This window comes from Myotis daubentonii, chromosome 3, assembly GCF_963259705.1.
Source record: "Myotis daubentonii chromosome 3, mMyoDau2.1, whole genome shotgun sequence".
Lineage (NCBI taxonomy): Eukaryota > Metazoa > Chordata > Mammalia > Chiroptera > Vespertilionidae > Myotis > Myotis daubentonii.
This window is the reverse complement of record NC_081842.1, coordinates 54,251,190-54,323,278: the sequence shown is the minus strand read 5'-3', so window position 1 is coordinate 54,323,278 and position 72,089 is coordinate 54,251,190. Positions and strand designations below refer to the sequence as shown.

Sequence of the window (72,089 nt, the reverse complement as noted above, 5' to 3'; positions counted from 1 at the left end):
TCCTGAGACTTTAAAAGAGATTAGATTAGAAACTAAATCTCTTCTTCATGTTACTTAGCTGCTGTTCCTTTTGTGTTTTTCTTACTTAAAAACTTCTTTATAGTGTTTACTCCTTTGTCATCTTTTTTTTTTTAATCCTCACCCGAGGATATGTTTATTGGTTTGAGAAAGAGGAAGGGAGAGAGAGAGAGAGAGAGAGAGAGAGAGAGAGAGAGAGAGAGAATGAAAGAGAGAGAGAGAAACATCAATGTGAGAGAGACCCTTGGATTGGTTGCCTCCCACATGTGCCCCGACCAGGACTGGGGATTGAGCCCTTGACCAGAAATCGAACTTATGACCCTCTGTTTATGGGCTGACGCGCTCACTGCTTAGTCACACCAGCCAGGGCTAATCTTTCTGTTTTTAAATATGTTTTTACTGAATTTAAAGAGAGAGAGAAAGGAAGAGGGAGAGAGAGAGAGAGAGAGAGAGAGAGAGAGAGAGAGAGAGAGAGAGAAACATTGATGAGAGAGATACAAAAATCAGCTTCCTGCACACCCTGCACTGGAGATCAAGCCTGAAACCTGGGCATGTGCCCTTACTGGGAATCAAATGGCAATCTCAGTGCATGGGGCAACGGTCAACTAACTGAACCATACTGGCCACGGTGAAACCTACATAGTCTTATTAATTAATGTCACCCCAATAAATTTAATTAAAAAATAAACTATAGCCCTAATATGGCTCAGTTGGTTGGAGTATTGTCCTGTGTACCAAAAAGGTTGCAAGTTCAATCCCCAGTTCTCTCTCTTTCTCCCTCTCTCTCTCTCTCTCTCTCTTTCCCTCTCCCTTCCTCTCTCTAAAATCAATGGAATCATATCCTTGGGTGAGAATTTTTAAAAAAAAGTGTACAAATCATAAAAAAGTGTAGCCACACAATAAAAAGTAAAAATAAAAAAGAAATAAACTATTTCATTAATTTATTAGTTTTGAATGTGCAATATAGGCACATTGCACAAAATTCAAAAGTTATAAAATATAATAAATAGGTTACGGGGCTTTTAAAAATACTTATCTGTTTTTATTTCAGTTTTGTTTCATAGTGTTGTGTCTGTATAATGCATATTACTCATAGAGCTAGGAGAATTGAGGTGGGGAGGAGAGAAGCATTAACACTGAAATGACAGGGGAAGGGAAGAGGGCGAGTTTGGGGATGATAAACAGTTCCGTTTGACCAGAGTGCAGCCTGTGACGGGGAGACTAGAGGAGGCTAGGCTGAAAGGGAAGTTGGGATCAATCTGAGGACCTAGAAGAGGTGAGAAAAAGATAGATGGAGATATCGAACATTATTCTTTGAGCTATGTAGTCTTAAAAGATTTTTACTCAAACCCCCCTCCCCCCAAAAACACCACCACCACCACCAACAACAACAACAAAAAAAACCCCAACGTGCTTTAGGAAGGTTAATACATTTCAGGTAGGCCAAAGGGAGAAGATGGGTAGTCCAGGTCTCATTAAAACCTTCTATTTCAGGTGGGTACTCTCTGCCTTGCTCTCTTTTAATAGGCCTATATGCTGATGATAAGCCAGATGTTTCAAATATTTCCTGCCAATATTAATTTCTGTGTCAAACTATATTGAAAATACTTTGTTGTATTGCCTACTTTTTAGAGTCCATCCTCTTCTGCCCCTGATGTGGAAAAGGGCTGGCCTCCAAAGGTATCCATCCCTCTGCCGGGCCCCCCAGCGTTCCTGCACCAGAGGGCAGCAGCGGCTCACTTCAGGTGTTCAGGGGAGGGTGGGGTGCTGCGGGTGCCCGTGGGAGGAGCTTGTGGGAGGAAACCCGTAGAGTGGAAAGTTAACTAGTTCCTCAGTTCCACTTCAGAGCCAAACCCACACCCCATGGTGAGCTGAGCCACAAACACCACGTTTCCTGTAAAGCTGACAGTCTTGTCTTTGGGAGGGAAGAGGATGGCTTTTGAGGACCTGGTTTTGTGTTTTTGTGTGTGTGTGTGTGTGTGATAGAATTATGGGAATTTATTGATTCTCTACATTTTCTAATTTTTACAAAATTACCTGTAAATTTTGTCACTAAAACTATTTTATTTATTTTATTTTTTCATGCACAATTTTTAATTTTTTTAAATTTTGTTCTATTGCTTAAAGTATTACAAAGAGTATTACATATGTCTCCTTCCCCCCGCTTGACATTTTTCTAATTCTTTATCCTCTGCTTTTACCTGCGAAAGTTCTAGTTCCTCCCACTTTCTTCTTCCCACTCTTTCATTTCTTCCATTTTCCCACCACACTGATGGGATCATGGGTCAATCTAAATAGTCACTGCATTGACACCCAGTCATGGGGGGCAGGGGTGGGGGTGGTGGTGGGGATAGGGGATGAAGCATGAGGGAGGAGCAAAGCTGGCTGGACCCCGCCACTCAACCCGCCACCCCAGGGGCATCACATTTATCTTAGAGACTCTAATCACCTCTAGTCAAAGCCTCTGGAGGTCTCCCTCTCTCTCTCTCTTTAAAAAAAATACATTTTGTTGATTTTTTTACAGAGAGGAAGGGAGAGAGATAGTTAGAAACATCAATCAGCTGTCTCCTACACACTTCCCACTGGGGATGTGCCCACAACCAAGGTACATGCCTTGACCGGAATCGAACCTGGGACCCCCCAGTCCACAGGCTGACGCTCTATCCACTGGGCCAAACCAGTTAGGGCCTCTGGAGGTCTCTTACACAGCCTCATGTTCTCACTCTCTCACCGGATCCTCTGCCCAGACAGGATGAGCACACGGGCACCCGCCTGCAATCTGGCCACTAACATGACCCACACGTGCATGCCATGTGGTGCAGTGATCCTGGGGACAGAGCATGTGGGGTTGGGGACCAAAGCACAGTGATGAGAATCTTTTGCAAGGGTCCCAAAAGAACATGACTCTAGCACCTTCTCACCGCTTTCCTTCCAAATCCACTGTAACAATGCCCTTACACACTCTCTCATACTCTCTCCAGAGGCAGTGTGGTATCGGAGAAAGCATATGGGAGTGTCACCCCAAGCCGGGCGGGAGTAGGCCACAGGCCATACGCTTGACTTTTACTGCTGTGTGGTTTTAAGCAAGTCACTTGCTTTTGAGCCTCAGTTTTTTTTTCATCTTCAAATGGATATTAATAATGCCCTCCATAACTACCTCACAGAATTAAGATATTCAAATAAAATAAGGATATGAAAAAGTTTTATAAACAATAGAATGCCTTCAAAACATCATTTACCGTGACTATTGTTTTTTCAAGAGTACTTTGGCTCCTGTTTCATGGGCACAGAATTAGGAATTGAGACAAACTGGATTCTTGAGGGTTTCGGGGCTATTGAGAGGTAACACAGGGCATAACTAAGTGGGACTATTTTGGGGGACTTGGCTCCTAGCCTATGTGTGAGGAAGGGGTTTCTTTCTTTCCCTGGGGGAGAGAGAGAGAGAGAGAGAGAGAGAGAGAGAGAGAGAGAGAGAGAGAGATCTACCTCCAGAATTCTGGGCCTGGAGAAGAACACTGAAGAGCCATTGGCCTTAGGCCATTTCCTTGCCTCTCACCTAAGGCTGCATGTAAACTACCCCAGTGGATAAGAAAGAATACGGCATATTTCCCGTTTAAGTGCTTCCGAGGAAATTTCATATCCTTTCCCAATAATTCAAAATGAAGTGTCTTTTACAGTGACTTCTTTATATTTAATTTTTCACCTTTTGGCTGCCTTCAAAGGTTTGAAATGCTTTGAGGGCATTAAAGCATCTATTCATCTTCGTATCTCATCTAAACCCAGCACAACGTAGCCCTGGGGTCCCGCTTGTTCACCTGAACTGTACTGTTCTGCCCTCACCAGAATTGGAAAAATATGCTGATCACTCTACTTTGCCAGTTATTTTCTTTTTTAAAAAAAATTCTCACCCGAGGATATGTTCATTGATGAGAGAGAGAGAGAGAGAGAGAGAGAGAGAGAGAGAGAGACATTGAGACATCAATGGGGGTGAGAAACATTTACTGGTCACCTCTGATCCTTGCCCCAACTGGGTTCCAAAAGAATGTGGCCCTAGTACCTTCTTGGTTTATGGGACAACGCTCTAACCGAGTCACACTGGCCAGGGCCTTTGCCAGCTTTAAATACAGTCTTTGCAAAGCTCAAAGCAAACCTTGCAGTAACAAGCTTCTCTCCTCTCCCCGCTCTCTTGGGGATTGATCAGGACGGGGTAGGACCTGTAAAGACTGAGCTCCCTGTTTCTGGTCAAGGCCAGGTCCCGAATGATGGCTTGGCTGAGGCTCTCTCACTTTCTTTATCAGATGAAATCTGCCGCGGAAGGAAACTGGCTTCTCCAGAGTGAGAGAAACAGGAAGCAGCACCGAGAAGCAGGGGCCAGGAAGGGAAACCAGAGAATTAGCTCAAGGCCCAGCCCAGTCAGCGCCTGGCACCTGGGATGCTTTCCTACAGCTCAGTGTTATTCTCACCACCCCCAGCCCCACCTACCCTTTTCCTGGGTCCTGGCATGTGAGGCTGAAAGGGACGGTAGAAGCCACCAAGGCCAGCACGCCCACGTCTTCCAGCCTCCACCTGACACTTCCTGAGGTGGGAATTTTCCTGCTTCCTCAAGAAATTCGCTCCATTTGCCTTTTATCCAGCCATATCCACTGGCCCACCGTGGACTCTCTCCTCCATAGCCCTTCAGATGCCGTAGTCTCCAAGCTGACCCCCCACCCCCCCCCCCACACACACACACCCGAGGAGGTCCAAATAAAGGCATGAGTTTATCAGAAACTTGCAAACCCAAAGGAAGTCAGGCCTGGAACCTCAGTGGGAAGGAAGTGCTGAGAACAAAGGGCTGTGAGTGGGCGCTTTCCTTGCCAAGGAGAAGCATGTGGTGATGTTTACTACGACCTTGACATACTGCCTTTCCCCCTCCTGTGTGCCCAGTGCCTTTTAAGGAGAGCCCTTTCCCCCAGTCCATTTCTTTATTAATTTTTGCTAAAATATTTAAAAGTATATTTCAAGGCATAATGACATTCTACTCCCAAGTACTTCAGTATCTATGTTTAAAACGTAAGAATACTTTCCTACAGAGTTCAAATCAAAATATAATATGGAACAAAGTTAGTTATAATTTTCCGATATTATCTAATACTTAACACATATTCAGCGTCTCCCCAGTTGTCCCCAAAACGTCTCTCTGCTATTTTGTCCAAACCAGGATCTGATCCAGGGCTTTGCATTGCATCTAGCGTTTGAGGCTCTTTTCAGTATACGTGCTGGCAAGTGGAAGGGAGTGTCCCATCTTCTGGGTTTATCTGACTGCTTCCTCATAATGTTCTTCCAGCTGGTTCTTTTATGCCCTTTATTTTCTATAAATGGCAAGTTAGATTTTAGGGTTTGATTCAATTCGAGTTAAACCTTTTTTAGCAAGGATATATTCTCGATGATGTTGGACTTCATGTTGCCTCACATGGGGAGACACGTCTGGTTGTCCTAGCATTAGTGATGCTAAGATTAACTCCTGGATCCAGTGCTGGTAGTTCGACCCCTTCGTTGTGATTTTTCCTCTTTGTGATCAGAAAGAGATTTGTGTGGTTGTTGTATTATAGATCCAGACAAATGTATAAATGTCAAGTGATGTGTATTTTAAAGTCACAATGGATCAGGAAAAAAACCAAAAAGGCAAGGGCTGAGATGGATGGAGGTCTCCTCTCTGCTACTGTGTTCTGTTCTTAAGTAAATCATTTAACACCCAGGGTCTTAGTTTTCCAGTCTATAAGATAAAGGATTTGAATGAAAAGATCTCTAAGGTTCCTTCCCACTTTAAACTTCTTTTACGAAATTTTTCAATTGTGGCCTTAGCCAGTGGCTCAGTTGCTTGGAGAGTTGTTCCTGTACACCAAGAAGGTTTTGGGTTCCATTCATTCTGCCTAGTATTATAGCCAGCCTTTTCTAACTGTGCACAAAGAAATTAATTTAAAAGTAACAAAGGGTACTCATCTTGGCCATCTTGGTGTTAATGGGAGGCTGACTGTCCTGGGCCTTGTCAGCCTGGAAGATGTGATTACCTATGTTTATTTTGAGATCTGTAGAGTCTGAACAAACTTTCAGGGAAAGCCAGCCTTTATATTACATGTACTTCTCCCTATAGGGCTGCTTTATGCCCTAGAGGAAATTCTCCCTCAGGCAACCCCACAAAAGTTCCTAGCCACCTGAGAGTACCTGAACAAGGGCCAGGGAGAGGTACCAGAAGCTGAGATGCCTTCTAAGGCAGGGGCCCTCTCTCAGGCCCCCTCTCAGGGTGAATCTGTGGCAGGATAGCAAGAAGCTAGAGATACTCCTTGACAGGTGGAATAAGGGAAACTGAGACAAAATAATCAAATAAGGCCAAACAATTGGAGCAATTTACAGCAAGCTAATGGATCACAAGGCTTTATCTTCAACACTTAGCAAATTCCAGACCATCTATCCCTCTTCTGATAAAAGCCCTCTCATTTTCTTTAGGGTACCACTCCTCTTTCATATTTAATTCATGTAGTTTGGATGGAATTTTAGGGATAAGCATGTAATCCCATTGAAAAACATCAGCACATTCCATCCCCCAGTGACTGGTGAGGGGGCGAGGCATTTGACCCCAGGTCGCATCAAGTAGGTGCCTCCAGGTCGCATCAAGTAGGTGCGTATTCGCAACCTACATAGATAGACATACACAGACAGACTTTTGCTGGCTTATTTTGAGAGGCCCTCTTTCCCCTGGGATTGCTAACCTAGTAGGAGCTGGAGCTGCCAGTAGCCATCCTAGATGCAACCTGGGAAGAATCTGCCAGATGGTGAGCCAGTCAGAGGTGAGCAGGGCTGAGAGTGGGAGAGACAGATTTTTGAAAGCCTCTGTTTGAACACCTGGATCCAGGCTGGCCTAAAATCAGATTTTTTGGTATGTGAACCAATAAATTCCCCTTTTGCTTAAGTCAGTTTGAGTTGGGTTTCTATCACTAATAACTAAAAGAATCCTGATTATTCCAGATTGTACTTTAAAATATTTATGTAAATGATCTGGAGGAGGGTATGAAAGTAATGAACAGCCAAAACCGGTTTGGCTCAGTGGATAGAGCGTCGGCCTGCGGACTGAAGGGTCCCAGGTTCGATTACGGTCAAGGGCATGTACCTGGGTTGCGGGCATATCCCCAGTGGGAGATGTGCAGGAGGCAGCTGATTGATGTTTCTCTCTCATCGATGTTTCTAACTCTCTATCTCTCTCCCTTCCTCTCTGTAAAAAATCAATAAAATATATTTAAAAAAAGAAAAGAAAAGAAAATAATGAACAAACAGTGAGACTGAAAAATCAAACAGAATAATTGTGAAGGGAACATGTGTGAGACTGTGTTAGAGGTAAGACAAGTGACTTAACTTTGGGTGGCTGGTGTAAGCAAATGGCTGTTAATGGTACCACAGACAGTCAGTTGGAGCACTGGGGAATCTCCCCCATTGGCCAAGATGGTGCAGGGGGAGGTTTTTACACTGAGCTCACCAATGGCTAGAAAGATGAATGGATAGGGCACAGCCCAAAGCTAGCAAGATAATTGGATAGAAAAAAGCCCTCCTCTCGCTCTCTCTATGAGAACCACAGGCTTGAGTAGGAAGGGGAGATGGGCTTTGAGATGGAAGTCCACCATTCTTCCAGGTTGCTGGCTCTTTCCTTTCGCATCAGCACCTGTCTCATGCGTTTGGCTTTTGTGGTAGCAGGCAGCCAAACCTGCATTTTTCGGTTACAGTGACACAAATAAGAAACAATAATTTAAATTCTGTTTATAGTATGACAAGTTGCAAGACAAAAAATGAGAGGCATCAAATGCTCTTTAAGAACTATTGTGCCAAGAAGGGTGGGGAGAGGTAAGAGAGGGTATAGGGGGAATAAGTGGTGGTGGAAGTACACTTGACTTGGGGTGGTGAACACACAATACAATATACAGATGACGTATCATAGAATTGTACACCTAAAACCTATGTAATTTCATTAACCAATGTCACCCCAATAAATTTAATAAAAAATAAAACTATTGTGCCAAATGCTACTGTTGCCACAACATATTGGAAAAAATATAATAGAAAAACACACACACACCAGTTAATAGTTAACATGATTCCTTCCAGCCTGTGTAGAATGCTGGATTTACTCTGTTTGACTTTATGGATCCACTCTCCACCCTTGTCCACTCTGCTCTCTGCACAAGGCAGCTGACCTGTCTGTATTGACTACATCAACAGTTTCTCTGTCCTTTAACTTCTAGGTGGGATCCCTGGAGATTAGAGGCAGAGAAGAGAGCGCAGTTGGGGTACTTATTATTCTGGCTCCCTTCTTTCAAGGTATCTTTAGGGTGGCTGCTTCCCTATATCAAAGGCCCTCTCTGTGTCATCTTCTGCGTTCTGATCATCATTGCCTCTCCTCAGACCTAAGGGCATTATCAGTTCTTTATGGCCAATCCTGGGTTTCTGCAATACCATGCCCACGTCTTTGTACTAGTCCCTTTATTAAGCCCTTCCCAAATTGCCTAATTTGCATGTACCAAGTCTTTGCTTCTGGGATCCTGTTTGATACACATAATATGCACATGGGAAAATACATTTAGTTGTGATTTCTGAGCCTCAAAAAAGAAAAAAAAAAGTAGGAAAAGTCTACAGGAGGGGAACAGAAGTGATCAAGGGGGTAGGCGTGAGAGAGAAGTTATTTGGGGACAAATCACAATCTGATGCCTGAGCATAAAATCCTAAGTAAATAATTTATAGATTAGATGATAATATAGTAGTATTGGGAGCACGTCTTGAACTTGAAGATATACCTTAAACAAATAAAATGAAGTATTACTTCATGCAGAGGATTGTACAATTGTGAAATTCATTACCCAAAGAGGTGGTATAATTTGAAAGTAAAATTCAATTACAAAAGTGGTTTGAATACAGAAATCAAGAAATTTTAAGCTATGAAGGGAAACTTGAATTTTAAGGTTAATATTGAGATATGATAGAGGGAAATGGGGTGGCTGAAATAGAACTGACCAGGAAATTATTGTTTTTAATAATAAAATAAAATGTGAACATAAATAAACCTTAGAGTCAGCTTTTTATTTTCCACTTTAGTTGACCCTTCTGAAAACAAATACCTTTGATAGTACTTTTACCTTTAAAAAAACCCCACAAAATTCCAAACTACTATCTACTACTCCTTCAGGACTTTAGTTAACCTGGGGTTCATGGACCCAAAGCGTCTGTGGATTAAATTATATTTCAATATAGTTTATTTTCTTTATGATCCTATGCATTTTATATTCTTCATTTAAAAACATGACTCTGAGGAGACCAAAGGCTTTTCCAGGCTACTACAGGGGTGTGTGGTATAAGGAAAGTTAAGGCTCTTGTGGACCATGTCAGCCACCTGGATTACCCAGGGTGTAGCAGAGAGGGGCATTGTCTTGCTTCACATCTCTGGCAAGAATCCTACCTACCAGGGCACTTCCCTTGGAGAGGCAGAGAAGCCCTCTAATCTAGGTGCAGAGGGCACAGAGGATGGAGCTGGGGCAAAAACTGGTAAGGAACCAGTGTAAGGGGATTAGACAGGATGAAGGTAGGATGGTAGGCTCTTCCTTTCCTGCAGAACAGCAGCGGCCACGTTCCTTCCTTGGTTGCTGCTAATGAAGACTCTCTCCTTGGCTCCCTTCCCTGACCTCACCTAGCATCACTGGACACACTTTTGGACCATCACACTGATGTTTGGGTCGCTTCATCCTTGTCCTGTCCTTTGGAAGCTACACCGCCTTGAGCCAGCCTACTTGGCCAGTCATTGCTTTGTCCTCAGCGGGTAGCCCTTCATGACCCAGACCGATGACTTTGCATCCCTCATCCAAAGGTGCGCCTAGCCATGTGACCCAGGGGCCACAGCCTCGGCCAAGCTGAGAACCACACCATAGAGTTGTGCTGGGCCATTAAAAGAGCACTGAGCCGAGGGGAGGAGTAGAGGCTGAAGTCTAGCCTCTGTGTTACCTGTGGGCTGTGTCTGGCCGGAGGGGCATCTCTTCTAACTCGCATGGAGGCACAGCAGAAGCCCTGGACCAGAGCGACTGGTGGTATTGCCGCCCTACCTAGTAACAAATCCTTCTGCAGATATTCCATCATGCATTTTAATCTTCATAGAGTCACAGTCTCAGGGTTAGGGGGTTCTAAAGCTCTGAATAATTACTTGGCTTATCCCAAATATTATGTCCAAATCCCTTCTGAATAAAACATGGTATTTTGAGCACCTCCAACTTCACCTTCCCTTTATACCTTCAGGTTCTTACATTATGCCTGCAGAAATCTCCCTTCCCTTCTTTCCGTTCCCTTCCGTTCCCTTCCCTTCCCTTTCCTTCTCTTCTCTTGTCTCTCTTTTCTTCTCTCCTCTTCTCTCTCTGTCTCTCTCTCTGTCTCTCTCTCTCTCTCTCTCTCTCTCTCTCCCCCCCTCTCCTTTCTGACCCATTGCTTGCAATATCCTCGTGGATTAGCCAAGAAATAGATATAAAGTATGTTTAACCTTTTATCTAATTCATAATGAATATTACTGACAAACACAATCAAAATAAAATAAAACTGGTAACTGCTTATTCTGAAACATTTTTAAAAATTGTTTTTAGCTAAAAATTGAAAAGAAAAATAGACTCAGAAAAGTTGGATTCATAGAAATAACAACCATAAAAAAAAAATCCATAGTGGGTGTATCAGCTAAGGCATTTTCTGTTGCAAGGAAGAGAAAACTCAAGTAAATTGGCTTAAAAAAAAAAAAAGAGGATTGGGCGGGGACTGAATGGCTCATGTAACAGTTAAGTCCATAAATAGCTCTTTCAGATGTAGTTTGATCAGGGCTTCAGTTCAGTTTCCATGGAGTCCTCTCCTTCTCTGTGTGGTAGCTGAGCTTCCCTCATGGCAACTAAATGGTTGCAAAGCTTCCAGGCTTCCCATCTTCATACCACACTAGTCAAATGAAGAGAAGGGAGCTGCTTTCCCAGAAGCCCTCACCAAGTCTTTTCTAACCTCATTGGCCTACTCCCTGCAATAACAGTTCACTGCAGATGGGATTTTTGTGATGAGCCGAGGCCTGAGCCGTGGTCCCTGCTTTAGCCAGGGGTGAAGCTGGCTTTCCTGAAAGTCCTGGATTGCCTGGTGGAAATATAGTTATTGGCTAAACGTTGGCATAGTCACCAGGAATAAGGAAATGGATGTTGTTGGCGGGAGGGGACAACCACGGTGTCTCCTAGTGAAAAATATTTCGTTTGAAAAAAAATGAAAATGGGTAAAAATGGAAATGTTTCAAGTGTTTGTCATAGAAAGACCATGAAGGAGTTAAATTGACTTAGTGGGGTTTGTTCCAGAAAACACATTCCTGATGGAAATGGCTCAGGGTTGGTGTAACTCATTTGAAATGTTTGTATTGAAATCGTCTTTGGGGACAAAATGGCAGGGATGGAAATGTTCTCTATCCTCCCACCCTGACTCCTAGTGACCACTGCCCTTTTGAGGCGCCCACCGGCCATCTCAGTAATAATCCATTTTGGTTCTGGGACTCACAATAAATACAATGGCCTGTGGCATGTGGAGTTGAATTTCCTCACTGGTTTAAAAATTGTAATAAGTCCCTGCCTCCCGAGTTCTGTCCTTTAGACAATGCCTTAGGGATAATTCATTTGCAAGTCTCCTCACACTCTGGGAAATAATTTGTTCTGGTCAGATTCCTGGAATTCATACAAAGACCCTGAAGTTGTCTCTCGTAATATTTCTCCCACCTCGGGTTAACGTTTGTTTCCTCTGGGCTTTTCTGTGCTGAGAACATTCCCTCTGACAGAAAAAAACAGAAGCAAAATACAAATTGAGGAGTTCTGCTTTCTCTTTGTCACCCACCAACATGACAACATTGACCACAAAGATTGTATCCCTTTTTTGCTTCGAGTATGACTTTATGAAGGTCTTTGTGGGTCTCCATTCAATGGGGGCTTTCACTTTCTCAAAACTCCATTAGGCATCTATTCCACCTTCTTAGGCTCATCAGTGGTTATGCGCCTCTCGGTCCATCTTAGCTTACTTTCTCTTATGACCAAATAAACAGACATTAATGTATCTGTATGATTTTTTAAGCCCTTCCCCTTTTTCACTGACTTAAGATTTCATAGGTAAAGAGAATGTTCTTGAGAAGTTATCCAATTCTTGAGCATTTTTCTAAAGTCTAAAGCCATGGTATTAATATCCTTTCAACCGGTATAATCTAGGGAATCCATTTAATTGTGCCCTACTGTTTCTCTCACTATCACAAACTTCAAGAAGACACAGTTGCTTTCTCCCAAGGTTCCTACCACTTCCACTCTGCCAACCAATTCCTCCTTTTGGCCAAATTTAGGTTCAGAGTGGCAGTTCCCCTTATTACTTCCTCTACTCTCTGGAAGATGAAATTGTCAGCAAGCAATACTAATAGCTAAGGTCTATAGAATTCTTGTGTGAAAGGCACCTTTCCTATGAGGAAGCTGAGGCCCAGAGAAGCTAAGTCTCTTGCTCAAGTTCATCCATCTGGAAGGTCGTGGAGCACGGACATTAAAGCCAGAGTCTGACTCCAGAGCCAAGTTCTGTCTCTAGTGAAAACAGCTTGTCGTTACCAGAGGGGAAGAAGGGTGGGTGGTGGACAAAAAGGGTAAAGGCGGTCAAATATACGATGATAGAAGGAGATGAGGCTTCAGTGGTGAGAACACAATAGAGTATACAGATGTGGTAGTATAAAGTTGTAGACCTGAAATCTATATAATGTTATTAACCAATGTTATCCCCAATAAATTTAATTTTTAAAAAAGAGAGATGCTATTGCACAGTCTGGTTGGAGCTGGACAGACTTCCAATGGGCCTGAGGATGTTAATAGCTTCCGTCAGCATCTCCAGCCCCTGGGCCGCTTTGGGGTGCACAGCAGCTTGTGGTGTGTTTCCTGCATCTGGTTGTGGGCCCTGTGGTAATCCTGCTGCAACATCCTTTCTGGATCGCTCCTCTCCTTCCACCCTCAGCTTTTGATCCTCATGGCCTACAGCCCAACACCCTCTCCGCTCCGAAGAGGGTTTCTGTGGTTACCTCCCAGAATGTCTTCCCTGACAAGTCACATAAAGAAGCTTTTCTTTAACACTTTTGCTTCCTCCTGCCTGTGAACCATCTTGCACTCATTACAGACATGGCTGGCAGAATGGTGGCACACCTCTGTGGGACACTTGAGGTTAGTGATTGGTTGCCAAGTAGAATGGTTACTTCTGTGGATCCTCCTCTAAACAGTTCTGCTCTCTCTCTCTTTTTCCCCTAAAGTTAGATAAGTTTTAGGAATGCCACTTTTTTTTTTTTTAAGTTACCTTGTTTTTATTTAAAAAAAATATTTTTATTGATTTCAGAGAGGAAGGGAGAGGGAGAGAGAGATAGAAACATCAATGATGAGAGAATCATTGATTGGCTGCCTCCTGCACACCCCCTACTGGGGATATATCCCACAACCCAGCCATGTGCCCCGACTGGGAGTTGAACCCAGGACCCTTCAGTCCACAGGTCAACGCTCTATCCACTGAGCAAAACCAACTAAGGCCTGCTTTCCTTTCCATAGTCATTGAGAGTACATCTGACCTTACCTCAAGTAATAAAAAGCCCAATCACTACAATAAAAACAACTAACACTTATTGGGCTCTTAATATGTGTCAGGCCCTATTCTAAGGACTTACACTATTAACTTAATTTATATTTTCTCAGAACAATTCTATGAAGTAGGTACTATTATAGTCAACATTTTACAAATGAGGAAACTGAGGCATAGAGAGGAACTATTGAGCAGCTCATTTGTGCTGATAATCATCCAGTTTGCACCTGAAATAGAACAAAGCCTATATGTATCTGTTTCTTTTACAAACTTTCTATAATATATATTTTTGTTTATTTATTTATTTATTTGAGAGAGAGAGAGAGTGATCTATGCATTTATTGGTTGATTCTTTTTTGGGGGAATGGATGTGTTGATTTTTGTATGTGCCCTCACTGGGATTGAATCCACAACCTTGGTGTATTGGGACGACACTCTACTCAACTGAGCTACCCGACCAGGGGTATAATATTATCAAACAATGCATGTGATGGAAGGAATCCTAAGATTGAAGGAAGTATTTCATTGAAATTATTTTAAATTCAATATTGCCAAATTTAAGTATAAACCATTATAAACTTAGGAAGTATTATTTTCTTGTCAGTAATTCCAATTATAATATTTATTTTAATTACATAGAATTGGGATTTCAGAATAGCTTTAACAGTAATTATAACCTGCCCTGCCAGTGTGACTCCGTGGATGAGCATCAACTATGACCCTGGTCATGGCACGTACCCAGGTTGTAGGCTCGATCCCCAGTGTGGAGCATGCAAGAGGCAGCGAATCAGTGATACTCTCTCATCATTAATGTTTCTATCTCTCTCCCTCTCCCTTCCTCTCTGAAATCAATAAAAAAAATATATTTTTAAAACAGTAATTATAACCCAAACTGAAAGTATTTCTGTCACATAATCATAAGTGAATTCTCTCAATTATTATTTTTAAGTATGGTCTGAGATTATTTCACCTATAAAAACTTAGTTTATTAATGTTCCCACTCATATTTTTGGCAAATATTTTAGCTCTTCCTATATTATTACCAAGTTCTTTGGCTATCATTTAACTCCTGTTCTTTTTTAAAAAAAAAATATTTTATTGATTTTTTACAGAAGAGGAAGGGAGAGGGACAGAGAGTCAGAAACATTGATGAGAGAAACATTGATCAGCTGCCTCCTGCACACCTCCTACTGAGGATGTGCCTGCAACCCAGGTACATGCCCTTGACCAGAATCGAACCTGGGACCTTTCAGTCCACAAGCCGATGCTCTATTCACTGAGCCAAACCAGCCAGGGCTTAACTCCTGTTCTTTTAAGTGTTTCCAGGCCTAACCTATCCTAAGTAATCCCACAAAGAAACATTTCAGAATACCAGACATTACTTTCTCTGAAGGAATTCTCACGCTATCAATTGTGACTCTGTTCCCTCTAGGGTGGCGGACTGTAATTTTTTACTTGTGCCAGTTGAACTGCAGTCCTGGTTTCCCTGGGAGTCCAGCAGCTTTGCTCAGAGCTGCAGGGTCTTACAAGACTTGTTGCTGTCATTACTTCCTGCTAATTCCAGGAAAAAAAAAACTTATTTTACCTTTCCAAATCCCAATATCTCCTTTCTTCCACTGCCTCTCTTTCTCCCATCATCTTTTCAACTTCAGGAGTTTTTTTGTACTTTTCTTTTTCCCATTTGGAAAATGAATCGTTTTTTTTTGTTGTTTTGTTTTGTTTTTTTACTGCAATCAACAGCAACTGCTTCTGGCTCACTTGAGCAGGAAAAAAAGGAATTCTTGGAAGGATAGTAGGTAGATGTCAATGTGAACCCTGGAGTCCAGATGAACAAATGGGCAAAGTCCTGGGGAGGAGGTGGGCAGCTGTAACTGCAGCCATGATCGGCCTAGTTGGAAGGCTGGGTCACCGTGGCTGCTGAGCACTGTCCCTGGCACTGTTGCCACCACTGCCTGACATTAAACAATAAGAGGATTTGGATGCGGAGCACCCTTTAAAAACAACCCAGCAAATATTGGCTATTACAGATCCAAGCCCTAGGTACATAATCCTCTTTTCCCCAAACAGATGAAGGGACCAATTTTTGTTTTCAAAGTCAATAATACACTTTTCTCTTTATTTTTAAATTATTTTATTTTATTTTATTTTAATTCTTTTCAGAGAGAAAGGGAGAGGGAGAGAGAGATAGAAACATCAACAATGAGAGAGAATCATTGATCAGCTGTCTCCTGCACGCCCCACACTGGGGATCGAGCACACAACCTGGATATGTACCCTGACTGGGAATCAAACCGTAATCTCCTGGTTCACAGGTCAGCCACTGAACCATGCCAGCCGGGCCCCTTTTCTCTTTTGTTAAAAAATATATTTTATTTATTTTTTATAGAGAGGAAGGGACAGGGACAGAGAGCCAGAAACATCAATGAGAGAGAAACACCGATCAGCTGCCTCCTGCACGCCCCCCACTGGGGACATGCCCGCAACCAAGGCACATGCCCTTGACTGGAATCGAACCCGGGACCCTTCAGTCCCCAGGCCGACGCTCTATCCACTGAGCCAAACTGGTCAGGGCCCCTTTTCTCTTTAATAAGGAATACCAGCTGCCTGAAGTTTTCTGATATATAATAAGATATAACTAATTGATATATAATAAATAATTAATTTATAGATTCAAATTATGTAAATTTATATTTAGTATATTCATGTGTTATTTTTATGTTATATTATTTATATATATAAAAGGCTAATATGCTAAGTGTTCCTCCAACTGTCCAACCAGTTGCTATGATGTGCACTGAACACCAGGGGGCAGATGCTCAACACAGGAGCTGCCTTGACTTGCATTGGCCATTTACAAATAAATGGCACCGCAGACCTGGCGCCAACAAAGCAACACTCAGCTTCCCCCAAGTGGGACACAGGCCCCACCACCACCCCAGAGTGACACCCCACCAAATTGCAGCCAATGCTGCCAAGACCCCATAGAGCAAAATGCAGCCCCCAGCCCAGCCCAGCCTGGAAATAGTCATTGTGGGCGCCAGGTAATGATGTCATGTAGCAACACCTGGCTTCCTCTCCCTAGTGACTAGCCTCCTTGGAGTGTTTTCAGCCCAGGTACACAGCTTGCTTTATAGCCAGGTGCAAACATTTTACATTTTAACCAAATGTCTGTGAAGCATTTTCCTGTGCCTCATCTCATTTGATCCTCACAGAAGTCCTGGAGTAGGTAGATAGGAGACTTAGTAGAATCCTATTTTCTTTTCATTAGTCAGAAAACAGAGATTTAGAAAGTTTAGAAACTTGACCTGACTGAAAAGAAGTAAGAAATGGTGGACCTTGAAAATGACTTCAGGTTTTCTCACTGCGCAGAATATAGTCAAACACTTGCAGTTAAATATTTTATCCTTTGTTCTCCCTGTGTGATCTACAATAATAATCTGCTTCTTGTTGATATTTACTTCTCTGTTGCTAACAATTACCTGAAAGAGAAGTTGGGGTGCTTCACTGGGCTGGAAAAAGTTTAGCTGCATCAGAAAGCAGATCTATTTAAGCAAGTTTATTCTATATCTAAGAGGTTAAGTTGATTCATACATGTGTGATACATATAAAGCTCTCACTGGCACCAATCGCATGCATGTGTTTCCATCTGTCATTATTGATGGTGAATTTGGTTGACACTTCTATTATAGAGAAAGGGCAAATAGTGATATTTAAAATATTTCTTCTAATTAATTTTCTTTCAATGTGCACGAATCTGTGTACTGGGCCACTAGTACTAGTATCTATAATAATAAAAGCATAATATGCTAATTAGATTGGACAGCTGAACAACCTTCCAGATATCATTCTGGACATCCTCCCGGATGAAGACATGGTGGCAGGGGCCAAGGCAGAGGTGGTTAAGGGTGATCAGGCAGGCAGGCAGGCAGGCAAGCAGTTAGGGGCAATCAGGCAGGCAGGCAGAGTGGTTAGGGGCAATTAGGCAGGCAGGAGAGCAGTTAGGGGCAATCAGGTAGGCAGGCAAAGTGGTTAGGGGCAATCAGGCAGGCAGGCAGGGGTGGTTAGGGGTGATCAGGCAGGCAAGTGAGCAGTTAGGGGAAATCAGGCAGACAGGTAGAGTGGTTAGGGGTAATCAGGCAGGCAGGTGAGTGGTTAGAGGCAATCAGGCAGGCAGGCGAGTGGCTAGGGGTGATGAGGCAGGCATGCAAGTGGTTAGGAGCGATCAGGCAAGCTGGCAAGTAGTTAGGGGCAATCAGGCAGGCAGGCAGGGGTGGTTAGGGGTGATCAGGCAGGTAGGTGAGCAGTTAGGGGCAATCAGGCAGGCAGGTAGAGGCAGTTAGGGATGATCAGGCAGGCAGGCGAGCAGTTAGCGGTGATCAGGCAGGCAGAGTGTTTAGGGGCAATCAGGCAGGCAGGCGAAAGGTTAGGGGTGATGAGGCAGGCAGCAGAGGTGGTTAGGGGCGATCAGGTAGGATGTGAGCAGTTAGGGGCGATCAGGCAGGCAGGCAGAGTGGTTAGAGGCAATCAGGCAGGCAGGCGAGTGGCTAGGGGTGATGAGGCAGGCATGCAAGTGGTTAGGAGCGATCAGGCAGGCAGGTGTGGTTAGGGGTGATAAGGCAGGCAGGCAGGTGAACAGTTAGGAGCCAGTGGTCCCAGATTGCGAGAGGGATGTCCAACTGCCAGTTTAGGCCTGATCTCACAAGGATCCCTGCAGAATTGGGCCTAAACCAGCAGTTGGACATCCCCCAAGGGTCCCAGATTGCGAGAGGGTGCAGGCTGAGCTGAGGGACCTTCGCCCCGGTGCATGAATTTTGTGCACCAGGCCTCTAGTCTATTTATATAAAAGCCAAAGCAACCATTATAACCAAATGACTGGAATGACTGGAACAACCAGTCGACCAGAGCACTGACCACTAGGGGGCAGATGCTCAATGCAGGAGCTCCCCCCTGGTGGTCAGTGTGCTCCCACAGCCAACCTCCCTGGCCCCTCCTCCCAGCTGGCCAACCTCCTGCGGCCCCGCCCCTCCCCTCATCCAGCCAACCTCCCTCATCCAGCCAACCTCCGGCGGCCTCTCCTCCCAGCCAGCCAGCCCCCACCAATAGGCCTGGATCTCCAGCCAGGCCAAGGGACCCCTCTCATGCACGAATGTGTGCACCAGGCCTCTAGTATATTATAATATATGAATATTATTTAATTTATATTAATAATCTCCTTAGGAACAATCTCCAACATAGGATTAAGGATAATTGTATTTTAAGTAAAAAATCTATCACTTTTAGGCAAACAGAGGTCCTTGCGATTTAAGACACTTAACAGGCCTGGAGAAGTTAAGTGGTGTTCTAGTTGTTTTTAAAAGAATAAAATAGCAAAAGCTCTCCACATATCTTTTTTTTAAATGTAAACATTAAAAAAATTTAAACAGATGTTAAAGGGAGTTCAACAGCAGTGAAATGTTTTTACTTTGAAAATCTAAATGTATATACATGAAACAACAGCTACAAATAGAAACTACACAAATTCAACAATAAAAATGGTGAAAATGCTATGTCATTCTGGCACTTAGTAGAGTGACGGCGAACCTTTTGAGCTCGGCGTGAGCTCGGCGTGTCAGCATTTTGAAAAACCCTAACTTAACTCTGGTGCCGTGTCACATATAGAAATTTTTTGATATTTGCAACCATAGTAAAACAGGCTCATATTTTTGATATTTATTTTATATATTTAAATGCCATTTAACAAAGAAAAATCAACCAAAAAAATGAGTTCGCGTGTCACCTCTGGCATGCGTGTCATAGGTTCGCCATCACTGACCTATGCCCATTTTTTTTAATTGGGTTATTTGTCTTTTTACTATTGAGTTATAGAAATCTCTCTATATAAAAGCCTAAGCAACCTTTGGACCAGTAGTATGATGTGTACTGACCACCAGGGGGCAGATGCTCTGACCAGTAGGTTAGCTTGCTGCTGGAGTCCGGCTGATCCGGACTGAGGGAGACGGGCCAGATATGCCCTGGAGCCCTCCTGTGGTTCCTCCCAGGCCCCAATCATGCACCAATTCGAGGGCCCCCGCTGGTACACAGTGGAGTGCTCATGGGCTATAGACCCACGCAGGGCTGTCTGCTGTATATTAAAAGGCAACACGAGCTGTCAGGAAGAACTAAAAAAAAAAAGTTACAAGAGCCTGTCTTTGTATATTTACATATTTCTTTTTTTCTTACTTTCCCTGCTATCACCCCTTGTTCTCACAGCTCTAAATATTATTACTCTAGGTAGAGGTGGAAGGTGACTCAGCCCATCCCATGAATGAGGTGCGTGGGCTTTGAGACAGTTTTCTGATGCGTTCTGGGTAATTATAGTTGCCAGAAATCTGATTTCTGAAAGAGTTAGGTGGCATTTTACATAATTAAAGGTAATAGGTTGAATAGGATGAGATTAATTGGGGCTGCTTTGGGAGGTGAATTTTCAGTGAAATTCCCAAGTGGGAAGTGACAATAACCTGGCAGAGAAGTGGAGGTTCCCGTAGGAGGGAATTTTCAAGATGTTACGGAAATGCATCATTGGTTCCACTAATCTTGGTAAATACAGGGAGAAGTAGTGAAAGGTCTAAATGCAGCCTTTGAACTCATTGCTAGGCTGCCAATCGGTCTGATAGGTCAATCTTCTTTTGGCTTCCTGATCTGAGAAAAAAGAAGATCACTCCCCCTGTTTCCATCTTACCAGCCTCCCCCCTCTACCGACCCCACCCTGCCCTCGGCTTGTGGCTAAACTGCCCGCCTGCCAATTAAAACCCACACTTCCCAGCATGCCTTGCACCACTCAGAAGCCCAGTCCCCACCATTCAGTCTGCTCCCCAGCGGAAAGGGCTCCAGCAAATCACCTTCCAGATTCAGGGCGCCCACTGCAGGGGCCCCTCGCTCTTTGGAGGCCTCTCCCTTCTACCTCCCCTAACTGTGGCTGAACTTGCTACCACTTGACAGCAAACCACACTTGACAGGAACAGGAAGGAGGATGGGCCCCACTGCCCTGGGCTTTCTACTAAATCAACAAGGCTGTGCTCATTCTCCTACCACAGCAGGCTGCTTCGGAGTCTTCCACCCTCTTTCCTCTCTCCCAGGGTCTCCGAAGGCCCAGCTGGGGCTCCTGTGGTGGCCTTATCCTGGACATGCAGAGCTTCTGGGGGTAGATGTGAAATGAACATGGGAGCTTCTGACCTGTGCTTTGTGGTAGTTTGCGCCTTGCCCCATGGCCAAGGCCTCTCTAGTCTTAGTCACCAGCACTTCCTCCTCCCCAGGCACTCCCTCACTTCTAAGGAAATGCTCCTTGTTCAACAGCTGACCTCCAGGCCTGCACCCTTCCCTGTTCAAGGAATCCCACCACTGCTTTTTTTGCTTCTTTCACCTCCCTGAGCAGCCAGAATCTTGCCTTGTGGCTATGCCTTTCTGCTGCCATTCTAGACTGTCACAGCTATTGGGAAACATGGTCAAGCAATGGAACAAGCCAGCTTCAAGTCCTGACATGAGTCCATAATTCTGAAATCCACAAAGCTCTATAAAAACTGAAGGTATTGCCCTAGCTGGTTTGGCTCAGTGGGTGGAGCATTGACCTGCGGACCAAAAGGGCACATGCCCAGGTTGCAGGCTCGGTCCCCAGTGGGGAGTATGCAGGAGGCAGCCGATCAATGATTCTCTCTCATCATTGATGTTTCTATCTCTCTCTCCCTCTTCCATCCTCTCTGAAGTTAATAAAAAAACATTTTTAAAAAAGACACACAAAAAATGAAGGTATTTTTGATGAGTTTGGCATAAACTCATTTGGTTACAAAACCTGACCTGAACTGACAAAAGCCTATTTTGTCCACTTTTCCTTTTACCCATTTAATGTGAATATTCATGTTTGTTGCCAAAATATTTATGTGTTGATTCTGGGGTGTGGTTCTAGATTTCATTGGAGGAATTATGTAATATGGCATATGTACTATATTGCCTTTTAAAATATATATATATTTTTGTTAATTTTAGAGAGGAAGGGAGAGGAAGAGAGAGATAGAAACATCAGTGATGAGAGAGAATCTTGGGTCGGATGTCGCCTGCATGCCCCAAACTGGAGATCGAGTCCACAACCTGGGCATGTGCACTGCCCAGGATTTGAACCATGACCTCCTGGTTCATAGGTCGATGCTCAACCACTGAGCCATGTCGGTTGGGGTCTGTTGCCTTTTAAACTATGAAAAATTGTGATTTTTGAAACACTTCTGGCCCAAAAATTTTAGGGTAAGGAATTTTGGACTTGTACTATAATGCCACACAAAAGAGGACAGGAAAACTAACTATAGACATCCAAGGGACAGAATAATATGAAACTAATCAAAAGCAGGTCCATGCCCTGGCTGGTTTGGCTCAGTCTGCAGAACGAAGAGTCCCAGGTTTGATTCTGGTCAAGGGCACATGTCTGGGTTGTGGGCTCAGTCCAATGTGCAGGAGGCAGCCAATCAATGATTCCCTCTCATCATTGATGTTTCTATCTCTTTCTTCCTCTCCTTCCTCTCTGAAATCAATAAAAATATATATTTTTTTAAAAAAGCATGTCCAAGAAAATTTAACATAGAAAAACAATTCCAATTATTGTTATAAATTATGTATGTAAACTTACAAAAGAGCATATGGAATCTAATCTCCACTTTATTTAAAAATATATTACATACTAGAGGCCCGGTGCACAAAATTTGTGCACGGGGCAGGGTGCGGGGTTGGGGGGGGTGGGGGGGGAGTGTCGCTCTGCCCAGCCTGCAACCTCTCCAATCTGGGACCCCTTGAGGAATGTCCAACTGCCTGTTTAGGCCCAATCCCGGTGATATCGGGCCTAAATGGACAGTCGGACATCCCTCTCCCAATCCAGGACTGATGGCTCCCACCGCTCGCCTGCCTGATTGCCCCTAACTGCCCTCCCCTGCAGGCCTGGTTGCCTCCAACCGCCCTCCCCTGCAGGCCTGGTCCCCCCCAACTGCCCTCCCCTGCAGGCCTGGTCACCCCTAATTGCCCTCCCCTGCTGGCCAATTTGTGGCAGCCATCTTGTGTCCACATGGGGGCGGCCATCTTGTATGTTGGAGTGATCGTCAATTTGCATATTGCCTCTTTATTATATAGGATGGGCCAGCCACTGTGGCTTGCCGGGGTCCAACCCCAGCAGGTCCAGGGGTTCCCAAAGGTGTAGACGGAGTCGGCGAAGAAGGAAGGACACGGAGACAGTGTTCAGTTGATCAGCAGCCTAGCCAGGATCTCTAGCCAGGATCTCCAGCCAAGTTCTGGTCTCGATCTCCAGCGAGGTTCTGTAGCCATGTTCCCTCGCTAGGTTCTTCAGCCAGGCTCCGTCCAGGGTCTCCAGCCAGGCTCAGTCACCAGGTTCTAATCAGGTTCTCTTGCCATGTTCTATAGTCAGGTTCAGTCCAGGATCCCTTGCCATGTTCTCTCCAGCGAAGCTCCTCCATCTCCTGGTTCCCTGTAGGTTCTGTCTCTCTTGGTCCTGTCTTCCAAGCCCTGTCTCCTAAGTTCTGTGTTCTGAGTTCTGTCTCTTGCTGTCTTGTTACATCTGTATTTATACCAGTTGATTCCAATCCTATCAATCTCTATTACAAAGGTTAGGGCGTTTCTTATCTCCATTCCAGGGAGTAAAGATTATGTAGCTTAAGCATGATTGTTCATAGTTAAAGTGATTAATTACCCGCCTGGCACTTAGTTGAGGGGTTTTATTCCCTCCCTAACTTCAAGGGAAAATCCCTACCTGGGGATTCAACCTTTCTCGGAGAGGTGACCTTGGTTAAAACACAGTGCCAAGAAGGTGAGCAAACATATTAAGAACCGTATGCCATATATGCCAGGTCCCTTGAAACAGCAAGGATGGACCGGCTCCCGGCAGTGGCTCAGTAGTTGAGTGTTGACCTATGAACCAGGAGGTCATAGTTTGATTCCTGGTCAGGCCATATGCCCTCGTTGCGGGCTTGATCCCCAGTGTGGGGTGTACTGGAGACAGCCAATCAATGATTCTCACTTATCATTGATGTTCCTATCTCTCTCTCCCTCTCCCTTCCTCTCTGAAATTAATAAAATATATTTAAATATAAATATACTAGAGGCCTGGTACACGAATTCATGCACGGTTAGGGTCCCTTGTCCGGGCCAGCGATTGGGGCCAACTGGGGGGGCTGGCCGGCTGGGGGGAGAGGCTGTGGGAGGTTGGCTGGCCAGCCGCCCAAATCGGGGCTGATCAGGGGGCCAGCCAGCTGGTGGGAGGGACCGTGAGAGGTTGGCTGTGGGAGTGCACTGACCACCAGGAGGCAGCTCTTGCATTGAGTGCCTGTCCCCTGGTGGTCAGTGCATGTCATAGCAACTGGTCGACCAGTCGTTCAGTCATTCGGTCATTAGGTCATTTGGTTGCTTAGGCTTTTATATAGAGAGATATTACATGTGTATAGAAAAAGTTTGGAAGGCAATACACCACAATGTTAACAGTGAGTTGTTTCCATACTGTGGGTTTGTGGTTGATTTTCTTCTTTTTAGACCTTTCAGTGTCTATGCAATACTTTTATAATGAGAAAAACATCCTTTTAAACCAGAACTGTTGTTACTAAAAACAAGTTGATATTGACACTTTCTACTGTGTGGTCTTGGGCAAAACATGTGATCAATAAGAGCCTGATTTTCTCTCTTGTAAATGGAGACTATTAGTACCTGCGTAATGGATTTGTTGAGGGGTAATATATGTACTTAGGCCAGTGGTTCTCAACCTTCCTAATGCCACGACCCTTTAATGCAGTTCCTCATGTTGTGGTGACCCCCAACCATAGAATTATTTTCATTGCTATTTCATAACTGTAATTTTGCTACTGTTATGAATCGTAATGTAAATATATGATATGCAGGATGTATTTTCATTGTTACAAATTGAACATAATTAAAGCATAGTGATTAATCACAAAAACAATATGTAATTATATATGTGTTTCTGATGGTCTTAGACAATCCCTGTGAAAGGGTCGTTCGACCCCCAAAGGGGTTGCGACCCACAGGTTGAGAACCGCTGACTTAGGCTTTCTCCTCTAGGAGGCCTGGCTGCCCAATGTCATACAAAAGTGCAGGCCAAGTCTCTCACACATTCTTGTTGTATTACAAGGATGATCAACAGTCCTTTCGGCTCTGTCTTTCCCTCTCCCTATCACATTGCCTTGACTTCTACCACACACGAAGAGTTTGCCACTTTGTCAAGGCTAACCCCACTAATGGACTTGATATCATTTCTGCTTATCTCCCCCTAAACTGTTCTGCCAGGGAAAATAGATATATTTACATGGTACTTCACATTTTACAAAATATAGTCACATATTGATGACCTCGTGACCTTATTTCTTGAACTAGCAGTTGTTTCTCCCTATGTTTCCTTCTATACACCTGGTCACTAATTAACCAACACCTGACCACCTGACTCCTGACCCTACCACTCTACTGAAACTACTCTTTTTAAGATCATTCATTCACTAATGCATATAGCCCACATAAATGTATAAGTGCCCAGTATGTATCAGGCTCTGCTCTGGGCACTGGGATATAGCAGTGCAGAAACAAATTTCGTTCCGTTAAGAGTACACAATTTAGATGGGGAGGCAGACAGTTAGCAAGTAAATATATCATAAGATATCAAGCAGTGACGTGAATAAAAATATTGTGAAGAAAAAGTAAGACAAAAGAAAGTAATAGGGGTGTGCACTATTTTAGATGGTGTGGTCAGGGAAGATCTCTTTGAGAAGGCGACATTTGAGCAGAGGCCTAAGGGAAGTTAGGCAGTGAGCTGTTTAGATATCTGGGAGTTGGGAGAGCGTTCTTGGCCTAGAAAAGACCAATGGCAAAAGCCTGCTTAGCTTAAATGAGGAGCTGCTGTTTAAATGAGGACTTCATGCTTTGAGTGAATTGAGGAGGAAAGTGATAGGGAATGAAACCAGAGGGAGCAGAGCACTTGAGCTCATGGTAAGGATTTGTGCTTATATTTGTCAGTTATGAAAAAGGATTTCTTAATGGCCAGCCTGTGGACTTTTCCAAAGTCCTTAACCTCTTCAATTGCTCTAAAGCAGCGGTTCTCAACCTGTGGGTCGCAACCCCTTTGGGGGTCGAACGACCCTTTCACAGCGGTCGCCTAAGACCATCGGAAAACACATATATAATTACATATTGTTTTTGTGATTAATCACTATGAGCTAATTATGTTCAATTTGTAACAATGAAAATACATCCTGCATATCAGATATTTACATTACGATTCATAACAGTAGCAAAATTGCAGTTATGAAGTAGCAACGAAAATAATTTTATGCTTGGGGGTCACCACAACATGAGGAACTGCATTAAAGGGTCACGGCATTAGGAAGGTTGAGAACCACTGCTCTAGAGCAGTGGTCGGCAAACTCATTAGTCAACAGAGCCAAATATCAACAGTACAACGATTGAAATTTCTTTTGAGAGCCAAACTTTTTAAACTTAAACTATATAGGTAGGTACATTGTTATTAACTTAATTAGGGTACTCCTAAGGCTTAGGAAGAGCCACACTCAAGGGGCCAAAGAGCCGCATGTGGCTCGCGAGCCGCAGTTTGCCGACCACTGCTCTAGAGCAAAGGACACTTTAACTCATTTAAGAAGCCTTTGCTGGGCACCCACTAGGTGCTAGACTAGCTATTGCTGGGGATACATGCAATGTGAACAAATGTGAACAAATCATATTCCCTCCTTGCCAAGACTCACTGCTGCTAAGGAAAGGCAGAGCTATCACCTGTGAACAATGTTGCCCTGGACAGAACCATGAACTAAGTCCTAAGGGGACACAAAGAGATGCCATCATCTCTCCTAACGTCTCTTCTCCTTGAAGTGTTTCTCTCAATTCATCATCTTCCTTATCTCTTCTTCAGTCATCAACCCCACGCCCAGCCCCAACTCTGAAGATCGATATCAGATGCCACCTCTTCGGAAAAGCTCTCCTCCAAGTCTCCCACCAGTTATGCATTCTTCTTCCAGGACTCTCCCAACACCTCGTTCCTGTCTTTCCATGATTCTCTTCCATTTTTCCCTGAACTGAATGATGGTTAGTTGTATGTACCCCTTCCCCTGGATGTCCCACTGCCAGACATGCCCAGGCACTGACAGGATATTTCTGTAAGCATCTTGTTATCTTTGCACAGCACGGAATCTTTGATCATGTGTTGATTACTGTCAGTGTTTACAGAAAAGGAAGAGGCAGTGTCCCCACAGAGTCAGTCACTGGAACTAGCAGCTGGGGGAGGCCATGGGCTCATCCTGGGTGAGCTTGGTGAGCTGCCTGGGCAACAGGGAGCAGGAGCAGCTGCCCTCGGAGACCAACTCTTTCCCCCCAGATGGTTAAAGAAGAGGAGTAAACAGGGCAGGAAGGATCATTAGCCAAGCCACTCTTACTTGCCCTGCATTTACCCCTCAGTTTTGCCAGGCCTGACATCATGAGGGGTTGAGTGGTATCAATGTAGGTAGTGGCCTCTCCTCTTTCAGTTCTTTGACTTTTGATTCTTAAAAACTACATCCCAAATGAGGGAAATGAAACTACTAAAGACTCTCCCCCAGTAGCCAGCTGACGTGGGGCAAGAGAACAATTCCCAGTTAAGGCCCCAAAGGAAATCCCCTCCCTGTCATGTGCTGAGGCTGGAGAAGGGGGGGAGGCATTAGTTCACTGCTTGGCCAGGCCCAGCCACCAAGGTGAAGGGCCGGATGGAAGGTCTGCCCTGTCTGTGGCCAGGAACGGAGAACCCAGGGCAGAGTAGGGAACATCACAGGTGACAGTGAGAGGACCAAGACTTAGACCTAGAGTGAACTGCAGGTTCCACAAGTAGGCCCTGCCACTCCATTCTAGTGTGGAAGAAAGGGGACCATATACTACACCTGATAAGCTCAGGGGAGGCCTGCGTGGTGGGCTTATAAACTCAGAGACCTAAAGTAACCACATAGGATGGTCTGAGCATACAAATTCCCAACTGAAAATGAGTCATGGTGGGTAGACACATCCTAGACCTGTAGCTTCCTTGACAAAGGTTAATCTTTACCTTAACTGAGCCTGCCTATTGCCTTTTTGAATCTAAGATAACAAACCTTTGAAATGTCAGAGTAATCCCCTTTTTCTGGACTCCTCAGAGTACAACCTCGCCCCAGAGCATGAGAGCACAGAACTCCTCATTGTTGTAATCTTGTTCCCTGAATATCCTCGATGTGCTGTAAATATTCGCCGTTAACGATCCTGTACCCACCAATATAAAAGAAGTACGTGTCTCTCTGTTTTACTCTTTATTCAGTCTCAGAGATTTTCCTGATTTGCTTTCTCCCACCCCCTTAATCTACCATCAATGATTCCAATGTATAAAATAAGCTGTAAAACTGTTATTCTCTGGAACATTTTCTCAGTCTGTTGAGATTTTTGCTTCCTGATAATTGTCATCAGTTTGGCTCAAATAAATAAAAATTCTCTGCAGATTTGTGAGACAGTCCAGTAAACCATGGCTGGCCCTAGGCAGACCCACTCAGGGCCAGGTGCCTTTCCCGTAACATTTGGACATTTCTTACACTGACACTGTATCTTCTCTCACATACTCATCTAGAGGAAGTAAAGTGCCCCTCCCTATCTCCCCCTCATTTCTCCTTTCGGAGCCTTTGCATACTACCTCCCCCACAACTTGAAATGTCTCCCTTCACTGTCTCTGCTGTAGGCCTCCTTACCCTCAGTCCTAATAGTGTTTGCTTATCATCTGAAAAAGTAGTGGGAGGAGAGACAGAAGCCCAAGTCCCTTTGATCTCTTTGGGAGACTGAGACCTCCTACCAGTGACAAACTATTGTAAAGCTTAGCTTAGAAACAAACAAACAAACAAAAACATCTCAGGCAATACTTAAAGAATCATGGACAAGGTAGGTTTTCTGCCTTCCTCTCTTCTTTCCTTCTCCTCCCTCCTTCCTTCTTTGACTGAGCCCTTTTATGTGCACTGGGCAGTATACTTGTTGGAATAACACTTGACCCCCTCCCCTCAGAGGGTTTTAGTGTAATTGGAGAAACCCGACAAAAATCCTAAAAGTTAAATCACAATACAAGAGATGTCATGAAGTTCTGGCTGGAATGGCTCAGTTGGTTGACCATCATCCCACAAACTGCAAGGTTGCTGGTTTGATTGCTGGTCAGGACACATGCCTGGGTTGGGGGCTTGATCCCCAGTAGGGGGCATGGAGGCAGCTGATCAATCTCTCTCTCTCTCTCTCTCTCTCTCTCTCTCTCTCCTTCCCTTGCTCTTTCTCTCAAATCAACAAAAATATATATATATTTTTTAAAATATGTCATGTTATAAAAGAGAGAGAGATGTCATGAAGCCAGTGGATATTGTAGACACTTGATGCTATGTGTTCAGAGGAAGAAGTAGAGGCTTTGCAGAGGTGAGGGAGCCCAAGCCATGCCTTCAGATGGGAAGGGTTGTGGTAGGCAGAAAATAGGCCACTTCAAGCAAGGGAACCCTCTGAGGGAACCCTTTGACAGAGGAAGTGCAGAGTGGGGAGCGTTTGTTCTGCGTTTGCAGTGGTTCTCAACCTTGGCTGCACATTAGAATCACCTGGGAATCTTTTTAAAATCCTGATTTCTGGGCATCATCCTCCGGAAATTCTGTTTCTTTGTTATGGGGTGGGGCCACAACATTAGTAACAAAGAAACAATTTCTGGAGGACGAGGCCCAGAAATCAGGATTTTAAAACGATTCCCAGGTGATTCTAATGTGCAGCCAAGGTTGAGAACCACTGGTTTAGGGAAACTTGAGCAGATAAGAGTAGAGGAAACCCACCTGGGGACCACAATGAAAAGAGGCTGGAGGCAAGATCAGGCTGCATAAGGCACTTTCTCCTCTAGCTGGGAACTGCTCAGCTCCTTGCTTTCACCTCAGATCTCCTCTGAGATCCTGGTGTGCTGCTTGCACTAAACTTGGCTTGAGCAGGGGATGTGTACAAATTTCCCAATACATGGAGCAAGCTCAAAAAAAGAGGGACAGGTGTGCTTTGCCAGTGTGCACCGTGGGTTATGCTCCAGGGGAAGTGCCCTCATCTCTTCTGCCTTGTGCGGCATGGTCAGGTGAAGAAGCACAGCACCCAACCAAGCTGGAAAACCCTGAACTGTGCGGTCAGGGTTACAGCCTCGCTGGCATGAGAACCGTTCTGTTTTCAGTTGTAAATCAACATTGGTTTTGGCTGCAAGTCTTAGGTCCTCCCTGCCGAGCCAGCTTGCTGCTAGCAGGAGAGCTGCTGTGCTCTGCGCCAACAAACTGGCTTCTCCCCACACATTCATCAAGATAACTGGTTTCCTAAGCTTTTTTTTTTTGTTAAGGGTAGCAGCCACCTTTCTCAAAAGAAATTCTATAGAGAATCTCAATGTATAAAACATACAAAAGTGGGATTGCTTGTGATAAGGAGGGGATAGAGCAGACCATGTGCTGGATGTTTGGAGCAGGAAGGACTTGTTCCTATTCTCCCAGGATAGCCATGCCCAGGGCAATAATGCAATAAAGAATCACAAGTCAACAGGCAGCAAGAGACACGAACCAGCCCTCCAGGACACTTGGACCCCCCCAGATCTGATGGGAGAGAGCAGCACTGGAGATCCCTTCTCTGACGCTCCTAGAACCCTTGTCTGCATCGCTCATTCAGCATGCGCTGACCGTCCACATTTTACCTTCTCCACTAGATTTTAGCTCTTGGAGTATAGAAGCTATGAGATCATGCAAATAAATTTCTTAGCATAGTGCCTAACAGATTTTTGATGGTAGCTATTAATTCGATTTAAAAAAATTCTTGGCAAGAGCTAGAAGGGAATTTTGTACACATCAGGTACAAAATTTTATCCAGCCTATGATCAATACGCTCATGGCACTCTGACAGTCCCTACTAAGCAGTGTCCATTTCTTTTTCTGTTTTTGATGTGCTGGACACATAAAAGGAGATTATTAATAAAGATCAGCTGATTAGATGGCTCTTCCAAGTGGTGGACTTTCTCCCAAGTGGAAAACCTGTGTCCGACCCGTTTCCAAAGTCTGCCCCAGCTTGACCCTTGGACATAACCTCGGAGGGGAGTTTTTTGAGTCAGCAGAGCTCACAGACAGAGGCCCTCCAGCTCAAAATCTCTAAGGCCAGAAAGCCCGGGGAGCCTTGGTTAGCACTGCTGGGGGGCCGTAAAAATGCCTGCCCTCCTTCTCCACTAGCCCAGCGGGTAGTCCTGGGGCCGCTGTCCCCGCTCTTCCCGCTCTTCCCGCGGCTGCCCTCTCCCTTCCCCCCTCGCCGCCCACCCGAGGGGGCAGTTCCTTCTCTGGTGCCTGATCGCTGTGAGTGCTGAGTTGCAGAGCAGCTCGCTCTCCATGTGACTTCAGTTTCCGTCAGTTCCTTCCGCAAGTGCTAAAATAATCTGATGCTCCAGAGAGAGGCGGCGGCCCAGCCCTGCTTTGGGCTGCTGTCGAGGAGGCCGGAGCCCTGGGAGAGGATGCGCTCGGAGGAGCCGCCTGGGCCCGCGGGAGCCGTGAGTATTTCCTGCGTGGCGGGCTGCCACCCTTTTTGAGGTGGGCGAGCTCGGCCCACAGCGGGGACTGTCGGGGAGGTAGTGGCTCGCTGCAGCCAAGCTCCACCGCTGTTGTGCCCAGTGCAGGGGCTACAGCTCGGGGGTAGGTGGATTCGCGTCCCTAGGAGCCCTGAGAACTGAACAAGGTGCTGTGGTGTAGGGGAACCGACAAGGGCTTCAGATTCCTGGTTTGAGAGTTTGATTACTGGCCTTGTGAGGAGAATGTCCAAGCCTCAGTTTCTTCATCTGCAAAATGGGAACAATCAAGCTTCCTCCTGGGTTGGATGCATGGATGCAATAAGACTACTCGGTGAGCACTCAGCATGTTGGGGTGCTTGGATCTTCTTTCCTGCCCCACAAGTCATAGATGAGGACACCGATACTCGTGGACAGCAACACATACTTACGGATGTCTTCCACGTGCAGGCCTGCTCTGGGTGTTGGGGACAGAGCTCTGAAGGAGACAGGCAAAGCCCCTTCGCCACACAGTGTTCTGGGGAAATTCACTAGCTAGTAAATGTCAGAGGGAGACCAGATCCCAGGCCTTTCTGAGTCTTTGTCCAGTGCTCTTCCTCACAGCCCCCATGTGGGCTGGATTCTGGAGGATTCAGCACATATTCCCATGCACTCAGGAGCTGACATAAGTGAGGAGCCACTGACTCGGCTCTGGCTCTGTACTGCCTTCAGAATGGGCGCCAGCTCACTTGGCGCCTGAGAGAAGGTGACCACGTGCCCAACAGTGGCTGCGACTCAGGGAGGCCGAGGCATGGTCCTTGGGATGGAGCTCACGGGTAGGGCTGGTCTGGGGAACCCTTGGGAGGTTTCTTCCGTGATGGGTACAGCCTGTTGGGAGCTTGGACAATAGAAATGTTTTGAATTTATAAAGCTGGTCTTTTGAGGTTTTCTCTGCTCCTTTCACCCACTGTCTGCACTGCACAGGCTGTTTCTGTGGGCTTTACAGCTCTGAGAATTACTTATTGGCCTCACACACCCCATGGGTTTTTACAGGTATGTCTGAGAGTTCCTAGAGGGAATTATAGAATTACGGGCCCAGGAAAACAAACAAACAAACAAACAAACAAACAAACAAACAAACAAACAAACAGAAAACCCCAGCTCAACTCCTGCCTTTAGGCTTAAAAAAAAAGAAAAGAAACAAAAAACCTGTTTCACAAAGAGGGTGCTTTCATCTAATGGGTAACCTCATGACACTTCATGAAAACCCATAGAAACCTGATCCCGCATAGTGTTTCAACCCATCATCCAAGAACAGAGCCTCCCAGACAGATAGCAGGCTCCTGGCGTCTGTCCTGGGGCCCGAGTTAGGGATGCACTGGCCTGTCTGTCCCTGATCTTTCTTTGTCCTGGGAGAGTGACACCAGCACTGATGGTAACCTGCATCCTGGCTGCAGTGTGTCTCCACACCACAAGGCGTAAGGTAGATTCTTGGCTGGACAACTAGATGTACCTCACGCCTCAGATCCAATTATAACCACATAAGTTAGGGGAGGGGAGGCTTTCAACCATGACTGAAAAACATTACCTTTCTCAGGACCGGCTTGCTGTGTGCTCAGTGATGCTCACTGATGTGGTCACACCTTAGTGACAAATATTTTTGCCTTTAGTAAAATTTCTTTATTATACTCATTTCCCTCCCCTCCTAAAACTATTCTTCTCAACTTCACCATTGAACAAATTGTCATGGCTCCCTGTGTGGGAGGCTCTGGATTTGGTTAAGCGATGATCTCTGAAAGCTGAGAGAATTAAGGAGAGGAAAAAAGGACAATGATATTTGTATCTTATCAAGCCTCACAAGTAACTGTAAATCTGAGTGTAGGGGTCTTTTAGTTACAAATGACAAAAACCCAATTAGCTTGGCTTCAGCAAAAAAAAAAAAATATAGAAAAAAGTGAATTTATTGTTTCCAATAACCAAAAAGTCTATGGAAAATAGCTTCAGGCATGGCTAGATCCAGGTGCTTAAACATGGCTAGGAATCCATCTAGCTCCATTCCTCAGCATTGCTTTCCTCTGTGTAGGCTTCATTCTCAGGCAGGTACTAAAGTTGGTGGCAAAGATGGGTGCCTGCAGCTCCAAGCTTAATTGCCACCAGTTTGGCATCTGAAGCAGGAAGAGAAAGCCTCTTTCCCCAAAGTTCTAGCAACAATCCTTGCATTGATTCTCATGGGCTTGGCTTCGTGAACCCATTATAAACCAATCACCGTGGTTAGGGAATAGGAGGCTCTGATGGGCCCAGGCTTGTTCCCAGGCCTCTCCTTGGAACCAGGAGTGAAGGTCAAACTCAACTGAACATGATCTTCTTCAGAAAATAAGGGGGTTGATTGCATGGCAATGTAAATGCACTTAACACTACTGTGCTCTACACCTAAAGTGGTGAAGATGGTAAATTTTATGTTATGTCTATTTTACCACAATTAAAAATTAAAATAATCAAGAAAGAAACTGGTGATTTCCTCAAAGGGGAGTTAAGGAATTGTTACCAGAAGGAGAAATGAATGTGGGTAGGCAAAACCAACTGATTTTCAGAGCAAATGGAGTCAGGTGCTGAGAGCAAACCACATGTGTCTTCTCACTTCAATGCATGAGTGGTTTCAGACTGAACAAAGGGAATACAGGAGGAAGTAGAGAATCTGTCATGGTTCTCACCATCGAGGTGGGCAAGAAGAGCAGGGCTGGTCCCAATAATGGGCTAAATGTAGCTACAAAGCCCCGAGGACACAGGGACTCCACACACAGCCTAGAAGGTTGCCTTGGTCAGGTGCTCTGCCATGTGTCTACACTGCTTTCTGCTGCCAAGAAAGAAAGAAAAGAGTGGGCAGGGGACTTCTCTTCAGGAGATAGCACTTGGGGCTCTATCTAGTCACCCTGGCTCTTCTCAAGCAGAAAGTGAGTGAGGAAGCCCAGCACCCAAAGTGACCAGTAGAAGCTCATCTAAGAGTACACATCATGTTCTTCAATAGCCTCATGTCACTCCATTTTAGATGTCAGGCTGGACACTGGCTCCTCCTGATCTTTCCTACTGTCCTCTCCTTGTCCAGCCGTGATCCCTCAGGTCTCTCCTGCCCTTTCGGTGTCTCCTCTCAATGGTCCTACCAGACGCCAAGTCCCTCGCTTGGCCTGCAGGGTCAATGGCAAATGCGTCTTTCCCTGACTAGCCCTGGGCCACTACTTCAGCTTCAGACATGTTAATGGTCTCCTTATCACTGCCCAGCCTGGTACCCTGTGACTTCCTCATGGGCCTCCCCCATTGACCTTTCTCTTGTTCTAGATCAGTGGTTCTCAACCTTCTGGCCCTTTAAATACAGTTCCTCATGTTGTGACCCAACCATAACATTATTTTCGTTGCTACTTCATAACTGTAATGTTGCTACTGTTATGAATCGTAATGTAAATATCTGATATGCAGGATGGTCTTAGGCGACCCCTGTGAAAGGGTCATTCGACCGCCAAAGGGGTGCGACCCACAGGTTGAGAACCGCTGTTCTAGATTCTTGCATCCTTCCTCAAGTTCCTAAGCTTCCATCTTAGCTAATAATACTGACTTCTTATTCCCTTCTATATCCTCTGTTTTTTAGACTTTCTGGTTTCTTTAGCAGAACATCTAAAGGTCCTCACCTTTGTCATAGGTCTAATCCATGGTGTCAACAGGTTGTCTCATCCCCACAGAGACCATGAACCCATGAACACTCAGGGGTGATATTTAGAATATCAGACACCACATGGTATAGGCACTGACCAATCAGAATGGACATTATCATTAGAAGCAGGGTCCTGGGTTGCTGGATCATGGTGGGAGCCTTGAGAGTTCCAAGACAGTGGCTAGGCTACTGTGGTGGGATTCGTGAAGTAGCTGTTTACCGATAAATACATATCTATGCAATCCAGCTAAACATTCATTCAATGTATATTCCCCTCAGACAGGTTCACATTGAGCCCTTCCTACCTGGGTCAGAACTCAGATTGGGTTCTGGCTTCACTGTCTACAAACTATGTGACTTGAGCAATTCGCTTGGCGTTTTTGAGTCTTGAGCTTCTTATCTGTCAAATGGAGATAATAAGAAGGGACTAGAACATAGATGTTTGTACACTAATGTTCATAGCAGCATTACTTACCATGATCAAAAGGTAGAAACATGCCCAGTTGGCATGGCTCAGTGGTTGAGTGTCGAAACAACCCAACTGTGCATGATGGAGAATGAATAAACAAAATGTGGTGTATACTTACAATGGAATGTTATTCAGCCATAAAAAGGAATGAAATTCTGATACATGTTATACAATGGAAGTGGCCTTGAAAACATTATGCTAAATTAAATAAGCCAGACACAAAAGGACAGATGTTACATGATTCCATTTACATGATTCTACTTATATGAGGTACCTAGAATCCTATCTAATCAAAGGGTAATATGGAAATTAACTATCACTCCATCACAAAGATGACGGCACCCATAGCCACAAGATGGTGGTGCCCAGTCCCCTTAGCCTTGCAGGAGTCCCCCAGTCCTGGAGGGGTGGCTGCTGAGAGTGGGCAGTGTGAGCAGCCTGGCAGAATGCTTGCTTCCTTGCCACGGTGACGAGGCAAGTGTCCTGCCCCAGCTGCAGAGAGCCTCTGGGCCGCAGAGAGCCTCTGGGCAGCGGGTGCAGAGCGGCCAGGACCCGCAGAGAGCAGAGTACCATGGGGAGTGGGCCTAAGCCGTCAGGGCTCCCGGATTGGAGAGGGCTCCCCTGAGGGCTTCCAGATTGGAGAGGGTGTAGGTCGGGCTGAGGAACCCACCCCCTGTGCATGAATTTTGGGCACCGGGCCTCTAGTAGGCAAATATATAGAGAAGAAAGCATCATGGTTACCAGGAGCTGAAGGGAGGGAAGAATGAGGAGTTACATTAACTGGTACAGAACTTCAGTTTGGGATGATGAAAAGTACTGGAGATGGGTAACGGTGAGGTTGAATGACAATGTAAATTTACTTAATGCTCCTAGAAAGGCATTAAATTGGTAAATTATATGTATATTTTACCACAATAAAAAAAAAATGGAGATGGCCTGGGCTGGTGTGGCTCAGTTGGTTGGAGCATTGTCCCATACACCAGAAGGCGGGGGATTTGATTCCTGGTCAGGCTACATACCCAGGTTTCGGGTTTGGTCCACGTTGGGCATGTGCGCGAGGTAGCCAATCGATGTTTCCCTTTCTCCCTTCCTCTCTAAAATCAATTTAAAAAAATTTTAAATGGAGAGAATAATGCCTACTCTGTAGAAGTGTTATGAGTATTAAATGAGATCAAATGTCTGTAAGAAGCCTTTGCAACCTCAAGTGCTATTTTTATTAACCAATAGCATTAAGTATAATCCAATTGTCCTGGATTCATTCAAGGATTTCCTAAAAATAATTATTTTAGGGGTAGGAAGGGATATTCTTCTGAGAATTCAAATAAGTTTTTTTAAAAAAATCAGCCTTAGAATAGTCACGTTGCCAGTATAATTTGAGGGATTTTGAAAGGCAAATTTATCTCCCCTGCCGTCCTGAAACTATACCATTAAACTTTATTATTTTTCATAATTATCATATAAATACCCATTAAAGTATAGTGCATGAAAGAGGATAGCAGTCATTTACACTTCAGTATGAATTGTATTCCTCCTAATTTTGGCTGAGAATAGTAAGATAGTGATTATCAAATTATTTTTTTTTATAAGACATAAATATTTTTCCCAAATAAAATACCTGACTTTGCAATCTCAATTAAGTTGAGATTAAATTAATTATATTGATCCAGAAGATTGAAAACATAGGAACTTTAAAATTTATTTTATTTTTTTAATATATATTTTTTATTTCAGAGAGGAAGGGAGAGGGAGAGAGAGAAACATCAATGATGAGAGAGAATCATTAATCAGCTGCCTCCAGCACACCCCCTACTAGGGATGAAGTCTGAAACCCGGGCATGTGCCCTTAACCAGAATTGAACCCAGGACCCTCCAATCCACAGGCCGACACTATCCACTGAGCCAAACCAGCTAGGGCAGGAATTTTTAAGTTAAATCACTTGATATGCATTCTGAACTACTTAGAGGGAAGTATACTGATGACTGCATTCTATTTTGAAATGCATCAAAAAATAAGATGGATTGAAGGATGGATAAAAGGATAGATGGATAGATATGTGATAAAAACTAGTAAAAAGTTAATAGTAGCCCTGGCTGGTGTGGCTCAGTTGGTTGGAGCATCATCCTGTACACCAAAGAGTGGTGGGTTTGGTTTCTGGTCAGGGCACATGCCTAGGCTGCAGGTTCAATCCCCGGTAGGGTCAAGTATAGGAAACAGCCGATGGATTTTTCTCTCTCTTCTTCTCCATTCCTCTCTTTAAAGTCAATAAAGTTCTTTAAAAAAAAAAAAAAGTGAAGCTTAGAATCTAGGTGATGGGATATGAGTAATCATTGTCAAATTCTTTTCAACTTAACTATATGCTAATTTTTTTATAATGAAAAGGAGGAAAGTTAAATTACTGACAGGAGTTGCTCATATTCATTTTCATAAACATAGAAATCAATAATAATAAAAAATCTTCCAGCTGTGGCTGGGCAGCTCAGTCATCCCAATACACCAAGGTTGTGTGTTCGATCCTTGACCAGAGCACATAAAAGAAGCAATGAATGAATATATCAATAAGTGGAACAACAAATCAGTGTTTCTCCCTCCCCTGCTTTTCTCTCTCTAAAAATCAATAGGAACTTCATCTATAATATACTAGCATATTATATGCATTATTGAACTATTAGGATGTGATGAGGAGGTAACATATGCACTAGGCCTTGAAGGATGAGAAGGAGTTAGCCAGGGGTGGGCAAACTTTTTGACTCGAGTGCCACAATGGGTTCTTAAACCGGGCCGGAGGGCCGGAACAAAAGCATGGATGGAGTGTTTGTGTGAACTAATATAAATTCAAAGTAAACATCATTACATAAAAGGGTACAGCCCTTTTTTTTTTTTTTAGTTTTATTCATTTCAAACGGGCCGGATCCAGCCCGCAGGCCATAGTTTGCCCACGGCTGAGTTCGAGACCAGGAAAAGGGCCTTTTCCACAGAGGAAACAGTGTGTGAAAATGCACGCTTTTTAGTCAAGTATAGCCAGCATCCCAGGGTGGGGCTTGTGGTATTGAGGTTGAGCTTTGCTGAACTCAACCACAGGCTAAGTTTGAATTGCTGCTTTGACATGCTCTAACTCTATGGCCTAAACCTTTGTGAGCCTCAATTTACCACCTGTAAGGTGGGGATGATAAAATTTACCTGCTAGGGTTTTGTGAGGACCCTAATATATGTAAAGCATCTGGCATAGCACTTATCCCAAGACGAGCAGTCCATAAACGTTACCTATTATAATTATGAGCCAGGAAAGCAATCTGGGAGCTTGAATACTATCCCATTTAGCTGGTCAGTAATCAGGATTACATATCGTTTCATTTCTCAGGTGTGCTCTTTCTCAAGAGAACTAAGGGTTAGGGTGTGGAGGTGATATGTTTCCATCTGGGCAGTAAGCCTCGGTTATCACCTAAAACCCCTATCTTGCCCTTAGTCTCCCACAGGCTCTGGGTGGTCTCACCTTCTCTGAACACCCCAAGGTCCACATCCGGCAGCTCACACGGACTGAAGAAGATACTGCATCTGCTCTGTTTCATTTATTTCCACACCAGCTCCCGCTTGCACAGAGGAACTCTGCCTTTCCTTTAATTCTGACACTATTTTCTTACTAATGAAATCCACAACATTTCCTTGCATTGACAAAGCTTTTTCACATACACCTCTCATTCAGTCTCAACACAGCCCTGTGAGGTTGGCAAGGCCGGCGTTATTGTCACCAATGGCCACAACTGGAGAGAAGTGACCAGAGAGAACAAACCTGTGACCCAGAAAGGAAATGAGAAGTTTAAAACGAATGCATTATGGGTTGGGTGTCCATCCACGGGTATTATGTGGGTCTCTCATAGACAAAGGGGACACCACGGAACTACCACTAGCCATGTAAAAGCAAGGTGTTACCTCCCCAGGGAAGCAGATTCGCACTTTTAAAGACCTGTGGCCAAGTGCAGCCTGTGGCCATGGAACAGAATGAATCGAATGACCTCTGTTGGTTGTAAGGGCTGACCTTGACCACAGAGGGAAACCAGTTGACTCATTCGTGGCCCTGAGTCGAGCAGGGTAGTGCTCTACGCGACACTTCACACATTGGCTTCCCAGAGTGGTAGTGGGGAGAGTCCCAGGGAAGAAGAGTTGCTGTGGCCTCCAACCTCCCTCTAGGAAGAGGCAGCCTCCACCATTCCCAGATGAGACTCTTCTCATGAGCCCGGGTGGAGCCCTGGCTGACCAGGTATGCTAGGCGTGGGGTGGGAACAGCACTTGGAAACCACTACACGGCGTTCCCTGTGGCACCTTGTTCCTATCATTTCATCTCTCTGGCCTGCGTGTTCTCACCTCCAAAATAGTGGTGTGTGGTCCCTTCAGAAATGCTACGGTTCTTCTCAAAAGGATGGTCAGTTATTGCATTTGAATGACAGGGCATTTGCCAGAAAAGGCACCTGCAACAGAACTGTCCTTTCTCACAGATTCTCAGGGACGTACATTTAATTAGCACTCGAACAAATTTAAAATGATGCCACTCTTCACTTATTTGTCCAGGCTTAGAGGGGATCCAACTTCTAGAGGCCAATGCCAAGGGCCCCAGTGGTTCAACCAGCCACTCACAAAGCAGTGAGCTCCCACCCTGGGTGTGTGGAAGCCCTCCTGGGGACGAAGGCACTGTAATGATGACAAAGACAATTGTTTGAGTGTTCCTTTAAACCTTGTCTGAGTATAGTCACAGTCTTGCAACACAAGCTTTATGATTCCCATTTTAGTTGAGTGATGTACCCAAGGTCAGAGCCAGGCTTTGAACCTGTTCCATCTTTCCCTTTAGCCTGGGCTCTTTCTTTAACTTTTACTGCTGCCATTCCAGGGGCTAAGAACATGCAACCCCAAATCTAAATCCCTGGACCCTGGGGAAAAAAAGAAAGTAACGTCTATAATAAAACTTATTTTAGCTATTAGTCAATGATATTTTTTCTTCCATTAACTCCAGACATGATTGTTTTAAGCACACTCACAATAATTTCAATCTAAATACCTACAAGAAATTCTTTATTTCAGTAATATTTAGTAGGCTCTAATTATGACATATATTTTAAGAAATGATAGATGGATTCTATTATTTTAAAACTAGTCTTAATATAGTCATTTAAGTGGGTTGTTGGAAAATAAGAAAATATTTCTGTAAAAATACTACGTATACTAATAAAAGGGCAATATGCAAATTAACCATCACTCCGCGACAAAGATGGTGGCGCCCATAGCCACAAAGATGGTGGCTTTGGCTGGAGCCACAGAGCTGGCCGGAGTGGGCGGGACACTTGGCTTCCTTTGGGCAGGACGTTTGGCATCCTGCAAGCCCCGGCCGGCTGCCGAGGGTTGACCTCTGGGTGGCAGCCATGGAGCCAGCCGGAGCGGGCAGGAGGTGGCTCCGGCCCGGAGCGAAGGTGGAAGGCGGTGGCCAGAGTGAAGGCACAGGCCCCGGGTGCCAGAGGGAAGCCAGTGCTGGCAGCTAGGGAAGCCGGTGCCGGCAGCTAGCATGCATCAGGCCTCTAGTTACATATATTGTAATCCCTTAGGATAAATTCTAGAAGTGGAACTACTGAATCAAAAGTAGCTTATGATGTCAAGATCTTTGATAAATTATGCTAAATAGTTCTTCAGAAAAAGTGTGTAAATTTGCTCTCCCACCTGCAGGATATGAAACAGTTATTGGGAGACAGGGACTCAAAAGCCATTCTGTTGTCTATACTTCAACATCATCATTAAGAGAGAAAGCCAGAGAGGCAAATCATGAGGTCTGAGTGCACATATCACAATTCTAAATGCTCACCTGGCCAGGTGGCTCAGTTGGTTGAGTGTTGTCCCATACATAAAAAAAAAAAAAAAAAAGATTGCTGGTTCGATTCCTGATCAGGGTGCATATCTAGGTTGTGGGTTTGATCCCTGGTCAGGGCGGGTATGGGAGGCAGCCGATCGCTGTTTCTCTCACACATCAGGTGTTTCTCTCTCTAAAAATCAATAAAGCCCTAACTGGTTTGGTTCAATGGATAGAGCGTTGGCCTGAGGACTCAAGGGTCCTAGGTTCGATTCTGGTCAAGGGCATGTGCCTTGGTTGTGGGCACATACCCAGTGGGGAGTGTGCAGGAGGCAACTGATCGATGTTTCTCTCTCATAGATGTTTCTAGAAACATCATCGATGTTTCTAACTCTCTATGCTTCTCCCTTCCTCTCTGTAAAAAATCAATAAAATATATATTTAGCCCTGGTTGGTTTGGCTCAGTGGATAGAGCATCGGCCTGCAGACTGAAGGGTCCCAGGTTCAATTCCAGTCAAGGGCACATGCCTGGGTTGTGGGCTTGATCCCCAGTGGGGGGCATGTGGGAGGCAACCAATCAATGATTCTCATCATAGATGTTTCTATCTCTCTCTATCCCTCGCCCTTCCTCTCTGAAATCAATAAAAAATTTAAAATATATATATATATATATTTAAAAAATAAATAAATAAAAATAAAAATCAATAAAAATATCCTCTGGTGAGGATAAATAAATAAATAAATGCTCTGTCACTTCAATCTTCAATTTGCAAATTCTTTTTGTAATGCATCCACCATTTAAATATGAATATTTGCAAAATATATGAATATATTACTTTGACCAAAGAATAGAACTGGTTCTTTAATTTTATAAACCATTTTTTTTCATTTTCTTTTATATATATTTCCAAAATCATAATTGAGGAAATCTTTAGATTTAAAAATATATATTTTGGACATTTCTCCAAAAATAAGTAGACATGGTCAATAAACATGTGAAAAATGCTCAGCATTATTACTAATTAGAGAAGTGCAAATCAAAACCACAAAGTGTAGCACTTTATAACCACAAAGATGGCTATAATAAACACAACAGAAAAGAATAAGTGCTGATGAGAATGAAGAGAAATTGGAACATTAGTAATGTTGCAACAACATGCTCCTTTTCCTCTAAAAAATTCAGTGTATATTTTCTAAGACCAAAGATAGACTCTTACATAACTACAGTGCAATGATCAAAATCCAGAAATTTAACATTGACATGATATTATTATTTCATCAATTATCTGTATTCAAATTTTGCCAAGTACCCTAGTAAGGCCTCTTTAGTAATTTGATCATTTGGTTAAAGAGGTGTCTGCTGGTTTTTCCACTTATACAGCTATTATTTTTGAGTGTGCAAAATTAACAAATAGAGTATTAATAAGATACTCTAAAGCTATATTAGTCTCTTGTTTCCCAACAAGTTTTCACTCTTTAATTTTAGCATTCCTTGATGATTCTTGCCTTCGAAAAATACATTCCTCAATTTAAATTTCAGCCACTTTGTCTAATTTTCAGGTAGCATCACAAAGCTTGCATGCACATAAAAACAATCTTACATTCAGGTTTGTCCTCTGTGCTTGACATTATTTAGTTATGTTCTTCTTGTTGGCAACTCTTGGGCCAGCTACTGGGGTAGTGATGGTGGTGAGGTGCTGTCATAGGAAAGCATGGAGCTTGGGAAATGGCCCTGGCCCTGTGGAGAGCCGTGAGGAACCCTGCAAGGCAGCCTTGGCACTTGTTCTCCCCACCCTCTCTTCCAGCTGTGTGGTCTGCCCTCTTTTTTTTTTTTTAATATATTTTATTGATTTTTTACAGAGAGGAAGGGAGAGAGATAGAGAGCTAGAAACATTGATGAGAGAGAAACATCGATCAGCTGCCTCCTGCACATCTCCTACTGGGGATGTGCCCGCAACCCAGGTACATGCCCTTGACCGGAATCGAACCTGGGACCTTTCAGTCCGCAGGCTGACGCTCTATCCACTGAGCCAAACCGGTTTCGGCTGGTCTGCCCTCTTGTCATTCTTTTGTCTTCTCTGATCTTTGCCCTCTGTTGACTATTTCATTATTTTCTTGGTATCTACCTCATAGCTTCTATTCCTCAAGGCAATATCCCTCAAAAATTCAATTCCACTTTCAGTATGCCTCTTAGCTCCAACTTCCACTGCTAATTCTCTCTCTTGTCTCTATGCACTGGGATCTTTCATGGGGCGCATGTAAGAATTGGCTTCCCCTGGTGAGGTGCTTCCCCAAAATTCTGCCAGGCAGATGGAGGTGGAGGTGGAGGTGGAGTGGAGGTGGAGGTGGAGATGGAGGTGGAAGTGGAGGTGGAGGTGGAGTGGAGGTGGAGATGGAGGTGGAGGTGGAGGTGGAGGTGGAGTGGAGGTGGAGGTGGAGGTGGAGATGGAGGTGGAGGTGGAGATGGAGGTGGAGGTGGAGGTGGAGGTGGAGGTGGAGTGGAGGTGGAGGTGGAGGTGGAGGTGGAGGTGGAGGTGGAGGTGGAGGTGGAGGTGGAGGTGGAGGTGGAGGTGGAGTGGAGGTGGAGGTGGAGGTGGAGTGGAGGTGGAGGTGGAGTGGAGGTGGAGGTGGAGGTGGAGGTGGAGGTGGAGGTGGAGTGGAGGTGGAGGTGGAGGTGGAGTGGAGGTGGAGGTGGAGGTGGAGTGGAGGTGGAGTGGAGGTGGAGGTGGAGTGGAGGTGGAGGTGGAGTGGAGGTGGAGGTGGAGGTGGAGGTGGAGTGGAGGTGGAGGTGGAGGTGGAGTGGAGGTGGAGGTGGAGGTGGAGTGGAGGTGGAGTGGAGGTGGAGGTGGAGTGGAGGTGGAGGTGGAGGTGGAGGTGGAGTGGAGGTGGAGGTGGAGGTGGAGTGGAGGTGGAGGTGGAGGTGGAGTGGAGGTGGAGGTGGAGGTGGAGTGGAGGTGGAGGTGGAGGTGGAGGTGGAGGTGGAGGTGGAGGTGGAGGTGGAGGTGGAGTGGAGGTGGAGGTGGAGGTGGAGTGGAGGTGGAGGTGGAGGTGGAGTGGAGGTGGAGGTGGAGGTGGAGGTGGAGGTGGAGGTGGAGGTGGAGGTGGAGGTGGAGGTGGAGGTGTTGGTGAGGTCGTGTGCTTCTCCTGAGGGCTACCCATCCAGAAGGACTGGGAGTGTGATCAGAGCAATTGGCCTGGACAGTGGAAGTTACATTAATGCATCCATCGTATTTCTTGAACCACATCAGGACACACAATCTAACACTTCTGTGCTCCTTTCAGGTATGAGAAACTCTCCGGAAGCTCTAGTTTCAATGTCAAATGGTAAAAATTCCCGGATATTTTAAAGATTTCTGTGTATATGCATTTTTAATTTAAAGTTTGCTGAGAATCTTTCTGAAAAGAATACTTGAAAAATGTATATTCTTGGAAATTTCCCCTCTCCTTTTAGAAACTCCAACAATTATTTAATCTTCCTCATATTTTTTAATTTTGAAAGGTTTCAAATTTACAGAAAAATTTTAAAAAGTACAATACTAAATTTGCCTGTTGGTAATATTTTACTTTAATTTTTTACTCTCCATTTGAAAGTAGGCTACATAAATTGTAGAAATCATGACATTTCACCTCTAAATACTCAGCATACATTTCCTAAGAAGAAGGGCACATTCGTATATAACCAAAACAATATCATACTTAAGATAATTAGTAATAACTTGATAACATAATATCATCTGTACACAATACCATTTGAAAACACATTATTTAGTACACATATAAATTTCTCCAATTGTCTCAAATTCTTCTTTTAGAGAGTTTTAAAAACCCCAAATCCACTCAAGGTACATACATTCGACTTGGTTATTATGCTTCTTGGTCACTTGTAATCATACACACACACACACACACACACACAAAAACACACACACCATTTAGGTTTTCTCAGGCTTCAGGGCAAACATTTCTGGCTAGGGTACTTCTAAGATGAAGCTCTGTGTTACCCAAGGCATCACACCTGGAGGCCAAGGATGCAGCTGGTCTCACCGTGGGAAATGCTAAGTTTGAACATTTGGTAGAGGTTGAGTTCACTTTATTTATTTATTTATTTATTTATTTATTTATTTATTTATTTACTTATTTACTTATTTACTAAGAATCAAAGAGACCAAAGCTACTTGCCTGGGGCTTTCAAATACTTCTTGGTAGGAGGGATTGTTTGATGTGGTCACAGAGTGGGGTTTCTGTTTTTTGTTATCTCTTCGCTGTGGTCCATGACCAGTTGCCCTTCCCTTTCTCCCAGGGTCCAAGGTAGGATTTGCTCTTTTTCTTTTAAACAGAGGCCGCCGCCCTCTCGGTGGAGCCCTCTATCTAGCACCTGTGTGTTTGGTGTTTCCAGTGTCACCTGCACACATGCACACCCTGCTCGTGTGGGTACTCTGCTTCACAGTCCCTCCCCCAGACCAGTGTATAAACGTTTGTTTCTAACACCAAATACCTCTGCGAGTTGCCCACTTTCTGCAAAGACCTCTTTCTTTAAAGCCTTTTCAGCTTACTTTGAAGAGAAAATGCTCAATTACATGCTAATATCTGTATAACACTCTTAACTCTTGCTAATAGAGCCTTTAGCAAAAAGGTCGCTTCCTAGCTCTGGTGGCTGCTGCTGTAGTAATGGCAGCTGGAGAAGGTGGGGAGGTGAGAGTGGGGAGTGCAGAGGTGATAGCAAGGGTGCCCCTGAATATTAGAAATCCAGCAACCTTTCCTGCAAATGTATCCAAAACCCTAACAAAACAAAACCAGAACTCAGATCAGAGTTACTTCTTTTTTTTTTTAAATATATTTTATTGATTTTTTACAGAGAGGAAGGGAGAGGGATAGAGAGGTAGAAACAACGATGAGAGAGATCGATCAGCTGCCTTCTGCACACCCCACAGTGGGGATGTGCCTGCAACCATGGTACATGCCCTTGACCGGAATCGAACCTGGGACCCTTCAGTCCACAGGCCGACGCTCTATCCACTGAGCCAAACCGGTTCGGCCAGAGTTACTTCTTAGTATTCCCGAAGCTTGAGTACAAGGAAACCTTTTTATGGACAAAAATGCCCGAGATTGGTCCTTACAGTGAATTAAGACATTGCATCACAACAGAAAGCTACTTGGAATTAATGTCCATTTTAAAAAGAAGTTATATTTTCTTAATATAGGTAAGTCTACACACATTTGGAAAAAATATTATACATATGTGTTTAAGTGTCACAAGGCCTGACTGAGGTAAAAGGAATGCTACTGCACTCCTGAACTATTCTGGTGGAAATTTCAGGACTTCAGGAAGCAGAGACCAGTCAAAAGATTTCACTTACCTTCTTCCCTGTCCACTGCTAAAGCAAGTACCACCCACGTGTCCCCTGGACTGAAGCCACTCCTTGGCCTGTGTGTGGCATCTTCTCCCACCCAAGCATCCCGAGCCCAGAACTGATGTGGTCAGGGAGGGGTATGGAAGCGCTGCCCCATGTTATAGCCAAGCCACCACCGCCAGGATCAGGAAGCTCTTTCCAAAAGGAGCAAATATTCCCACCCCTTTCATTGTTTCACACAGACCACGGCCACCAATCAGTCTTCTGTACCTTACTTGAGTCAATGAAGCAGGAGTTTCTCCCTATTCTTTTGTGAAAATAGAAAAAGCAAACAAGCATAATTTTTAAAACAGGAATTTTTGCAGCCAATGTGCATTTTTCTTCCCCATGTTAGTGTTCTCTTGTTTCAGGTTACTGTCTCCATTCATTTTTTTATGAAATGAATCTGTTTTCACCACTTATTTGTTATAACTAGATCTGAGAAGAGAAAAGCCAGACAAAAAGCCATATTGTCTTTCTGCCTTAAAAGGGAATACTCTTTATAGATGAGGGATGGATGTGGGGTTGAATCTCAGGTTTCCATGATAACCAATTAGAAGTATAGTCTCAAGATTAATGGCTACATACAAGATGCAGTTAAGCATTGAAATCCTAGTATTTTAAGAACCAGCAAGAACATTTTGTGATGATTAGACACAAACAGGATAGCTAGAAGATAAAGGAAAAATATAAATGATACACTAAGAGGACTTCACTTTGACATGAGGTAGGATTTATAATCTCAATATCTCCAAGTCAAAGTGTTACAGACACAGTACAGAATCTTGTCTCCTGCAGTACCTGGGTCAGTGGTGTCTTGTTCTTCAAAGCTTTTCACTAATTGGAAGCTCACAGTCTCTAGCGTTATTCATAATCATAATAACCATGACTGGATAAAAGATATAGAGAGGCTTTATAGAAATTGTTAACGGAAAAGAATTTAGGATTTATAGACTGTATATAAAAGAAAATGGGACGCCCTGGCCAGTTTTTCTTAGTGGTTAGAGCATCAGCCTGTGGACCAAAGAGTTGTGGGTTCGAGTCCCAGTCAAGGGCACATAGCTTGGTTGCAGGTTCCCCAGCCCTGTTAGGGGCTCCTTCGGGAGGCAAACAATCAATGTGTCTCTCTCACATCGATGTTTCTCTCTCTCCCACCTCACTCCCTCCCTTCCAGTCTCTCTATAAATCAATGGAAAAAGTATCTTTGGGTGAGGATTAAACAAACAAACGAATAAATAAATAAATGAATACAAAGAAAATGGGACTAACCATTTTCTAGCTCCGCACTTGGAAGGAACTCTTTAACTGGTTTAAAAAGAACAGATACAAGCAGAATCTGTTAATGTCATCTGCTTCTCATGTCAGGATCTCAGGTCTTATATAGATATTTTCCCAATGGTCCCCAGACCAGAAGGAAACAGAATTCTTATTCAGTCCCTACTTGGGACATAGGTTGATTTTTCGTTCCTTTATATTAAGTCTGTGGCTTCCCCAGTGGATTATAGCCCATGAAATAGGAACCACTAATCCAGGTCCTTTTAATTGGAATGAGGGGAGGTTCCAGGTTACCTCATTTAAAATTTTAATGCCAAGCTGCTCTGTGCACCCTTCATTGTTTTTCCTTTCTCCACCAAAAATGTATCTAAGATGAGCAACATTTGGCTTAAAAAAAAATGATGTCTTTTTCAGAAGATGTCAGAGACATAGGAGTAAAGTAGGACAGGTACTTATTTGTACACTCAAGATTAGACACTCTCAAAGAGCTAGAGATACTGTTGAGTGGTCCTCACCCAACTGAGGTTGAGTGTGGGTAGTCCTGTGCGCACAGGAGACAGTTCATGAAATTCCCCGATGAGCTTGGCATCCAAACTGTTTATCTGATACTCCTTGCTGTGGCATGGCTCCAAAGAAGCCTTCTCCAGCTACACACTCCAGGAAGTGTTTCTCAACTGAAGTGGCTATTATTTTTAGTCTTTCATTTCTTCTCAAAGTCATTACATACCTTTTTTGTTTGTTTGTTTAGTACTATTTATTTTTTTTCCACATTTTTTTAAATTATTTATTTTTTTTATTGCTTAAAGTATTACAAAGGGTATTACATATGTATCCATTTTATCCCCCCGCCCTAGACAGTCCCCTAGCCTCCCCTATCTGTTTAGTACTATTTAAAGCCCAATCTCATTTATATCATTGTGTCAGTCACAGTCTAACCAGGAAACAGAAACGCGCAGATCATTTAAAACAGAGGAAATTGTGGTACATCTACACGATGGAATACTATGCTGCTGTAAAAAGGAAGGAACTCTTACCATTTGCAACGGCATGGATGGAACTGGAGAGCATTATGCTAAGTGAAATAAGCCAGTCAATAAAGGAAAAATACCACATGATCTCACTCATTCATGGACAATAGAGACCATTATAAACTTTTGAACAATAATAGATACAGAGGCAGAGCTGCCTCAAACAGATTGTCAAACTGCAGCGGGAAGGCCGGGGAGGGTTGGGGGGCAGGAGGTAGGGGGGTAAGAGATCAACTAAAGGACTTGTATGCATGCATATAAGCATAACCAATGGACATAAGACACTGGGTGATAGGGGAGGCTAGGGGACTGTCTAGGGCGGGGGGATAAAATGGATACATATGTAATACCCTTTGTAATACTTTAAGCAATAAAAAAAAATAAAATAAAACAGAGGAAATTTAATGCAGGAAATTTGCTACACATGATGGAAGAGGCTGAGATGTCAACCAGGGAACAGACAGTCATCCCAGAGAATAAGAATTTCAGGAGACTGTGACCTCCCCTGGGTAGGATGATGATAAAGGGAGGAGGGTGTTAACAGAACTAGGAGTCACCCAAAGAGGCTCAAGGACTTCTCTGTCCAAGGCAGAGAGGGAGAGAAATACCCTGGATTCTCTCCTCCTTCTAACTTCCCAGTAGTGCCTTCCATTGACCAAAACAGCTGGAGGCCAACTGGCACCTAGAACCTGGGAATAGAGCCTTCAAAAGTCAGCCCCTGCAAACCAGAGCAGGGTAGAGGATGGATAAACCATGGATCTGAGGAAAAACAGCTCTCAACCAGCATAATCCTTTGTTCCTGGGATTAGCCTTATTCTGGGATTTATTAATGTAGAATGTTTAACCCAACCTTCCCTCATATTATTTTAAATTTTTAAATTTTCCCCCTCATATTTTTTATATGGTTAATATGAAAAATTCATTCTTCCAGCCAAATTTTTCATTATTTTATTTATTTATTTATTTATTTATTTATTTATTTGGTTAATCTTCATTTGAGGATATTTTTCCATTGATTTTTTGAGAGAGTGGGAAGGAAGAGGAGACAGAGACAAACATCAATGTGAGAAAGATACATTGATTGGTTGCCTCCGACACACCTCGGTGGGGATTGAGGTTACAACCCAGGTATGGACCCTTGACCGAAATTGAACTGGGACCCTACCAGTCTGCAGGCTGAATGGACTCAATGGATGCTCTATTCAGTGAGCCAAACCAGCAAGGGCCAAATTATTCATTATTTTTTCTTTTTTGTGTAATTGCTAAATTACATTGGAGACTGTATGTAGGAATAACAACCACACACAACCAACTCACTGGTGTTTTGAACTCATCCTATATAATAAAAGAGTAATATGCAAATTGACCCTAACAGCAGAACGACCAGAACGACCACTCGACCAGTCACTATGAGGTACACTGGCTACCTCTCGGTCCCTCTCGGCCTACAGGCTCTGATCGCGGGTGGCACCAGGTCAAGGCCCCCACCCTGCCAGTCACACCACACACAAAGGGTGACCTGCAGCGGGGGCAGGGCTGGCGAGTGGGCAAGAAAGGCCAACCTCTGGGTCTCCCCCCCCCCCCCCGATCGCCCGATGGCAAACGGGGAACCGTGGAGGGTGACGGTGGGGGCGGGGATGGCTGTGGGCACCTGGAGGAGATGGCCCTGATTGCAGGCCAAGCCTAGGGACCATAACCATGCATGAATTGTGTGCACTGGGCCTCTAGTCAATAATAATTCTGTTATACTAGAGGCCTGTTGCACGAAGAGATTGGTGCAATAGGCCTTCCCTTCCCTTGGCTGCTGGCACCAGTTTGCCTCTGGCACCCGGGGCCGTCAGGCTTCGCTGCTCCAGCCCCGGGCCGTCAGGCTTTACTCCGCCACTTGGAGCCTATGTATGCAAATTAACTTCCATCTTTGTTGGGTTAATTTGCATACTCTCCTGATTGGCTGGTTAGTGTAGCGAAGGTACGGTCAATTTACATGTTTTTCTATTATTGGGTAAGATAGTTATGTTACCTTCAGAGTTAACAAAGCACTTTCACATATACTATTTGATTCTCATTGAAACTCTGAATGGTTATTATCATCCCCATTTTTAGAAGGATTAACTGAGTCTAGGAGACTGTATGTGAATTGCTCAACGACAAATAACAAATATTGGAGCTAGAATTAAAATCCTGATCTGTTTGGTTCTAAATTCCATAATCTCCCCAGGCTATCTCACAATAGGAGTTGCCCAGAAGGTACAGCAAAAGTTTTTCTGGGTTGTTTGACTGAGTTTAGGAAGAAGGGGAATAGATATTTTAAATTTGCAAAAATTGTCTTGTTGACCCAGAAAATAAAATTACACTCTGGGCATTAGTGACATGGGGCCTATCCAGCATTCCAGTCTGAGTTACATTCTCCCTGAAGAAATTGCACTCTTTCCCTGAAGACATCTAGAATCAGTATTTCAATATATGGAGCTGGTTGTTCTAGAAGGGTCAGTGTCACAACAAGTACCATCCCAAATCTGTTTTGTTTTGTTTTGTTTTTAGGTATATTTTCATTGGTTTCAGAGAGGAAGGGGGGGGGAGAGAGAGAGAGAGAGAGAGAGAGAGAGAGAGAGAGAGAAATATCAATGATGAGAGAGAATCATTGATTGATTGCCTCCTGCATGCCCGCTACTGGGGATTGAGCCAGCTACCCATGTATGTGCCCTAACTGGGAATCAAACTGTGACCTCCTGGTTCATAGTTCATGCTCAACCACTGAGCCACGCTGGCCAGGCTACCCATCCCAAATCTGACAGAGATGGTGAAGGAGGAGAGGAGGGAGAAGGCCCATGGTTCTCAGTCTCTGTCTCTTCTCAATGAAATACAGGAAACTCATTGAAATTTGAATGTTGGATAAACAATGAATTTTCTTTTTTTTTTTAGTATTAGTATGTCCCAGATATTGCATGGGACATATTTATACTAAAAAGTTGTTTGTTTTTAGTATAATTTGCTAGGTCTAGCAACCTTATTTTAAGATGGGCAGTGATCCCAAGGTTTCAGGGTTTCAGGTGTGTGTGTGTGTGTGTGTGTGTGTGTGTGTGTGTGTGTGTGTGTGTGTGTTGGGAAGATACTGAGAACAGGAGCCCATATGGCTCTGTGTTTGCCATCTGTGCCCTGCACATGCCAAGAGGTGCTAATTCCTGCACAGGTGCAGAAGCGGAAGGAGAGTCTGGGAAGAGTATTCCCAGTGTTGGGCAAATACTGATGAATTGTGAATTATTCTGAATTGGAGGTCTCCTCTGTGGTAAGGAGAGCTGCTCTGACCTGAAGTGAAGGTTGAAGTTGATTTACCCGGTTTCACTTAGTCTTTCTGTTAGTATGTTTTCACTAATGAGTATTCAAATCTAACCAGGAAGTTAAAATTAGCCTTAGAGATTGTGTAAACTCATTCAAAGAAAGGGAAAGAGGAAGGGGCCCTAGAGAGCTGAGATGTGTCAGGCAGAGGGTCCATGGAACAGGTGAGGAGGTTCATGTTAGTGCTGGTGCTGCTGGCCCATGAGAAGACTGGAGAGCAGACCCTTCCGTCTTTCCCAGGTAGAGGTCAAGGAGAGGATGGGGTCGTCAGAATGCTGGGGCCAGGCACTTGCCTCTGATTCTGATGAATTCCGAACTGGGAGGGGATTCCACCCACCTGTGTTTATAAACTCTTTCAATAGGAAGGTTCAATCTAACAGCACCTGCAGTGAGAGTAATTAGTCTGGTTCTTGTCCTGGAGCTCAGAGAAGAGGATCTACCAGCTGTTACCAGCTGTGCCACTAAGTTGATCTTGATCCTTGAATAAGCCATTATTATTTCTTTGTGTGTTCACCTGTAAAAATGTGATGGTGGAGGATATATTATATTTCCATTATGGTTCCTCTTAGTTCTAAAATTCTGTTGGTATCTATACTAATAAAAGAGTAATATGCTAATTAGACTGGGAGACCTTCCGGAGACCTTCCAGTCATCCTTCCGGACAAAGACATGGTGGCGGGGCTGAGGCAGAGGTGGTTAGGGGTGATCAGGCTGGCAGGGGAGGGCAGTTGGGGGTGATCAGGCCGGCAGGTGGAGGCTGTTAGGGGCAATCAGGCCGGCAGGCAGAGCGATTAGGGGCAATCAAGCAGTGGTCCTGGATTGTGAGAGGGATGTCCAACTGCGGGATCGGGCCTAAACCGGCAGTCGGACATCCCCTGAGGGGTATCGGATTGAAGAGAGTGCAGGCCAGGCTGAGGGACCCCCACCCCCCACTGTGCACAAATTATATAATTTTAAGCATTCTCATGACTTCTGTTTTGTGCTCACTGGCATGATAAGAGGGCTGGTAATCATAATTCATCGATAATCCTTATTATACTGAAGATTGCTTTTTCATTTTCCCCTTAGCTTTTCCCTTATCCAGGCAAAATATCAAAGTCCTATTTTCAAAGAGCTATATTCAAATGAGTTAACCAATGCGATCTACTCTTTTTTAAAAGCTTCATGTCAGCAATTAGTCTATGGGACCAGTGGCAACATTTATATTTCAATTCTAGTTCACTATTCATTCATTCAAAACGTATTTATTGAGCTCAGGTGACACATCAGGAGGATCTGAGCTTTGGGAAGAAAACTTCAACAGAACTAAAAAACATGACAAACTCTAGGTGACCTGAAACCTGGTTCCTCAAATCCTGTGCTTCTCACTTCTGTTGCTGGACTCTTGGGAGTTTCAGTGTTCAGCCACCTGTCCATCAGATGGTCGGGGCAAAATGAAAGTGAGTTCTTGCAGTAAAAGGTTGAAAGTATTGATTAACTTGAGGTATGTAAAGAGTGTGCGGGTTTCCACCTGCCTGAAGCAATGGGCTTGCAAGACCAGACACCACTTGGAACTGGCTCCTTCTACTGAGAGTGAAAAGCAGCCCTCTGGCGCGTCCTTCTCTGACTGTGTTTCCCTTGCCCTCTGTCCACAGTGCTGCACTTGAGATGGAGTTATTGCCTCTCTGGCTCTGCCTTGGTTTTCACTTCTTGACAGTGGAATGGAGGACCCGAAGTGGAGTAGCCACAGCTGCTTGCCAAAGGTGCTGCAAGTTGGTGAGTTTTCCCAGGAACTCAGTTGTCCATTGTTCCTGTGTTGACAAGGTTTGGTCCATTTGGAAAGGCTCTGCCCCACCTTTTGCGAACCCACTGAAGGCACGAGGCCTCAGGGACAGGCCTGAGTGAGCCACCGGGAACAAAAGCACCTTGTTAAAAATCTGGGTGATTGAGCTCCACTAATGCTATTGGGATCTGATAATGGTGAGGCATATTAAAGTTGAAGAAGTCCTGCCTCAGAGTTTATGTTTGAGTTGATAGCAATTACTTAAAAAGCTGTACTGAAGCCCCGGCAAGTGGCTCAATTGGTTGGAGTGTCGTCGCATACACCAAGAGGGTTGTGGGTTCGATTATGGTCAGGGAAGGTACCTAGGTTGTGGGTCCAATCCCCGGTGGAGGGGTGTATAGGAGGCAACTGATCGATATTTTTCTCTCACATCGATTTTTTCTCTCTCTCCCTTCTTCTCTCTAAAAAAATCAATAAAAAGATATTCTCAGATGCGGATTTTTTTAAAGATGCTGTTCTGAAGAGCATGCTGCCCACGGGCACTGCACAGCAACATCCCTGACCATGCTTAGGTTTCAGACAATCCAGGAAGTAGATACCCAAGCTTTTGTGGTCAACTCTCTTCAGGGCTTTCAGCCTATCTGTGCAAACATAACAACCATGCACATTCCTAGAAATTTTCCCCTTTGCCTGTAACTCAGCGATGTAAACACCTGCCTGAGAAACATACATTTGAACTCTGTTATATCCCAGGCACTGGGAAGACTAATTGGATGTCTCGGTTAATACTTATATTTAAAAATGTGTTCTTAAGGCTGATGAATCTTAAAAACCCAACTGGTCATAGTTCTTAACCACTTTTGGTAACCTCTAACCACTACACTATAGCATCCTCCAGTGTGGGGGAGAGGTTATGAGCCAAACCAGGTTTAAACCCCAGTTCCACCTCTTACTAGCTGGTGACATTGGGCCACTCTGCCTCAGTTTCCTCATCTGTAAAAGATGGAGGTGTTAATAATGCCAAGGAATCATACCATAACACTGGGTTGTTAACGATGATCAAATGAGTTAATGTACGTAAAGCACTCAGAACAGTGCCTTGAATGTGGTAAGTGCTACGTATTTTATCCATTATTATTGTTGTTGTTAGCCTCTGCTACACAGACTTCCATTATTCCCTTACAGAGGCGATGAAAGATTAACTTCGCAGTAGCTAATTCAGGAGTCACCAGGCATACAAAGAGGAGGGAATAAAGCCTGAGTTCTTTGAGAGTCTTTCGGGGTTCAGGCTAGACTCCCTGCCTGACTCTCTCTAGCCTGGTGGGAAGAAGTAGGGACTCAGCTGTCAGTGAGCTCAAGGAGTGGATTTCCTGTGGCTTTCTGAATAGGGCTGAGGGTTTGAGAGTCCAGGTTACCCCCCCCCCCATTGCCCCTCCTCGCATTAGCCATGTGATGTTATAATAAAATGGAATGAGGAGGTTTTCTTGGGCTCTGATGGCCCCGTGGTCCTTCTGCAGCACTTCAGTGGGACCCCAGGGAATTGCAGGGGTGTGACACTCATGGCCTCCGCAGCTGTGATAAAACAGGGTCTCACTCCTTTTGGAAAGCCCCTCACCACAACATTCTCCAGAGAGTCCCTGTGTGGGGGAGGCCAGCGCTTACTCAAATAAAGAAATGCATCTTGTTTCTGCATGGGGAGATTTAATTTTACAAAGATGTCAGTTCTTCTCCAAATTACTCCATGATTGTAATGCAACTCCTATAAAAATTCCAAAGATTGTTGGGGTAAGGTGAGGTGTAGAAAGAACTTCACAAATTCATCTGGAAATGAGAAACAACTCAAATGCTCTATAAAATTAACCGATTAAATAAAACATCACTATAGCTAACATTTATTAAGCATTTATGTGCCAAGTTCTGTGTTAAATGTTTTACATAAATAATCACAGTGAATCCTCATGAAGAAAAAAAATCCTATGAGAAAATTACAAGTATAATTTCATTTTTATTGGTGGAGTAATGAAAGTCCCGACTGGTTAGGTAACAAGACCAAGATCACCCATTTGTTAAAAACCAGAACCACGATGCACTGACCCTAGAACTCTTGCTCTTAACCACTGTTCTATTCATGCAATGAATTAAGAGACAGTTGCTAAACAGAAGATGATCAAATTTATTTTATTGCCAGGGCAATATGTCTATTACATATTATTGAGGAGATAGTAGATAACTAAACAGTTTGTAGAATGCAGACTCATTTTTTAAAAATTGTGGGTTTTGTTTGTTTAGAAAAGGTAGATAATATCTTTAGGAAAGAGTCCAGAAGGAGATGTAACAAAAAGTTATTGGTGTTTCTTTGAGGAAGAGGCTGAGGTTACTGAAGAGTTTAATTTTCTGTATTTCTATATTAGATCAATTTTTAATTATTAGAAGGTTTTATTTTAATAATCAGATAAAGAACTTGGGGCTGTGAGAGTTAATTCCTTGTCCAGGGCCCAATGCTAATACGTGACAGAGCTGAGATTCAGACTTGAGTCTGTCATCTCTCCAAACTGGTGCTTCTCCTTCTCTATCAGACTTTTCTCCCCCTTTCCATTATTCCTCTTGCCCCTGGGATTGGGCCCACAGTTTTAGGCAATCACGGACCTTGTCTGTGCAAAGGAAGGCCATTACTCCCCTTTCTTGTCACTTCAAACTTTTTTCCTAATTGACCTCCGATGGCGGATCGTTGTTGCCAATCATGTAAAACATTGGGCTGAGTTTATCCTGAGGCCTGAGTGACTTCTGCAATGAGACCAGGGTCGTCCCATCCCTCCTGCCTCCTTCTGCAGCACAAGGTAGAACTGCATGCAGGAAAAGCACTGAATTGGGCATTAAGAGCTCTGGGCTCTGGCCCCGGCTCTGCCATTGACTCTCTCTCCACTTCTCTCCAGACCCTGCTCTAATTCTCTGTGCAATTCAGGGTGACGATGAGCTCTGAAGTCCTTTTAAGCTGAGACATTTGTCAACTCCGAATGTAGAGGGATATTGAGACAAAATTTCTTTGGTTGAAATGAAGATGCCACAGCACTGCCGGTTGTCAGGCAGTGTCCCTCTTAGACACACAGGTGTAATGGTAGAGCGATTGCAATGCGATGGTGACAGGTGGCATTAAGAGTGCCCACTGTGTGTCAGGCCCTTGCAGTCTCTTGTCTAATCTCACTGCAGTCCTCTGACATAGGTACTATCTTTATCTCCATTTTTCAGAGGAAATGACAGACGTAAGTTAAATTATTTGCCCAAAGCCACACGGAAATAAATGGCAGAGGCAGGATTCAAATTCAGGTAGAGACCTGGCTCTCAGTCCCTCTCATAGCTAAAACCCAAGTGCAAATGCAATTGTTACCACTCAGCACCTGATGGACAGGTGCTCAGATCTTCTCTAACATGCTGTGTGTTTTTTTTTTTTTTTTTTTTTTTTAAATATATTTTATTGATTTTTTACAGAGAGGAAGGGAGAGAGATAGGGTCAGAAACATCGATGAGAGAGAAACATCGATCAGCTGCCTCCTGCACACCCCCCACTGGGGATGTGCCCGTAACCCAGGTACATGCCCTTGACCGGAATCGAACCTGGGACCTTTCAGCCCGCAAGCCGACGCTCTATCCACTGAGCCAAACCGGTTTCGGCCATGCTGTGTGTTTTAAACAAGGCCTGGAACTCAGCTCCCAGCTGACTATTTTAGTGTGAAGGTAAAGGACAAAGAAAAGTTCCCCCCCTTTTTTTTCTACAGTGTCTGATCCTTTTAAAAAAAATAAAAATAAAAATTATGATCTCTAGAGCCATTCCCCAAAGTTGCAGGAACAGTCTGATGACTGAACTAAGCTTATGTACCCAAACCTCTGCCTCAGAGGCCTCTTCCTGCTGACCAGTGTGTTTTTGGACCTAGGTGGATGGGGTCGCTGACTGTCGAGAGCAGAATCTTGCTTCAGTGCCCAGCAATCTCCCTCCCCACTCGCAGACGCTCATCCTAGATGCCAACCCTCTCAAGACCCTGTGGAATCATTCCCTCCAACTTTACCCGCTCCTGGAGAACCTCAGTCTGCACAGCTGTCACCTGGAGCGCATTGGTCGTGAGGCCTTCCTGGGGCAGGCCCGCCTGCGCAGCCTGGCGCTGCCTGACAATTCCCTCTCGGAGAGCTACAAGGAGACGGCAGCTGCCTTCCACAGCCTGCGGGCCCTGCGGAGGCTGGACTTGTCGGGGAACTCCCTGACGGAAGACATGGCGGCCCTCATGCTCCAGAACCTCTCTTCACTGGAGTCTGTGTCCCTGGCGAGGAACACCATCATGAGGCTGGACGACTCCATCTTTGAGGGCCTGGGGCACCTCCAGGAGCTGGATTTGCAGAGGAACTACATCTTTGAGATCGAGGGTGGAGCCTTCGAAGGCTTGACTGGGCTGAGACACCTCAACCTGGCCTATAACAACCTCCCTTGCATCGTGGACTTCAGCCTCACGCAGCTCCAGTCCCTCAATGTCAGCTACAATAACCTGGAGTGGTTCCTGGCATCAGGGGAAGGGGCTGCTTTTGAGCTGGAGGTGCTGGACCTCTCGCACAATCAGCTGCTGTTTTTCCCACTCCTGCCCCAGTCCAGCAAGTTGCACACCCTCCTGCTGAGGGACAACAACATGGGCTTCTACAAGGACCTGTACAACACCTCGTCGCCAAAGGAGATGGTGGCCCAGTTCCTCCTTGTAGATGGCAACATAACCAACATCACCACAGTTAACCTCTGGGAGGAGTTTGACTTCAGTGACCTTGCAGATCTACGCTTCCTGGACCTGAGCCAGAACCAGTTCCAGTACCTGCCTGACGGCTTCCTAAGGAAGATGTCTTCCCTCTCCCACCTGAACCTCAACCAGAACTGCCTGATGACGCTCCACATCGGGGAGCACGAGCCCCCAGGGGCGCTCATGGAGCTGGACCTGAGCCAGAACCAGCTGTCGGAGCTGCGCTTGGCTCCCGGGATCCCCGGCTGCCTCAGGAGCCTCCGGTCGTTCAACCTGAGCTCCAACCAGCTCCTGAGTGTCCCTGCCGGCCTTTTTGCCGAGGCCGGTAACATCACTACAGTTGACATGAGCCACAATCAGATCTCACTTTGTCCCCAGCCAGCTGGTTTAGACGGCGTGGGCCCTCCCAGCTGTGTAGATTTCAGGAACGTGGCATCTTTGAGGAGCCTCTCTCTGGAGGGCTGTGGGCTGGGAGCATTACAAGACTGCTCGTTCCAGGGGACTGCCCTCACCCACTTGGACCTTTCTGGAAACTGGGGGGTTCTGAATGGGAGCACTGCCCCTCTCCGGAATATCGCCCCTACATTACAAGCCCTGTCTCTCAGGGACGTGGGCCTCAGTGCCGGCTTCACGGAGTTGGACTTCTCTGGGTTTAGGAGTCTGAGGGACTTGGATCTGTCCGGAAATTCTTTGACCAGTTTCCCCAGACTCAGGGGCAGCCTGGCTCTGCAGACCCTGGATCTCCGCAGGAACTCGCTCACGGCCCTTCCCCACGGGGCCATGTCTGTGCAGCTCATGACAAGTCTTCGGACCATCTACCTCAGCCAGAATCCGTATGACTGCTGCAGGGTGGAGGGCTGGGGGGCCCTACAGAGTCTGCACACCATCTCCGACTTGGCCATGATCACTTGCAACCTGTCCTCTAGGGTCGTTCGCTTGGTGGACCTGCCCAGAGGCATGCCTCAGGACTGTAAGTGGGAAAGGGTGAACATGGACCTGCTGTACCTTGTGCTCATTCTCCCCAGCTGCCTCACCCTGCTGGTGGCCTGCACTATCACCTTTTTCACGTTTAAGAAGCCTCTGCTTCAGGTAATCAAGAGCCGCTGCCACTGGTCCTCCATATACTGACGTGGCTACGATTGAAGGTCAGAAATCTGGTCTGTGCTTGGAAAGACACATGCTCTGCCAAATTTCAAGATCTGATGCAGAGGACAAGTCTGATGAACTGAGCTTTAAATTAAAGTGTACCGTGTCACCATTCCTTAGTCACTCCAAGTTCTTCCTCCGTCATTATGATTCATCCTTATCATCCTGGTAAAATATTTATTAGTTGACATGCTACACAAATAAGAAACATGTTTCATAAATATTTTTAAAATCAAACACAGCTTGTGTTTTTTCTTTCTTTAATGTTTTTTTGGTAGTTTCACGTAAGTTATTTTTCAGTGCCCTTTCCTTGATGACATCCATGGAGCTGGTGAGAAAGGGTGGCGATTCAGTGCTACTCCATCGCAAAAATGACTTCAAGAGCATCTCCTGTGGATGGTGAGGGTCAGTGCCCTGGGATCCACCAAAAAACAGAATTTCAGAGCCAAGCTGGGGGCTCAGAGATGAGAACTGTCACCTCCTATCTTGGCTTGCATTGCCACTGCAGGCAGAGTTCATACCTGGAGCTGCTGGCAGGCAAACATGATCCTTCCATGGAAAAACTAACAGAACAGTAACTGGGCCCTGAGTTTATCTGTGCAGTAAACGGAACACCAGGCACAGTCCTTGTTCTGAGAGAAAGTGAAGAGGAATGCAGAAAGGAGTGAATTCTGTTTACTTGTGGATTACCCCCTGCACACACACACAAACCCCCCAAACAACTTCTTAGTAGTCGTCCTATGTCTGTACTCACTATATGCCTTGTTCCCTTTCTCCTTCCCTTCCCTCAGTGACCTAATGCACAATTTCTGTGCTCCTCTCTGGGGAAAAGATGATAAAGAGACAGCCCTTGCTCTTTTGGAGTTTAGAATCTACACTGTCCTTGCACTTTTTATCCCTGCTTATTAAATCATAAATGAATTAAAGGCAGTGGTGGTGGGGCGGGAGGAGGATAAAAATCTCACAAACTGATTGCTATTACCATGAATACTAATGTCAGCAGAAACGGTTAGGCAAATCAACGAGATAAAATCAACGGTCTTGCTTTGATAAAGCAGAAACTTCCCTTGAATGCTCCCCAGGATGACAAGGCCATGTCAGCAAGGCTCCACATTCGGTGTCAGCCACGTGAGCTTTGCCCTTACTGCACCTCCGTCTTTCCTGTCAACGCGTCTGTCTCCACCCTGCATTGCCCAGCCTGGTGCCTTGGATGGCCCTCAGGTTCCTTTGAAGCCATGTCCAATGTCCTGCTGGGAAAGTCCCATCAGCCAATATCCATAAGACTAGACCAGCGGTTCTCAACCTGTGGGTCGCGACCCCTTTGGGGGTCGGACGACCCTTTCACAGGGGTCGCCTAAGACCATCGGAAAACACATATATAATTACATATTGTTTTTGTGGTTAATCACTATGCTTTAATTATGTTCAATTTGTAACAATGAAGTTGGGGGTCACCACAACATGAGGAACTGTATTAAAGGGTCAAGGCATTAGGAAGGTTGAGAACCACTGGACTAGACCCTCCTTAATTCATCCCCCCATCAACAGAAACTCTTTCCTGGGGTCCTATTGTTCCCCAAGGCGACAACTAACTATTTGGACAAATGAATCCATCTGCAGCTGATGCATTTATGGCTTCTCTTCAGGTAATGTATCACCTCTTGTATTAGTCAGTGTTCTTAGTTTCTTGTACATGAGGATGACTCTGTCTGATGTAAGCAGCTTGGGGATTTAGTACAAGGGTGTTGGGGAGCTCTGGGTTCTCTGGGAAGGCGGAGGAACTCACTTGGGAAATGGGCAGGAATGGGGGATGCTATGCAGCAACTGGGACTACAGCACAGATCACACCATAAACCAGGGGTCCTCAAACTTTTTAAACAGGGGGCCAGTTCACTGTCCCTCAGACCGTTGGAGGGCCGGACTATAGTTTAAAAAAAAAACTATGAACAAATTCCTATGCACACTGCACATATCTTATCTTTTTGTGTTTCATTTCTTTCTTTTTTTAATTAAATCTTTATTGTTCAGATTATTACATTTGTTCCTCTTTTTTCCCCCCATAACTCCCCTCCTCCCAGTTCCCGCCCTCACTCCCCACCCACTGTCCTCATCCATCGGTGCACGATTTTTGTCCAGTCTCTTCCCGCATCTCCCACACCCCTTTCCCCCCCAAGAATAGTCAGTCCATTCCCTTTCTATGTCCCTGATTCTATTATGATCACCAGATTATTTATTCACTTGATTCTTAGATTCACTTGTTGAAAGATGCATGTTTGTTGTTCATAATTTGTATCTTTACCTTTTTCTTCTTCTTCCTCTTCTTAAAGGATACCTTTCAGCATTTCATATAATACTGGTTTGGTGGTGATGAACTCCTTTAGCTTTTTCTTATCTGTGAAGCTCTTTATCTGACCTTCAATTCTGAATGATAGCTTTGCTGGATAAAGTAATCTTGGTTGTAGGTTCTTGGTATTCATCACTTTGACTATTTCTTGCCACTCCCTTCTGGCCTGCAAAGTTTCTGTTGAGAAATCAGCTGACAGTCGTATGGGTATTCCCTTGTAGGTAACTGAGTTTCTTTCTCTTGCTGCTTTTAGGATTTTCTCTTTGTCTTTGGCTCTTGGCATTTTAATTATGATGTGTCTTGGTGTGGTCCTCTTTGGATTCCTTTTGTTTGGGGTTCTCTGCGCTTCCTGGACCTGTAAGTCTATTTCTTTCACCAGGTGGGGGAAGTTTTCTGTCATTATTTCTTCAAATAGGTTTTCAATATCTTGCTCTCTCTCATCTTCTGGCACCCCTATAATTCTGATGTTGGTACGCTTGAAGCTGTCCCAGAGGTTCCTTACACTATCTTCGTATTTTCGGATTCTTTTTTCATTTTGCTTTTCTGGTTGGGTGTTTTTTGCTTCTTCGCATTTCAAATCTTTGCCTTGATTCTTGCGCTCCTCTGGTCTGCTGTTGGGAGTCTGTATAGTATTCGTTATTTCAGTCCATGTATGCTTAATTTCTAGTTGGTTCTTTATCATAACATCGAGGGTCTCATTAGATTTCTTGAGGATCTCACTACATTTATCGGCGGCTTCTAGACAGTTCTTAAGAGACCTTAAAAGTGTGGTTCTGAACTCAATATCCTCCATTGACAGTTCTGTCCTGTTTCTTTGTCTCCGCATTTTTTATGCTTTCTTGGTGCACCCCCTAGCGGTCTTTGTGCGCAGTCTTGTTGTAGTTAAGCCTTGATTGATGTCGGCAATACTGGGGGTGATTTGACCTCCAGGCTAACTGGCTATGAGAGTCCGCTGTGTCTGCAGTGGGAGAGCTTCTGTGCTGGATCTCTAGGGCGGTGCTAATCTAGCCTTTGCCTGAGGCTATCCGGCAAATGGTTCTGTGCAGGGCTTGCGAGGGGCGGGTCCCCGGGGATCTACAGGGCGGGCCTGAGCGGGCAGTTATGGCTGCTCTCAGTTCCGTCCCTAGGGGCTCTGTCTCACAGAGTCCCAGCAACAGCTGCAAACCTCGGAGAGAAAGCTGCCTTTGAGTTCCGACCAAAGCCAGACAGTCCTGCTTCTCCCGTTTGAGTCTTGGTCCCTAGAGACTCGCCCGGATCTGGAGCTCAGAGTCTGAAACTCCCTCCCGATTGAAAACAACAACTTCACCCTCCGCCGCCAGCCCGCTCCGCACACACTCCACACCTTAGTATTTCACTTCAGCACTGCACCTCCTCTGAGTCTGGGTATGATATTCTCTTTCCTCCTAGTTGTAGAATTTCCACTCAGCCAGCCTTCCTGTGGTTCTGGATGATGTCCGTTCCGTCTTTTAGTTGTTTTTTGAAGTGGTTGTTCGAGGCAGCAATCTCCGGCGTTAACCTATGCCGCCATCTTGGTTTCCTCCCCACATATCTTATCTTGAAGTAAAAAACAAAATGGGAACAAATACAATATTTGTATTTGCATGTGGCCTGCGGGCCATCGTTTGAGGACCCCTGCCATAAACAATAACCGTGACTGCAGACATTCCTTACTACGGGGTGCACAGTCTGTGCTGCTGCCACTGACAGCTCTGGACAGGGCCACCGCCACCACCCACTGCCAAAATAAACACTCTCCCAAATTCTGCTGTCTTACGTCATCAGCTCCCGCTGTGTATTCTGGAGCATGTGGACCTGGTTGGCCGACCTTAGGTCACGTGTCCCTGCCCTGACTACAAGAGGGGCTGGGACAGCAAATGCTGTACCTCCTGGGGCAGTTTCTATAATAGAAAATGGGCTCTGCTTCCTAAAAATACTAGGAAGGGGTGCAGTTCTCAAAACAGGAAGGGAAGTTTGGTGTTGAGAAAACAAAAGAAAGACAAATGTGCACCACACCCTTTTAGGCAGCATGTACACTGCAACAGAGGACTCCTCAGCGTAAAGGACTGACTCGAAGGGTGGAAACTTCAGGCAGATCCTCAGGCCAGCAAGGGAGATAGTTGAGGTCAGGCAGGCCTTTCAAATCCCTTTATGTAGTTCGCAACCCGCTCTACCTGCTCTTAGGGCCTAGCCTTGCCGAATGGCATATTGAGAAGAGTTAGGACGGAGCCCTTGCCTGTGGCTGTGACTTCAGAAGGCTGTGGGCTTTTCTTGGTTGGTTAGTCCATCGTTAGGGTCCGAAGTCTATTTCTTAGGTTTCTTTCAGAACGGTGAGAAGGATGGAAGGAGCAGGTAGATTTCTGTCTCCAGTCCTGAGCTGTGGTTTCTCCAGCAAATTCTATACTTTTGTCCTGCTTTGCTCAGCCCTACCTCCACCTGCAGGAGAAAAGTACATTCTAATGTCCACTCTGAGAGTGCTGGTGGGGAGGGGGGAGACCCACAGAGCTGATTCCCAAGTTCCCCGCAGGGACCAAAATGGTGTCTGCCTAAGGCTTCCCATACAGCCAGATTGAGAACCATGGGTGGGAAGTGGGGGCCACCCCCCAGTTGTCAAATACCAGAATATTCAAAGATAAATCAGACATAAGTAATGTCAGAGAGTGGACTATTAACATGGGTAACAATAATGCAGATTTTGAAAATCTAGTTATAAAACAAAAGCTTGAAGTTTCTCTAGTGGCACAAAGTCATTAGGGGTCAACTGATTTCTTAAAGAACCCCAAGTTACAAGAAATTGGATAAACTATCATCCGTGGTTCATATCACTGGTCATCTTTGGTCATCATAGACCTGCATGGCCCCCTTTATCTATGTAATATGCCAGATATCTCCATTTGCCCCTCTGAATCCACCTTCACCTCCTCTGTCCTGCCCCAGGAGGCTGACCCCAGTGGGCTCCCTTGCCCTCTGCCATCCTTCTGTATTTGCCTAAGGAGTCTTGGCAAATCAGAGAGATGAAGGAAAGTGAGATCAGGGTATTTATTCTCCTGACTCCTCCCTGTGGATTTGTCTCAGACTGCACTTACAACAAAGGTCTAGTCCTCTCAAGGTGGCCCTTTCTATATAGAACTCCTGCACCTTCGGGTTCTAGGAACCGCTCACACCACAGGCCCCGCCCCTCACACCACAGGTCCCTCCCCTCACACCACAGGCCCCTCCCCTTAGGGACACTTAACAGCTCTGTCATTACCAACCCTGTGTAATTGCATTACCCCTTGTGATGTACCTTTCCCTGCCTCCCCATTTATAAACAGTCCCTTTATAAATCCTCCTCAGTTATCCTTGTTTGAATGGTGTTCCCACGTTCACCCATCCGGTTCCTGCTGAAACCCCCAGTGATGCGGGGGGTGGGGGGGTATTTATTTGGTAATACTGATCCAGAGAAATCCTGATACTGGTATCAGAGTCACCGAAGGAAAAGCGCGCAGCCAGATATGAAGGCAAATCCCCTGAAGATGACTGTCCTTGTGGGTGAACATGACGAAGAAGCTGGACATGAGTAAGCTGTCACACATCATCATGTTACAGATAGATTCAGATGTGACTCAAATTGGAGAGGGAGAAGTTGCCAACTTTGAAGACCTTCTTTAAAAGGGTGTGGGTGATGTGATGGCACCAAGCAAAGAAAACAATAGGGCTAGAAAAGAAAAATATTCTTTTTTTAAAAAATACATATTTTATTGACTTTTTTACAGAGAGGAAGGGAGAGAGTTAGAAACATTGATCAGCTGCCTCCTGCACACCCCCTACTGGGGATGTGCCCGCAACCAAGGTACATGCCCTTGACCGGAATCGAACCTAGGACCCTTCATTCTGCACGCCGACGCTCTATCCACTGAGCCAAACCAGTCAGGGCAAAGAAAAATATTCTTCACTAACTAGTAGTCTTCTACTCTGTCCTCATCAAGACTTACCAAGCCCGGGCAGCATGGCTCAGTGGTTGAGCTTTGACCTATGAACCAGGAGGTCAAGGTTCAATTTCATATGGCCAGGTTGTGGGCTCATTTCTCAGTGTGGGGCATTCAGGAGGCAGCCAGTCAATGATTCTCTCTCATCATTGATGTTTCTATCTCTCTCTCCCTCTCCCTTCCTCTCTGAAATCAATAAAAATATTTTTTTAAAAAAGAATTACCAAGAATATGACTTAGCAATCCCACTTCTGGGTATTTATCAGAGAAATAAAAAAACATGAACTCAAAAATATATACACAACCTTAAGTTTATTGCAGCATTAATGTACAATAGCCAAGATATGGAGGCAATCTAGGTGCACAGCGATAGATGATTGGGTAAAGGAAATGTGATATATATATATATATATATATATATATATATATATATATATATATATAATGGAATATTACTCAGCCATAAAAGAATGAAATCTTGCCATTTGTTACAATGTGGATGGACCTAGAAAGTATTATGCTAAGTGAAATAAGTCAAATGAAAAAAGACTTTTTAAAAAAAAATCCTCACCTGGAGAGAAACCAAGATGGCGGCATAGGTAAACACCGAAATTGCTGCCTCCTACAACAACTTCACAAATACAACAAAAAGACAAAATGGACATCATCCAGAACTACAGGAAGGCTGGCTGAGTGGAAATTCTACAACTAGAAGGAAAGAGAAAAGCACACTGAGAGTCAGGAGCTACGGAAGTAAAGTGCAGAGGTACAGAGGCTCGCGCACAGAAAGGGGCTGGTACCTGAGGACTCGGCTGTCTTTTTGAATCGGGAGGGAGTCACAAGCTCCCGACTGCTCTGAACTCCAGTTCCGGGAAGTCTCTGGGGACCCAGGACTCATACGGGGAGAAACTGGACTGTCTGGCAGCGGGCAGAACTCGGAACTCGAGGGCGGCTTTCCCTCAGAGGTGCTTGCAGCAATTAAATTACCGGGACACTGAGATGCGCGGCCCCTTAGGGCAGGGCTGAGGGTCAGCCATAGCTGCTTGCTCCGCCCTGTTGATTCCTTGAGACCCCGCCCCACCCAAGCTGCAGCAGAGGCTTTTGCATATGAATGCCCTGGCCCTTTGCAACCTGAAAATTACCTAACAAATTACAGCTGGGCCAGACAGACCCAAAACTTCTAAGAGAAGGCCCAAGGCCCCACAGCAGCTTGCATTGCTTCACAGCTGGGCCTCATCTGGGCACCTCCAAACTCCAAAAAAGGAAGGGGAATCTGCAGATCTTTTCGTAGCTCCTGCTGGGTAATGTCAGGCAGAGGCTAAATTAGCACCTCCTTAGATCCAAGAGCCAGTGTACCCAGTTTTCAGAGGGGGGCCATCCGTATTACAACTCCTCAGATCCATAAGGGACACACTCAGGGGGCAGACTCTGTGAGCACCAAAGCCCCACTGAAGCAAGTCTTGCCCCAGAAGGGTGTCTTCAGCACAGAAGTTCTCCCACTGCAGACACAGCTGATTCTCACTGCCAATTGGCCTGGAGGTCAATTCCTCCCAGTGATACCTGCAGCAATCAAGGCTTAACTACAACAAGACTGTGCACAAAGCCCACAAGGGGGTGCACCAAGAGTGTCCACCTCAGATAACTGGGGAGGCTGAGCCACTGGGCCCTATAGGACACCTAGCACACAAAACCACTCTACCAACACAGGGAAGCATAAAAAATGCGGAGACAAAGAAACAGGTCACAAATGACAGAAATGGAGGAAAGCAAACGACTGGATATAGAGTTCAAAACCACGTTTATAAGGTTTTTCAAGAATTTTATGGAAACCGCCGATAAATTTAGTGAGGCCCTGGAGGATATGAAAAAAGACCAACTAGAAATTAAGCATACACTGACTGAAATAAAGAATAATATACAGAGATCCAACAGCAGACAAGAGGATCCCAAGAATCAAGTCAAAGATTTGAAATACGAAGAAACAAAAAATACCCAACTGAAGAAGCAAAAAGAAAAAAGAATCCAAAAATATGAAGATAGTGTAAGGAGCCTCTGGGACAACTTCAAGCATAGCAATATCAGAATTATAGGTCCCAGGTTCGATTCCGGTCAAGGGCATGTACCTTGGTTGTGGGCACATCCCAAGTAGGGGGTGTGCAGGAGGCAGCTGATCGATGTTTCTCTCTCATCGATGTTTCTAACTCTCTATCCCTCTCCCTTCCTCTCTGTAAAAAATCAATAAAATATATTTAAAGAAATTTTTTTCACTTAATTCAGGAAAACTCTAGACTGAGAGCAGTTCATATTTGCTCAAGGTCATGCAGAACTGTGGTAAAGATGTTAGCATTAAGCTCTAGAAGAGAAAGGCATCTGCAGCAACCTGATCATCATTATCAAGTCTATCAAACTGTCAACCTGTAGGTGGCTAGGGGTTGCCGCTGAACAGCACGTTTGCTGATTAAAAGGCAAACATGAAGAGGCTCATATGGGTACAGGTGAAGAAGTCCAGAGCATAGTAGGTCCTGGAATAACGTTGTTCTATTATAACATTGATGAGATACCACAGCAACTTAACTCTTGTTTACATCAACTAGCCTGTGGTAAAATTGGTTTTGTTCTACATCGTTTTGCTGAAGTTTCAATAAGCTATCGACAATGACCTTAAGTGAGGATTTACCATAGTTAAAGGTCACCCATCTTTCTGAGGCTGTTCTGAAGGCAGCAGCATGGTTTGTGATAATGTGAAGGTAATTTACAACAGAAGAATCTCTCTCAATTCCTCTTTCAGCCATGCTCAAAATCAAGACAAAAGGCTGATGCAAGAGGGCTCTGATTTTCACCAGGATTTCATTGATTCATTGTGGGTTCATCTGGGAGACCATCTTGTCGAAAGGAGATTGTTTCTGGAATAGCCATCTGATCCAAGTTTTTCAAATGCAGAACCCAACTCTTATAGATGTAACAGCTCTAAGAAGAAAGATTGGGTTAACCCCGGCCTAACTGTGCGGCTCAGTTGGTTGGAGCGTCATCCAGTATACTGAAAGGTCGCAGGTTTGAATCCCAGTCAGGCCACATAACCAAGTGGTGGGTTCAGTCCTGGTTGGGATGTGTATGGAAGACAACCAGTCAATGTTCTTCTCTCTCTCACCCCCTCCCTCCCTCTCTCTGAAATCAATAAGAACATGTCTTCGCGTGAGGACTAAAAAAAGAAGAAAGAAAGATTACGTTAAACATTAATAGAAATAGCACTCACTCACAAGAAATGTGAGTTGTTAAAACACCGACCCATGCCGAAAGCGGTTTGGCTCAGTGGATAGAGCGTCGGCCTGCGGACTAAAGGGTCCCAGGTTCGATTCCGGTCAAGGGCATGTACCTGGGTTGCGGGCACATCCCCGATAGGAGATGTTCAGGAAGCAGGCTGATGGATGTTTCTATCTCTCTCTCTCCCTTCCTCTCTGTAAAAAATCAATAAAATATATTTTTAAAAAATAAAATAAAATAAAACACCGACCCATTCACGCCAGGACCTCTGAGAGCGCAGGCAGACCGTGAATGGTAGATAAGGGTCAGGTAAACCCCAGGAAATACTTAAAGGGGAGGATTGCAGCACACAGACTTTGGCATCCCAGATGGAGTCTCTCTCAGATTTTCTTCTCAGGGCTCTTTTAAAACTGTCATTAGTGACTGCTCCCAAGAGTTGTGTCTTTCATGCATATCCTTGACACGGCTTTTATTTAAATTGTCCCACCTTCAGGTCAGTGCGATGACCGTCCTCTGACTCCTTGGTCCAGTGGTCATTCCTCAGACACTCAGTCCTATACTTCTGCCACCTTCAGCTCTTTTAATATGAAAAATCTGGAAAACTAGATTCCAAACTTCTGTTATATTTAAAACTCTTATCTCTGAACACAATGAGTTTGTAATCAATAATACCTCTCTTTGCTTATTCCAAGGGTGGTTAGCTTATAAAGGGCAATACCACACACCATTTTCCATATGAGAACATGCATAGCAATACTGATACCAATTGAGTCCAGTCGCAATGATTAACCCTTAGTAACTTTGGACAACAGTATCTCACACAATGCTGAGACCAAGAGAAGTTTCTTACAGAATCTTGAAATCTTAAGAGAGGTGGAATTAGCAGACCACAGTTTGAAAACAGTCTTTCTGCACAGATCTCCAAAACACATTATCTAAGAGGAGGGCATGGGGAAGGTCATGGCTCAACAATTTTTTTTTTTTAATCCTCACCCAAGGATCTATTTATTGATTGAGAGAGGGAGAGGGAGAGAGAGAGAAAGGTGAGAGAGAAACATTGTTTGGTTGCCTACTGTACATCCCCAAACCAGGATCGAACACGCAACCTAGGTATGTGCCCTGACTGGAAGTCGAACCCACAACTTTTTGGTGTATGGGACGACACTCCAACCAACTGAGCCACCCGGCCGGGACCAAACAAATTTTAATGAGAATAACATTGTCGTGAACACTGGAGTGTTCTGACTTGTGCAACTCCACTGGCCCTCGGAGGCTGCAAGGAGGAAGTCAGGCCCGCGTGGGGAGGGCAGGGAGGGCGAGGAGGGTCACGCTTTCTGGAGGGTGGGTGTGTTTCTTTTCCGGCTGCCTGCCGTTATCAATGTGGTGAGCACACCCCTTCAGCTGAATGCCCTGGAGAGGAAACCCAGCGCTTCCTGTTGTCTTATCAAATGCTGCAAAAGGCAAGTTAGAAATCAAGAAAAAAGGGGAAAAGGGGGGAAAGATGTGAAGCTCCTCTGGCGAGGTCAGGGATGCCAGTCTCCAGCTCACTTTTTCCTAGAGATGTAGAGGAAAAGGCACATGCCGGAGGTCAGCTGGTTTTCAAATCCTGCAGGACCCAAAACATAATCTCTCTATGTGAAAAGGACATTGCTGAGAAACAGCAATAATAACACCAAAGGTAAGGATCTTGAAAGAAAGAATAAGGAAATGTGTATAGGGACATGCTGCCGGAGAAATGCGCATATCCCTGCTTCACGCCCTTATAATCCTCTATTTGTGAGGTGTCACTCCAAAGTTTTGCAGTGTTGGAAAGCATTCTTCTAATATCAGATTCTGTTTTGTTTTGCTGCTCCGAGCATCTTAGCTACCTGTGAGACACTTCATGAGATTTAGTTGAAATAACTCAGCCCCGAGGCTGAGTACATAGGAGGTGCCAACAGGTCACCATAAATTTATATATTGATAGCACCATCATCAACATACATGTATTTATTTACTTATATCACTACGTAACTTACCACTTAGCAAAATACCTATCCTTGTCTTGCTTTTCAGTGGCCAACTATTTTTCTTCTATTCTTCTAAAAGCCAGTCTTATCCCAATTAAAATGTGGTTTGCCCATGAACCTTCCCGTGTCCTGCTCTCCATGTTTTTTGGAGATCTGGGGGAAAGACTTTTCAAGTTGCAACCTGTTACTGCCACCTCTCCTAAGCTTTCGAGATTCTGTAGAAAACTTCTCTTAAACTTTTCAAGCATACTTCCTTGAACTAGATTTTTTGTAAAACCAACAGCATCTTCCTCTGGTACCTGTGTTTCACATGGTAGAACATCCTTCCTTTGAGAGATAACAACAAAAACTGCGCTTTGACCATAATGATTGATTAGAAAAGGAAATTCCCTCCAATTTTCTAAGTTTTCGTAAATGTTATGTGTTCTCCTTGAAATACAACTAACTTTTGTGTCCTAACTCCATTTCCTGCAGTTTTTCTAACCGGCAAATTGCCTGCCTGGAGACAAAGGCAAACAGGACAAACACCTTTCCCAACAG

General features: G+C 44.7%; 1 protein-coding gene across 1 annotated transcript; it reads left to right on the top strand.

Annotated features, from left to right (window-relative positions):
* Positions 1-31,133: 31,133 nt before the first annotated feature.
* On the top strand, positions 31,134-60,082 carry NRROS (negative regulator of reactive oxygen species). Its single transcript, XM_059687497.1, has 3 exons — positions 31,134-31,267; positions 53,925-54,045; positions 57,982-60,082. Exons 2-3 carry the CDS (start codon positions 53,938-53,940, stop codon positions 59,950-59,952), a joined length of 2,079 nt encoding a protein of 692 aa, XP_059543480.1. The 5' UTR covers positions 31,134-31,267; positions 53,925-53,937; the 3' UTR covers positions 59,953-60,082.
* The last annotated feature ends 12,007 nt before the right edge of the window (positions 60,083-72,089 follow it).

Excerpts from the sequence above, each read along its gene's own strand:
- NRROS (XM_059687497.1), top strand. The coding sequence starts at position 53,938 with ATGGAGTTATTGCCTCTCTGGCTCTGCCTTGGTTTTCACTTCTTGACA. Across the intron at positions 54,046-57,981 it reads GCCAAAGGTGCTGCAAGTTG|GTGGATGGGGTCGCTGACTG; the intron begins GTGAGTTTTCCC and ends TTTTGGACCTAG.